General features: G+C 36.1%; 4 protein-coding genes and 1 long non-coding RNA gene across 6 annotated transcripts; 2 read left to right on the forward strand and 3 right to left on the reverse strand.

Moving 5' to 3' along the window:
• The first annotated feature begins 26,415 nt into the window (after window positions 1-26,415).
• LOC117341968 (uncharacterized protein K02A2.6-like) lies at window positions 26,416-29,358 on the forward strand. Its single transcript, XM_033903872.1, has one exon. The coding sequence runs from the start codon at window positions 26,416-26,418 to the stop codon at window positions 29,356-29,358; it is 2,943 nt and encodes a 980-aa protein (XP_033759763.1).
• A 4,206-nt stretch (window positions 29,359-33,564) lies between these two features.
• Window positions 33,565-37,951, reverse strand: LOC117321499. 2 transcript variants are annotated; one of them, XM_033875916.1, is made up of 2 exons: window positions 37,902-37,951; window positions 33,565-35,139 (listed from the first exon to the last, which is right to left on the reverse strand). In XM_033875916.1, the coding sequence occupies exon 2, from the start codon at window positions 35,094-35,096 to the stop codon at window positions 33,651-33,653; it is 1,446 nt and encodes a 481-aa protein (XP_033731807.1). In that variant the 5' UTR covers window positions 35,097-35,139; window positions 37,902-37,951; the 3' UTR covers window positions 33,565-33,650. The 2 variants fall into 2 exon arrangements, with proteins under 2 accessions (XP_033731807.1, XP_033731808.1); XM_033875917.1 differs by having other exon boundaries at window positions 37,855-37,934.
• A 951-nt stretch (window positions 37,952-38,902) lies between these two features.
• LOC117341272 lies at window positions 38,903-39,626 on the reverse strand. Its single transcript, XM_033903133.1, has one exon. It carries the CDS (start codon window positions 39,520-39,522, stop codon window positions 39,079-39,081), a length of 444 nt encoding a protein of 147 aa, XP_033759024.1. The 5' UTR covers window positions 39,523-39,626; the 3' UTR covers window positions 38,903-39,078.
• Window positions 39,627-44,956: 5,330 nt separating this feature from the next.
• On the reverse strand, window positions 44,957-54,028 carry LOC117341974 (methyltransferase-like protein 24). Its single transcript, XM_033903882.1, has 6 exons — window positions 53,983-54,028; window positions 48,769-48,946; window positions 48,293-48,412; window positions 46,804-46,878; window positions 45,740-45,911; window positions 44,957-45,464 (listed from the first exon to the last, which is right to left on the reverse strand). Exons 1-6 carry the CDS (start codon window positions 54,026-54,028, stop codon window positions 45,162-45,164), a joined length of 894 nt encoding a protein of 297 aa, XP_033759773.1. The 3' UTR covers window positions 44,957-45,161.
• Window positions 54,029-55,136: 1,108 nt separating this feature from the next.
• LOC117321500 lies at window positions 55,137-55,755 on the forward strand. Its single transcript, XR_004531373.1, has 2 exons — window positions 55,137-55,311; window positions 55,342-55,755. It is a non-coding gene; the product is annotated as an uncharacterized LOC117321500 (long non-coding RNA).
• The last annotated feature ends 10,834 nt before the right edge of the window (window positions 55,756-66,589 follow it).

A 66,589-nucleotide genomic window follows, 5' to 3' on the forward strand; every position in this document is an offset into this window, starting at 1 on the left:
TAATGCTGATGAAACTTAGCGGGTGGCATGATAATGTGACATTATACTTTATAAAAAATACGGAATTACATTCAAGATGACCACAAATAGACTACTTTCTTATGGAGGCAGGGGCATTTTTGTCTTACAGTCATCTCTAGTTTTCGATAAAATTGAGTGGTAAATATAATGATCTGCAATACTAATGTCCCCTAGCTCTAGTCTGCGAATTCATTCGCAATAGTGGTTGGCCGACTTTCCTGGCCATATGTGAAAAATAAAGTTTGCAAACACGGTCTAAAAGGCACGTCAAACATATTGAACAATAAAAAGTACAGGCTTGAATTGGTCATTGATTTCCAACGTATCGGACGGGTATTTTCTACTCTAAGGGTTGGCATGTTTAAAGGTTACTGCTACTGCGTGTGTATGGTAATTGGTTCCGGAATGAACTACAATTACAGTATTAAAACTTGTGTTCTTGATGCATATTGTAACAAAATAAGTTTATGTTAAAGTAACTAAATTGAAGTTGTTTAAAATGTCACTTGTTAACTGAAATACCGACCTGTTTCACATCGGATAAATTATATAAGTTACACATCTCTGACGTGATTACGCGCGTGTATGTTATTGGCAAATCGTACGTCATTATCTTTGACGTGACGAGAGCCAGCGGGCTATTTGTTGTATGTCGCGTCATGGAATATTGACGTCATCAATATTGTAACGTCATATTTGGCAAATTCAAAAATCCGGCAGTGAAAGGGTTAAAGGTATCAGCCATTAAATTTTAAAAACTACAATTAAACAGCAATTTTAGTTTCGATGGCGGAGGCTTAATACCTCAAGACCACACAAAATAGCTGGTTTATAATTACCCATAAAACTCTACTTCTGCATGACGTCACATGTATTATATCGACAGTATTCGTCCGCTTACGAGCCCTACGTTTTTTTCTGTATTTTGCCGAACGATTACTTTTCCTTTTGATATTTGACACTTTATGTTGTCATTCAAAGTCCGCTGGTAGCTATCTTATATCAATCTATATTTATATCTATGTCCCTTTTTAAAAGAACCGTTTTCAGTTTCTTTTACGTTTATTGATAGCGCTTATTTTCATAGTTATTTATTTTATTTTATCCTTTTATTATTATTCTTTTTTTATTCAGATTTTTTTCTTATTTTAATATTATGTATTGTTCAATTAATAACACGAGCCTGAGATGCTTATGATCATAAATAAGTAACAGGGCAGTTTATGATCTACGGCAACTACTCTCGTACTAATCATAGCATTTGAATTTGCCAGCAGAACACATGTGCGACACTTCCGGTTATGAATTTTGCAAAATCAACAATGTTGCCGTGACGTGATTGAACTGTCGATCCGTGACGTCATTAGTTGTAGCCATGACGTCATTGTATTGTTGGATATCCCTGTCCGGGCTACATTTCTGTAAGAGATAAGTCTCGTGCTGACCAGCCAGACTTTTCCATGAGAGATATCCCTGTCCACGGAACAGACCCATGTAAGATTATATTAGTCCTTTATATATAGCAATGAAAAGTGAGAGTTATAGACTATATTTAGGTTGTAACCTATGTCGACTATAAACACACCTACACGTCTAAAGGTATTGGCAGCGGAGTTTGCTATATTCTTCTTTTTCAACGCTGAATTGGGAGTGGATTGGGATTGAAGTCTCTAACACCAAGACGTACTCGATCTATACTTAATAACATAGGACTCACTCAAGTCTGCTTGCGATTATATATGTAGTATGTGAACATGCAGCAGACTCCATTAAATATCTTAATTTGGAAGGTGCTTTATTCAAAATGAGCATGTCTATAATTATCATATAACCTGTTGTAGTTACTTCAGCCGTCATTTGACATGTTGTGAGTTCCTCATCATTTCTTCAGCTATTTTGAATATTTACAGGTGGTCCGGTGGCGCAGTGATAGCACACCTTCCTTTCACCTAGGTGACCGGGGATTCGATTTACCGATTGGGTCACCTACCAGACCACGTGGGTTTTCCTTGTTGCTCCTGTTACCTTCCACATTACGGTCACTCTCGTGCTTCAATCTGGGCCAGAAAGCATGGTTTAAATAAATTGATGTTATTTGTTCCGCAATTGTTGTAAACAAATAAAATTTACATTGGTGATTTATACTCTGTAAATAATGTATACTTAATCAAATAGACTCTTTCTGACAGCAGGTAATTCACTTCGATGTTTCCGAAATAATTTGTAATTGAGAAATGAGAGATTTTGTGATTTTTGTGATTCGAAGCAGTTTTTGAAATAATATTGAGCTGAATTAAGCTTAGATAACAATTTCAAAAGCTTCGTCTGGTTTGTGTCTCTATAACTGTTCTGCTATTACTATGACATTCCTTTGTAAAAATATGTTCTCTCCAATGGTATAAATAAATCAATTCCATGTTACCTTTATATAGCATAGTTTTGTAGACATTTGCCCACGCCCGCAGTTGTTTGTAGGAGTTACTTTTTCGTTCTTATATATCAAGGTCATAAGCACTCCTAAAATAAACATTTATATGTACGACTAGAATATCTAGTAATTAACAGGGGGATGTTGAAATGTCCATATATTCATAATATACATATTAATTCAATGAAAGAGACTAGAATTTCGTCTAATACCACTTGTAACAACCCTTAGTACAACGTGGCTACTGAGCTTGTTGACGCAGAATTTGGAAACATTGAAAAATGAAATAAGCTTGCGAAAATTATGCGTTTTGTAACTATACAAATTGTACAGTGCAAAAATAGCCCGATATACCCAGACATCTTTTTATGCCAAATGAAAATGAAGACATGTATCGGTTATATATGGTATCGGTTATATATAGGTATCGGTTATATATGGTATCGGTTATATATGGGTATCGGTTATATATGGTATCGGTTATATATAGGTATCGGTTATATATGGTATCGGTTATATATGGTATCGGTTATATATGGTATCGGTTATATATGGGTATCGGTTATATATGGTATCGGTTATATATGGGTATCGGTTATATATGGTATCGGTTATATATGGTATCGGTTATATATGGGTATCGGTTATATATGGGTATCGGTTATATATGGGTATCGCTTATGTATGGGTATCGGTTATATATGGGTATCGGTTATATATGGTATCGGTTATATATGGTATCGCTTATATATGGTATCGCTTATATATGGTATCGCTTATATATGGGTATCGGTTATATATGGGTATCGGTTATATATGGGTATCGGTTATATAGGGTATCGGTTATATATGGGTATCGGTTATATATGGTATCGGTTATATATGGGTATCGGTTATATATGGGTATCGGTTATATATGGTATCGGTTATATATGGGTATCGGTTATATATGGTATCGGTTATATATGGTATCGGTTATATATGGGTATCGGTTATATATGGGTATCGGTTATATATGGGTATCGGTTATATATGGGTATCGCTTATATATGGTATCGGTTATATATGGGTATCGGTTATATATGGGTATCGGTTATATATGGGTATCGGTTATATATGGGTATCGGTTATATATGGGTATCGGTTATATATGGGTATCGGTTATATATGGGTATCGGTTATATATGGGTATCGGTTATATATGGTATCGGTTATATATGGGTATCGCTTATATATGGTATCGGTTATATATGGTATCGCTTATATATGGGTATCGGTTATATATGGGTATCGGTTATATATGGTATCGGTTATATATGGGTATCGGTTATATATGGTATCGGTTATATATGGGTATCGGTTATATATGGGTATCGGTTATATATGGGTATCGGTTATATATGGTATCGGTTATATATGGTATCGCTTATATATGGTATCGGTTATATATGGGTATCGGTTATATATGGGTATCGGTTATATATGGGTATCGGTTATATATGGGTATCGGTTATATATGGTATCGGTTATATATGGGTATCGGTTATATATGGGTATCGGTTATATATGGTATCGGTTATATATGGGTATCGGTTATATATGGTATCGGTTATATATGGGTATCGGTTATATATGGGTATCGGTTATATATGGTATCGGTTATATATGGGTATCGGTTATATATGGTATCGGTTATATATGGGTATCGGTTATATATGGTATCGGTTATATATGGTATCGCTTATATATGGGTATCGGTTATATATGGGTATCGGTTATATATGGTATCGGTTATATATGGGTATCGGTTATATATGGGTATCGGTTATATATGGTATCGGTTATATATGGGTATCGGTTATATATGGGTATCGGTTATATATGGGTATCGGTTATATATGGTATCGGTTATATATGGGTATCGGTTATATATGGGTATCGGTTATATATGGTATCGGTTATATATGGTATCGGTTATATATGGGTATCGGTTATATATGGTATCGGTTATATATGGGTATCGGTTATATATGGGTATCGGTTATATATGGTATCGGTTATATATGGGTATCGGTTATATATGGGTATCGGTTATATATGGGTATCGGTTATATATGGTATCGGTTATATATGGTATCGGTTTATATATGGGTATCGGTTATATATGGATATCGCTTATGTATGGGTATCGGTTATATATGGTATCGGTTATATATGGGTATCGGTTATATATGGGTATCGGTTATATATGGTATCGGTTATATATGGTATCGGTTATATATAGGTATCGGTTATATATGGGTATCGGTTATATATGGTATCGGTTATATATGGTATCGGTTATATATGGTATCGGTTATATATAGGTATCGGTTATATATGGTATCGGTTATATATGGGTATCGGTTATATATGGTATCGGTTATATATAGTATCGGTTATATATGGTATCGGTTATATATGGTATCGGTTATATATGGGTATCGCTTATGTATGGGTATCGGTTATATATGGTATCGGTTATATATGGGTATCGGTTATATATGGGTATCGGTTATATATGGGTATCGGTTATATATGCTATCGGTTATATATGGGTATCGGTTATATATGCTATCGGTTATATATGGGTATCGGTTATATATGGGTATCGGTTAACTCAACATATTTCGGGATGCTCAGTTCGATAGCGAAGAAATGGAAGTACTGCAATATCGATGAATCACTTAAACTCATAAAAAATATTTTAATGTTTTATTAACTATTAGACAACTTACAATTCAACACCTGTATAATCAGATTGTATACATGATGACAATACAAACGATTATAGGACATTTTAACTACATGGGATGCGTAATGAACACCGAGGCATTAGACCTGGTGTCGAGCTACATACTGGTTCTCACCAACGGGGCTGTGTTAATAACATAGGTATACGACCGATAACAACGGGTATTTCTGTCCGACAATGGCCGACACGGGTTTTAGGGTGCAAACACTTATCTCTAGTGTTAATTTGTCAAAATCAAAGATAATTCAATCCGTGAGCAAAGCTGTTGATCGTAATATGTCTACACATTATATTCACCTATTATAAACTGTTCACACATTGATATAATCATTTAAATTTGTAGTAATTTATAGGGCCATCAATTCGGCGTGAATGTCTTCATATCGCACAATGCGGGTTCGATCTGTTTAATCTAATATGGCCAATTTAGCTTTAAAAGTTGTCCGTTTTGATTCATTGTGCGTTATTGCCGAGTCTTTGTGTCAGTAGTTAGATCTAAATTGGGGCTCGGTGACACTTATCCTACGTTAATGATAAACCACCATTAAAGTTAAGGATTGCCCAGTGATGATTGTTTGAAATGCGTCAAGGTTTTGTAAACATATTGTGACAATCTACAAGTGTTAAATGGAGGAGCTAATTTCTCAATCTGACGCTACACCCAAATTAAACGCTATGGAACCTATCACGCTCTTCCTACGAGCGATCAGATCGAGGGGGTTAATGGCTAGGTATTGTCAGCCTTTGTCTATTCCTTCTGTGAATTAAATGGTTGGGTTAAATTGTAACTTCGGCGGTACATGACATTAGATAGAATTGGTTCTATAGGCTGCTTAGAAGGGCAAGATCGTATTTGGCTATCATGGACAAGAGATCGCCTTTGGCGCTGGCTAAATGCTTCTTCGTATCAGCAAATCGTCTACTTAACCTATGTCAGAGCAGCGCCGTAGAGTAGGGTATGTTCTCAATAGTATCATATTGTGCTTAAGTTACCATGAAAAAGGCAATTTACGTGCATGTTTAGATACGATATTTTTTTCTTTTATACCGACGATTTTCGGTAACAATATTCATAACAGAAATAGGTTAGATGTTTTTGTTGATATACCATATATACATAATGTAGAATTCACCTGAATACTGGACAGCATTGGCATTATCACACACCTTAGGACAAATAGAAATTCCTGAATTTGTATTGTTTAGTCATTTAATATAATTTTGGAATCAATTAAGAAGCAGACATTTTTCAAAATGTGAAGATTATTGGAGGTTAATTTTTGCAATGACACATTAGCAATTGGAATTTAACTTATTGATGTATTGTATCGCCGGAAAAGTATGTCAGTAACATCCATGAAATAAATCACACATTCTTTAGACCCTCTGAATGATGCTGCAGTTAAATTAGTCATTGTAGGATTCTGCTGACATTCATTGTTATCAGTAACTGAACCACTAGTAACGGATACCTCGGCACCCTTGTCCTTACGGTATTGCAAGACCTCCTCCTCCTCCTCCTTCTCCTCCTCCTCCTCCTCGTCCTCCTCCTCCTCCTCCTCTGTACAGGTCTTCTATCATAGGATACATAATTCACATCGTTTGTGTTAAGTTGAAATGATAGGACGCAAGGATAAGGCATGAAAATAGTATTACCTGCTTGTGAATTACTAGAAGTAAACGAAAGAAAGAAATAACACGTGGTTTTCTTTAATGGTTGGCTTTTTTTTCAATGAAAACATCCATGATTTAGAGTTTAAAATATAAGTGTTTGTAACACGTGTTTGTAACACAGTCACATTATCCGAATGGGAAAGTGACAATGAGATCACTAGATAAACCTGGTACATATAGTGCTGAATATCATGCAGAGAAATATCCAGTAGATTACTGCCTTATAGTGTTACGATTAAAGCCGTAAGACTTATTTGACAGCAGTCTATATCAAACATATATCATGCTGCGAACATAACATTTCTCGTTATTTTGAGAAAACATATTCTGTATGTTGTAAGTGTACCTGAATAACAATACCATTGTAACTTATCTGACGCTCAATGAATTGTTTTACTAGACTTTTTTTTATTGAAGACTGAAATCTCATATATGATGATAACCAGTAGTTCATCGTATATATCTGCCGACATTTGTGGGTATCGTAAAAGTGCGGGAATCGCTTACTGTGGTAAGGTGCAGTATACACACCAATTACCGGTGAGGGGTGGGGTAGTCAACAAGCTTCGGAAAGTGGCGAGGGAGAAGGAGTATTCAAGCTTCGGCGCCAATGACAGGATTAGCTATATTAAGGTTCTGATTGTTCTGTACTAAAATTGATGCAAACAATATAAAATATTTGGACGTAAGAATTACAACTGCTGTACCCATCGCATGATCGAAAGAGGAGATTAAAGGGATATTTGTATTGTAAACAATACGTTTGACTCTGTGAGGAAGGCCTTGGGCTCTGTTCTGCGGAGTTTCTTAACGCTCATTCTTTTGGAGTGGGACTGGCTCGCCCGTTATCACCCTAACATCAACATTTGTTCAAGCATGAGCATACAGCATTCACCCATACTATACACATTCACCACACACATTCACCATACAAATTCACCATAATTTCACCACACGCATTTACAACACACATTCATCCCATACACTCACCACACACATTCACAACACATTCACCACACAAATTCGCCACACACATTAACAAAACACATTCATCAAACGCATTCATAACACATTCACCACAAATTCACCACAAACATTCACCACACAAATTCACCACCCACATTCACCACACATTCACCGCACACATTCACCACAAACATTCAACACAAACATTCACAACACATTCACCACACACATTCACCACAAACATTCAACACACACATGCACCGTACACATTCACCACACAAATTCACCACAAACATTCGCCACACAAATTCACCACACATCTTCACCACACAAATTTAACATACACATTCATCACACAAATTCACCACACAAATTCACAACACACTCACCACATATTCACCACGCAAAAATGTTCATTACCCTGGATTTATTTTTCGATGATTTTCTCTGAGATTTAAAGTTTCTTTTTAGCTTGAAGTCAAAAAACAATAATACAGCCCTGTGATCTTTTTCTTGACTTTTTATGCTTATTCTATTAATTTGATTTAATTATTTTGCAGTTTGTGAAGACTAATATGTACGTTATACTTAGCGATGCGGTACAACAACCCTAGAAATATATTAGATCGCGTGACATGTAACAGGTCAGTTGTATTGCGTCTCCTAATAGTATTAGTCAGTTTGCATGCGGTAACTTCTGTCATAGGAATTATAATGTAACTATTTTAAAATTCACACAAAGTAGACTTTAAATGAACTGATACGTTAATATTTGAATTATCATAATCACTCCCAATTAGTTCTAAATTTCTGGAGTGGATTCTTTTATTTGAATCTAAATGCCATGAAACAGTATTTTTGTTTAGATAATTTTCGTTTCTCGTGATATTTGTAAAATAATCACATTTTTTTTACAAAAAGTACCTGTCAAAATTTTGAAATGTTTTTACACTAAAGAAAATATAGGCACTCATTCGTGACAGTGTGGCGTCAAGAAAAAGCCGTTAACGGGAACTATATTGTGTGCAATTATCTACAATTATAGCAAGCGTTGGGCTTACAGAGATAAAGCGATAGTGCCTTCTTAATCAGGCGGTGATCTGTCGAAGATTACTTTCAAAATCAGGGACTACTTTACGTTTGGAAGTGACACGGACAATTTGACGACAATAGAGGGGATTGTGCTAACAATGGGACCAATTTACTAATGTACTGGGTAAAACCTAAACATCTCATTTTACTCTGTTAACACCAGATAGAATGTACTGATTCCTTTCATAAACTGCATATATTGGCAAACCGGTTAATACAGAAGGCCGTTTAATCATTTAGCACCCACAAACTTTCAAATGAATGATGTTTGGTACCAAATATGTTATGCATGATATCAATGTCCTTTACGACGTGTGCAGCGTTCGGTACACGTGTGCGATATTCGCTCTGCAATTTGTTGCCTGTTTTCTGTGAAATATTTATTCGTATGAAATAACAAGTATCTTTTGGAGATACTTTAAATATTCAGAACGCCACTAACTGTGTCTTTCGGACTATATATCGCTTGAATTGTCTTCATAACAACATCAACAATGTTATAAATGAAGGTTGTGTTCTCACCTTCCTATATTTTTCACCAAATAGTAGGATATGTCTGACATCAATTTATTCCGTTGACAACTAATAAAGGCCTATATATATATAACGGTTACTATTTTACGTTTTCTGATTAGTATCTTTTTCCATTAATGCCGGCCTACAGTAATCTTCTATATAGTACCTAAATAAATATCCTTACTTTCATAAAGTAGCTAATATCAAGCGCTGATATTATCTGAGAGTGGACATGCATTATTTTTGTTAGTTTCAACAATACTTCACTAATCCTAGACACTGGTACGTGTTGGAATATTGGATAACATTAGATGCTCATCGGTGTCGGATGTTTTTGGAATATTGGTTAACATTAGATGCTGATAGATGTTGGATGTTTTTGGAATAAAAGATAACATTAGACACTGGTAGGTGTTGGATGTTTCTGGAATATTGGTTAACATTTGATATTTGTCATGGTTTAATATTTTTGGAATATTGGTTTACATTAGCAGGACCTACTCTGAATATTGTAAACATCCAGAGTTTACTTTTTCTCTTTATCTATTGTTGTCATGAGTGCTATGAAGTATTGTAAAATAATCAAATTTATTTACTTAAGGGTCTATTGTACCTCTAGGTCCAAATATTGACATTCCTTTTCATAATATTTTGACATCGTCTTCATCTTTTGACGTTCCTTCCATATTTTGTAATTTCTTTCATATTTTGACATTCCTTCCAAATTATGACATTCCTTTCATAAATTTGACATTCCTTCCATATTTTGACATTCACTTCCATATTTTGACGTTCCTTCCATATTTTGAAATTCCTTCCATATTATGACATTCACTCCCATAGTTTGACATTCCTTCCATATTTTGAAATTCCTTCATATCCTTTCATATTTTGACATACCTTTCACATTTTGACATACCTTTCATATTTTGACGTTCCTTCCATATTTTGTAATTCCTTTCATATTTTGACGTTCCTTCCATATTTTGTAATTCCTTTCATATTTTGACATTCCTTCCAAATTTTTAGATTCCTTCCATATTTTGACATACCTTTCAGATTTGACATTCCTTTTATATTTTGACATACCTTTCATATTTTGAAATTCCTTTCATATTTTGACATTCTATTCATATTTGACATTCCTTCCAAATTTTGACATTTCTTTCATATTTTGACATTCCTTCCACAGTTTGACATTCTATTCATATTTGACATTCCTTCCAAATTTCGACATTTCTTTCATATTGTGACATTCCTTCCATATTTTTTTATATTCCTGCCATATTTTGACATTCCTATCATATTTTTGACATTCATTCCATAGTTTAACATTCCTTCCATATTTTGACATTTCCTTCATATTTTGACATTCCTTCCATATTTTTACAATCCTTCCATATTATGACATTCGCTTCCATATTTTTACATTCCTGCCATATTTAGCCCTCGTTTTCTAAAATTAGAGTTGAAATCGTGGTTACCTACAACTGTATGTCGGTATTCTTTGTTGTTTTCCGCCTAATTAGAGTTTGTTCCGTCGCCTCATAGGTATCACCACTTAAGGTTCTTAGTCCTAGAAGAAGTCTGACTCTGCTTTTATAATAAACAGAGGATATCTAACAGAATCTCCAATAATACCAGATATATTTCATGAGTGGGGCTAAAATTTTGATATTTTTACGAATGCGCAAAAAAATAATCAAAAAACATTTTTTAGCCACACGAGTGAAATATATTTGGTATTACTGAAGATACTGTTAGATATTCTGTTTATTACTTTTTCTTTTGCAAATTTTATCGGATAGTGTTTTAATATTTTCCTTATTGTCCTTTATAAGTAGTGTTTTGATTTGTCAAATCATAAAAAGTGATATTTTTCATTAGGGAAAAAATCATTTTTATAGAATGAATATTTTTCGATATTTCACTTGTAAAATAGTATGGGATATGTGGGATATGAAATGTTACATTTTATGAACCCCACATCAATACGCTCAAGTCACCAGAGAAATCAAATATATAATAAATAAAACCTTCATATGTAAGTTTCATTTCGTAATATATTTACCATTTTGTGTCATGTTTTCAGCAAATCGACCCTAAGGTAGACACCATTAAATTCTACAGGTAAAAATCATATGGTAACATACAGGTATACAACCAATATATTGATTAGATAATTATAGCCTAATGAGACACATATAAAGTACAAATTGACTACTTTTTGAAATATTTTGAGTTCATATAATATTCCCCCTACATAACCCGTACAGTCTAGTGGGATCAGACAGACTTAAACATTCTCAAGTCGTCAGATGCCTTACTGATAATACATCATTATGTTTTATCTCCAAAACAGGCCAAGTAATAAGTCTGCTTTATCTAACATCACAGTACATGGAGTCGGATAGGACATCTTCCGACATACTATTTTTTCACACTTATCGGCCCGCAAATCCTGCATTTTCAAAACAAAAGCATCATATTTTGTGTTTTCTGATAAAATCAGAAGTTAAGTATTCTTTGTTATGGCAAAAAAACAATATGACCGAACATTTTTTTAAACACTTTAGGTGAACAATACTGACTTAACAACGTAACAATATTTTACAATTTATTTTCAAAAGTGTTAGAGATAAGGCGCTATCGGTTAACACATCTGTAAAGCGCTTTACGCCAGATGGGTTTATGTTTCAAGCTGTTGATGGGAGGGTTGCGGAGGTCAAGTCACTGATATTTGGGCAGTTTAGCATCGATTGAGAAACAAAAGACCATCCAAACAATGATCCGTGTAGGTATCGCCAGGAGAGTCGGATTTCTATTGCGACATCGCACGGCAACAAGACAAGATCAAACATTGTGCTGGCAGGCTTCAAAACATCAAACCGTGGTAAACAAAGCTTTGTTATAACTGTATAATAGTATAAATGGTCAGTAAACACAGTATTATCTTTACAATTAGCATCCAAAGGTAACCCTTTAAGGGTACAGAAACGCTGATGTCCAGATAACGCATATTATGTATCTATAGAACAATTGTCCATGTAGCAATATTTATACATTTTTGGACCCAATATGGCGATTTTTCATTTATTCGTGAAGCAATGCTGATCCAGTGTCTATTAGAATTAAACATGTATAAGACACTTCATTATTACGTTGTGGATATGTTAAAATGATATTATATAACATACTTTACACGTAATATAAAAGGCCATTTTAACTGTATTAGGTTTCGGATGATATTTATCAAAGATATGATATATTTAGAGCAGACATAATAAAATTTGTATAGGTCTCTGTTTAGAGATATAATTATACAAGATAAATATATAAATAATTTGATGTCAGTGTACATCTCCTGGGATATTCGAACGATGATCATTATGGATTGGAATAAGGGTAACAAAAGGGAGTATAAAGTAACACTTAACACGTAATACAATGTATAGAACGTGGACATCTACAGGCACAAGGCCTGACGGTGTATCTACATGTATTATATCATAGTGCCATGTATTTGAGTTTTTCAGAGGTAAAATATTTAACACGGTATTAGAAGTCTTTAAAGGGACCCAGTGCATGTATTTTACTTGTTTGGTTGTTTCTGTCAATAACTATTCTACACGAATTATATTCAGTACCATGTCACCCCGAAAAATAAAACCATTACCAAATTACTTACATTACTACTTTATTTATCGTCTATCGCATGTTTTTCCTGTGTGTTTGTTTGTTGATTTGTTGGTTTGTTTGGATTTTTTATCAAATGTTGATGACTTATAGAGGACAATACCCTCGACACGTCGACGGTCGCAGGATTCCTTTTCACGCTTTCGGGTTGTTAATCATTTCAGCCAACGAGGCGGGTGTGGAGATATCCCTGATAGACTATCGCGCCATCTTACGGCTAGTTTAGTCGTCGCCTGATATTTTCAAACTTGTTGTATATGTTCTGAATGCGAAACCATAGATATATGAAAACCTCAATACCTTTAATTCGTAAAAAGCCGAAAGGAATGATTAAAAATTGATAACGAACGTCACGGAAAACAGCATCATCCTAGCGTTTCTGTTACATTCAAGTGAAATGTCTTTACGTGGCAAAAAGTGAATAAGATTAATGTAACAAAATCTAGGACGCTATCACATATAATGATGAATCATTTGAACGTATAACTACCAGCAAATGTAATAGCATTGATAACTATAGTAACACCATCAAATGAGTATGTGTGAGACTCGCTGTATACTAGAGTTTGAGTGAGACCCACTGGACTAGAGTTTGAGTGAGACCCACTGGACTAGAGTTTGAGTGAGACCCACTGGACTAGAGTTTGAGTGAGACCCTCTGGACTAGAGTTTGAGTGAGACTCACTGGACATGAGTTTGAGTGAGACTCACTGGACTAGAGTTTGAGCGAGACTCAATGGACTAGCGTTTGAATGAGACTCACTGGACTAGAGTTTGGGGTGCGACTCACTGGACTAGATTTTGAGTGAGATTCACTGGACTAGAGTTTCAGTGAGATTCACTGGACTAGATTTTGAGTGAGACCCACTGGACTAGAGTTTGAGTGAGACCCACTGGACTAGAGTTTGAATGAGACTCACTGGACTAGAGTTTGAATGAGACTCACTGGACTAGATTTTGAGTGAGATTCGCTGGACTAGAGTTTCAGTGAGATTCACTGGACTAGAGTTTGAATGAGACTCGCTGGACTAGAGTATGTATGAGATTCACTGGATTAGTTTATGTGTGAGATTCACTGGACTAGAGTTTGAGTGAAACTCACTGGACAAGAGTGTAAGCGAGACTTACTAGATTAGAATAGAATGGTAGCGAAAAATATATGTAGTTAATAATGAGAATTTCCTATGCGCAAAGGTTGATAACTCGCATACAGAATTGATACGGCAAACATCCTATTAGAAAAATATTGAAAACATTGAATAATGTGAATTTCCTATGTACATGGGGCAATAACTTCAGCAAAATAACGAAAAGTAATACAGGGTTCAAAATTGATCTGAAATTCATTGTAAACAAGTTAAGTTTCAATTTGATGTGACAAGAGGAAGTGAAATAGAATATTGACACAGGGTTCGGACTCAAACTATAATTCATTATGACAAAAGCCATATTCTAAGTAACAAATTGATGTAACAAGCGGTAGCGAAAATAGTTGTTAAAAAAAACAGGTAATTACGAGATTTTTTAACTGTGCAAAGGCCGATAACTCCAGCAAAATTGGAATACTGTCATAATTATGACAAAGCCACATACTAAGATACAAATTGGTGTGACACACGGTCAGGAAAAACAAAAATCTATTGTGACTGGCGATGTCGAAGACGTCAACGACGACTCGTGACGGCGGACAAAGTTATCCCTGTCAGCCTGCTTGGCAGGAGACACAATAACTGTTCGATTTTGGTATATCTAAACCCGGGTACAGAAACCAAAGCCTTCCGCACAAAGACGACCCTTGATGCACAATCAATGTCTGGATTTCATTAAGAAGAAGAACGTTTTTCAGGAAAAAGTGAAAAGATAATATCTTAAATTCAGTCTTTTCTTACGAATCTTATGATGGTAGCAGCTGTTACAATTTTTACGCTCTACCTGCAAGTCGGACCGGATTATGTTGTTTGTTTGTTTGTTTGTTGTTTGTTGTTGGGTTTTTTTGCGAGACTGACTAGATTACAAGTTGATGACTGTAGAATAAGTTAAGATTCCAAATTATTAGGTTTACGTTCCACGATTTCAAGCCTTTAGAAAATTTACATGAAGTGTTCACGATCCATCATATGATATAATGAACTATCACAAATGCGAGTTCGCGCTTAGTTAATGACACTTTTTTTCTTCTTTGTCATCTTTTATGATATCGCGAAAATGTGTATACGGTAAATCCAACTGGCTGGGAGTTCTGTAGGGAGTCCATCAGGGGTCCCTGCAGGGCCCTCTATATTTGATGCATTTGTAAATAATATGTTTTATAGCCATGAAAATAACAACACAGTTATTGGTTTAAATAAAGGCCAGTACTGCCTACCTCTAGAGATGCTAAAGTGGAAAATTCCCTCCAATGCGCTGTTCAAAGTAGGAAATCTCCCTCCAAGGCGTTGTTCAAAGTAGGAAATCTCCCTCCAAGGCATTGTTCAAAGTTGGAAATCTCCCTCCAAGGCATTGTTCAAAGTGGGAACCCCCTCAGACATTGTTCAAAAGTGGAAAACCTCCCTCAAAGGCGTTGTTCAAAGATTGAGATTTAGTGCGCGATGTCGATGACATTTTGTCGATGTAAAATTGTTTCTGTCCACTGATTTCTATCCTAACATCGAGTACTCCAAACTTGTTTTATTAATTTAATGGATTGGGGGAGGAGATTCATATAGAAGAACGCTATTGGTGGCAAGTTTTAACAGAATACCTGTATTTGGCTTCTTAGGAAGAAAAGTTTGGGTTTTTTTGTTGTTTTTTTTTCCAAAATCATGTAACAAAATGGCCGCCTTTATTGATAAGTAAAGGTTTTGACACGGCTGATAAATAACAACACTTTGTCGGCTTTCCTTTCTTAACACCTATTCAAATGGTGCCTGAATTGAATTTCGGATCATCTCCAAATATAACAACAATTAATTAGTCAGAACTATCTGAAGATCTCGGCAGGTATGTCCGAACTAGATCCCACTGGTGGAACATTAGATGAAGTTAGAAATGTGAAAAGTTTAAGGACCACGGACGGCTCACGACGATAGAAGAAAAACAATGTCTATGGCTGTAGCCATCGAGTTTCCTTTATAAAAACATATCTTGAAAGTGATCGCAGTAATTCATCTTTGTTTTCCTTTCAAATCAAACCAGAAGCAGATCAATCAAATTTGCAGGTCATTTGTATTGACAAAACTTCTTTAGATGCAATCTTTCAGTATTTGAGCTGCAGTCATATTGTTCTTGAAAATTCAATTGTGTGCATTTTGACACCCTTTAAAACTTTGAGGTAGAAGTAGATATTAGTAAGAGAAGTCCTCCAATTGCTCTGTCTCAAAGAGAATGGATATTTTTGACCTAACAGGGTCGGCTTGTAATTTAATCAATGGCCGTCAGTAAAGCGTGGCATTTTATTGCACAAGTTAAGATACAAGAAAGACAACTCTTCCTTTTCACAATTACTGGATTTTCCCTGAGGCGATAGGTTTATGTACAACGTCTGAAAGACATGGCGCAAGGTTGTTTTTTGGGGTTTTTTTTAAAATAAAAGTGTATCATTTAAATATATTCATAACTGTGTTTGTTACAGAATCTCAAAGCATGCCCTTAGGGAGGTACCGTTACGCGGTAAGATTTGTAAAACTCATTTTCTGTTGATGCCTCCTAGTGTGGAACAAATTCCCAAATGGCTTTGTAATAGTTTAAACTGTTAGAAGTTCAGGAGGTTCAGGAGGTAGGTCTACTCCTGCGATGATCCCATCTGTCAATTCAATATCTTGCAGGCAATTATCAGTTCTTCTCCTTTTTTTTATCCCCCCGCCCAAGACGTTCTAAATTGTTATCTTTTGCAATATTGATATTTTTTCAGAGTTTAATATGTGCCGATTTCCTATTAACCTGCTATCCGAGTCTATATATATTTTTTTCGTTTTTTGAATTTTGTATTTTTGTAGAGGCTAGAGAGTTTAGTAGGTAAGGACTAACCAATCACCTGCTGCTGTTTTTACTACACTGTCTACATCTCTTTTATTCACGATATTCCAGTTTCACTAACTCTTTCATGTATTAGCTTGTACGATTCAGTTTATGAATAGTTTAAAGCCATGTCTCTAGATCTAATTTCGTGTGTGTATGAATATCCCTCTGAAATGAACATCCTGTTTTAGGCTGATTTTAATCCCAATGCCGCTACTCTATGGTGGCTCGGTGGGGCCAAGTATCAAATCTCCCATTCTCTCATTTATGCGAGAATGCGAAAACACGACCGCGAGAGGGCGAAATCGCGACGGCGGGAGTGCGCGATTAATCTCGCGTTTTCTCTGTCGCGTTTTCGCATTCTCGCCGTCGAGTGATCGCATTCTCGCGTTTTCGCTCTTTCGCATTATCGCGTTTTCGCTCCCTAGTCGCCGCGTTTTCGCATTCTCGACCGAAGGTCGAGAGAGCGAGAATGCAACATTTGATATCTGGCCCTAACGAGCCACCATATTAATCTGTGATCTCACCTTTTGCTGCTTTATCATATTCTAATTTACCTATTTTTGCCCCAATAATAGCTTGCCTGTCCCTTGTTATCATGTGACATTAAATCGGGTATATTGTACCTGGTATACGAGATGAAAAAGAGAATCACTATTCCCTGTTACAAATACTAATGTACTGCCGTTTCCGATTTAAAACGTGGAATATGTCTCAACCTGCCAGTAAGACTATATAACCAACTCCCAATCATTTCGAGTTGTAAGTACTGACGGGGATATATCCGGGGTGTGTATTCAGCTAAGGTCATTTGCTTTGTGATGTGTCGTGATTGATATGAATTATGTGAAACATGTTTCATATGTCTCAGGGTTGCTGTGTCAGCGTGTTCACATCAAACCAAATATATTATTTTTTCCGGTTACCCCAAAACGGGAACAGAAATGACATATTAAACCCTTGTATTGCGTCTTATAACTATGAGTGTTCCATTTCCGTTCCAGGTTTCAACAAGAGTGAGTCTCGGGATTTATCATAGTTTCACAAATTGTCCTGTTCTAATTTAATGTTCAATTCCAATGTTTTACACACATAAAAAGCCCAGATAATATGGGCTGTATTTTGAAATACATGTAAGTCAATCACATCACCTGACTATGTTTTACAACTAAAGGGAAATAACCCCTAAATCAGTTAACCCGTTAAGCCACACCTGCATCATAATCTGAATCAATACCAATCCCGTGTCATGAGATTCTATCAAAAATGTCTTAACTGTGATAGTAATCCGAGTTTCCTAAGACCCCAATACCAGACATTAGACATTTTGAGTTCGCCCCTGTGAGGAAGGCTTTGGGTTCTGTCCCCTAGCCGAGACATACCTGAGTCTTTAAAAATGGTAGTTGCTACTCCTGCTTAGCGCTCAGCATATTTGGAGTGGGACAACTGGTTCACCCGTTGTCAGTATAATGTGACCGGGTGGCGTGTGCTGCTGGGTGTCTTCGGCAGTATGCTTCAGTAAGGTAGCACTATAAATCGGCAAAAGTTCCGGTCTATCACAAGGAGACTTAACACGAACATACCGCAGCCTCCCAAAACACACATACGCACTCACCACACGCATACATGTCGCACGCACGGAGGCCGTCCTTAAATGACCTTAGCTGTTAATAGGACGTTAAACAAAATAAACCAAACCAAACCAAACATCAAACACATGTTTGACAAATGTCTAACGTCTGGTGTGGGGGCCAAAGGAAACTCAGACGACTGATATATACTTAGTAATGTATCTTAAACATTTTGAAATCTTATAATGCCATTTAATGATATTCAGATTTTTTTTATTTTGGAAACTTAATAACAACATCATCGTCAGTATTCTCCGTAGCATTGGGTACACACATATGTACCTAACAAAGTACACCGTACAGGTGGTACAATAACAATGCAATTCCATTGTTATATAATTTACTTGTCATTCCACATTGTCTCTCAAGTCTGAAACATCTAAGTTACATAAACTTATGAATTGACCTATTGTTTTTGTATTACAGAAGGGAAAATGTTAGTGATTACATGTATATATTGGACAAAGTAAACTTTATAGTAAAGTCATCTTCACTTTCTACACAGAGGACAAAATTTACAAATTCTATTATCATTATCCCGTCCTTTATCAATTCTTCGACAAAGCGAACTGATGTTTGTAAAAGAACATTTCAAAGATTTCGGCTAGAATACCAATATAATGTAATCTCTCCATCCACAGATTTAAAGTCATGATTTACTCTTAATATCATGAAATTATACAGTTAATTTTAATAATAAAAAAATAATCTTTTAAATGTTGCACTGTCACTGTTCTTTATAAGTAAACCTGGTAACATTAAATCTATTATATATATATATATATGTATTGCATCAAGCTTCCCGACTGATGTCTAGCTTACTGGTGCATCTACACATCATTTTTACCAAAAGGTGTTGTAATAAAGACGTTGGCACAACTAGAGTTTTGTGTAATCTGTGTATAACTCATCCAATTACTGGTGGAATCAAGTACTGTACGTATAATGGGGAGCACTTAATTAGTGATACAAGTCATACATATATGTAAATTTATTTCTGTTCTCTAAAATGAAGAAGACTGATAACGAATGACAGGGTCAAAATTCTCATACAATTATGTAGCGCATGTACAAAATACAATACAATATACAGGTATCACACTATACTGACATTAATGTATAGATATAACACTATACTGACATTAGTGTATAGATATCATATTATACTGACATTAGTGTATAGATATACTATACTGACATTAGTGTATAGATATCACACTATACTGACATTAGTGTATAGATATCACACTATACTGACATTAGTGTATAGATATCATACTATACTGACATTAGTGTATAGATATCATTATCACACTATACTGACATTACTGTATAGATATCACACTATACTGACATTAGCGTATAGGTATCACACTATACTGACATCAGTGTATAGATATCACACTATACTGACATTAGTGTATAGATATCACACTATACTGACATTACTGTATAGATATCACACTATACTGATATTAGCGTATAGGTATCACACTATACTGACATTAGTGTATAGGTATCACACTATACTGACATAAGTGTATAGATATCACACTATACTGACATTAGTGTATAGATATCACACTATACTGACATTAGTATATATATATCACACTATACTGACATTAGTGTATAGATATCACACTATACTGACATTAGTGTATAGATATCACAATATACTGACATCAGTGTATATACACACATTATACTGACATTAGTGTATAGATATCATACTATACTGACATTAGTGTATAGATATCATTATCACCCTATACTGACATTACTGTATAGATATCACACTATACTGACATTAGCGTATAGGTATCACACTATACTGACATCAGTGTATAGATATCACACTATACTGACATAAGTGTATAGATATCACACTATACTGACATTAGTATATATATATCACACTATACTGACATTAGTGTATATATATATCACTATACTGACATTAGTTTACAGATATCACACTATACTGACATCAGTGTATAGGAATCACACTATACTGACATTAGTGTATAGATATCACACTATACTGAAATTAGTGTATAGATATCATACTATACTGACATTAGTGTATAGATATCACACTATACTGACATGAGTGTATAGATATCACACTATACTGACATTAGTGTACAGATATCACACTATACTGACATTAGTGTATAGGTATCACACTATACTGACATGAGTGTATATATATCACACTATACTGACATTTGTGTATATGTATCACACTATACTGATATCAGTGTATAGATCTCACACTATACTGACATTAGTGTATATATATATATATCACTATACTGACATAAGTGTATAGATATCACACTATACTGACATTAGTGTATAGATATCACACTATACTGACATTATAAGTGTATAGATATCATACTATACTGACATTACTGTATAGATATCACACTATACTGACATTACTGTATAGATATCACACTATACTGACATTAGTGTATATATATCACACTATACTGACATCAGTGTATAGATATCATACTATACTGACATCAGTGTATATACACACATTATACTGACATTAGTGTATATATATCACACTATACTGACATCAGTGTATAGATATGACACTATACTGACATCAGTGTATATATATCATACTATACTGACATTAGTGTATAGATATCACACTATACTGACATTAGTGTATAGATATCACACTATACTGACATTAGTGTATAGATATCACACTATACTGACATTAGTGTATAGATATCACACTATACTGACATCAGTGTATAGATATCTCACTATACTGACATAAGTGTATAGATATCACACTATACTGACATTAGTGTATAGATATCACACTATACTGACATAAGTGTATAGATATCACACTATACTGACATTAGTGTATAGATATCACACTATACTGACATGAGTGTATAGATATCACACTATACTGACATTAGCGTATAGGTATCACACTATACTGACATAAGTGTATAGATATCACACTATACTGACATCAGTGTATAGATATCACACTATACTGACATTAGTGTATAGATATCACACTATACTGACATTACTGTATAGATATCACACTATACTGACATTAGTGTATAGATATCACACTATACTGACATGAGTGTATAGATATCACACTATACTGACATTAGTGTACAGATATCACACTATACTGACATCAGTGTATAGGAATCACACTATACTGACATTAGTGTATAGATATCACACTATACTGACATTAGTGTATAGATATCACACTATACTGACATTAGTGTATAGATATCACACTATACTGACATTAGTGTATAGGTATCACACTATACTGACATTAGTGTATAGATATCATACTATACTGACATTAGTGTATATATATATCACTATACTGACATTAGTTTACAGATATCACACTATACTGACATCAGTGTATAGGAATCACACTATACTGACATTAGTGTATAGATATCACACTATACTGACATTAGTGTATAGATATCATACTATACTGACATTAGTGTATAGATATCACACTATACTGACATTAGTATATATATATCACACTATACTGACATTAGTGTATAGATATCACACTATACTGACATTAGTGTATAGGTATCACACTATACTGACATGAGTGTATATATATCACACTATACTGACATGAGTGTATAGATATCACACTATACTGACATTAGTGTATATATATCACACTATACTGACATCAGTGTATATATATCACACTATACTGACATAAGTGTATAGATATCATACTATACTGACATTAGTGTATAGACATCACACTATACTGACACTAGTGTATAGATATCACACTATACTGACATTAGTGTATAGATATCACACTATACTGACACTAGTGTATAGATATCACACTATACTGACATTAGTGTATAGATCTCATACTATACTGACATTAGTGTATAGATATCACACTATACTGACATCAGTGTATAGATATCACACTATACTGACATCAGTGTATATATATCACACTATACTGACATTAGTGTATAGATATCACACTATACTGACATCAGTGTATATATATCACACTATACTGACATCAGTGTATAGATATCACATTATATAACATTAGTGTATAGATATCACACTATACTGACATCAGTGTATATATATTAAACTATACTGACATCAGTGTATAGATATCACACTATACTGACATCAGTGTATATATATCACACTATACTGACATTAGTGTATAGATATCACACTATACTGACATCAGTGTATAGATATCCACTATACTGACATTAGAGAATAGATATCACACTATACTGACATCAGTGTATAGATATCACACTATACTGACATCAGTGTTTATATATCACACTATAATGACATAAGTGTGTATATATCACACTATACTGACATCAGTGTATAAATATCACACTATACTGACATCAGTGTACAGATATCACACTATACTGACATTAGTGTATATATATCATACTATACTGACATTAGTGTATAGATATCACACTATACTGACATCAGTGTATATATATCACACTATACTGACATCAGTGTATAGATATCACATTATATAACATTAGTGTATAGATATCACACTATACTGACATCAGTGTATATATATTAAACTATACTGACATCAGTGTATAGATATCACACTATACTGACATCAGTGTATATATATCACACTATACTGACATTAGTGTATAGATATCACACTATACTGACATCAGTGTATAGATATCCACTATACTGACATTAGAGAATAGATATCACACTATACTGACATCAGTGTATAGATATCACACTATACTGACATCAGTGTATAGATATCACACTATAATGACATAAGTGTGTATATATCACACTATACTGACATCAGTGTATAGATATCACACTATACTGACATCAGTGTATAGATATCACACTATACTGACATGAGTATATATATATCACAGTATACTGACATCAGTGTATAGATATCCACTATACTGACATTAGAGAATAGATATCACACTATACTGACATCAGTGTATATATATCACTCTATACTGACATCAGTGTATAGATATCACTCTATACTGACATTAGTATATATATATCGCACTATACTGCCATTAGTGTATAGATATCACACTATACTGACATTAGTGTACAGATATCACACTATACTGACATTAGTATATATATATATCACCATACTGACATTAGTGTATAGATATCACACTATACTGACATTAGTGTTGCATTTGTCTTTATGTCGCTAGTAAACCAAATTGTATTCATGAGACTGTATACTACAATTTACAGTGATTCGGTCAGTGTAGGAATACAGCTCCAAGTGCTAGTATTTATTTACAGAAGCCACAATGAAAAATAAAGCAACGTCACAAGTTATGAGAGTATAATTTTATAATTACATATAATGTAGAAAAAATGTAGTCAACACGATATTACTTTAAGTGCCATTCTTGATCTATACGAAATATGATCAAATTGTCAATGTCGTCACACTCACAGGGGCTCGTTCCGAATTTTGAGAAATGCAAGACACGTCAACATTGAAAGTTAAGTACATTGTATTTATAAAAAAAATCTTGTATAGGCTAATCATCGGGAGTATCGACATGGTTTCCGGTTGTGTATGTGTAGGCCTACTGGATTTTAATATTGTGGTTATTCACTGATGGCAAAGGCCTACCTTACCAAATCGAGCCCCTGTGAAGTTGAAAATCGTCTGCTAAGTTAGCGACACTGATGTGACCGGTTAGACTGGAATCTGTTTCAAACGAAATATCCTTGGAATCGCTTCCCCCTACTGTGAAGACGACTTTCATTTAGAATTCAAGAGCTGATATTCTTCTTAAAATAACGTAAATCCAGCCGATAGAAACATAAGTGTTTTCGAGGAATCGAGTCTGTCCATTGCAATGCCCGTTCAACGCCGCATCACTTCTAAATGTTAACTGTATATCACTGCGCAGAAAAACAGTTTCGATTTTAAACAATCAGAAATCATGCAATTGTGAACAATTTGACGATACCTACAAACGTATATGAAATAAAGAATAAAGCCAAATTGTGCAAAAACCGCCTTATGTGTTTGCTATTAATAACGTCATCAGGGACTATATTATTCCTTCTGGAAATTTCGGCTGTTCCGGTATTTGAACTTGATGACGTCAGTGATAGAGTAAGCGGCAAATTTAAAAGCGTCATAACCTTCAGTAAATAAAAAATCTTTATGAATGTAAATATAAGCATTGAACTGGCGGCATGTACACATTGATGTAAATGACCTCAAGTGAATACATGGTATTACTGTTGATCTGTGTTGAGTCATGTCCATACACACACATAACATGGTGTCAGAAATGAACCTACAACAGCACAGAGGCAGTTTGACGATGAATGCCGTTAAAAAGTGTGGTTAATAACGATCGTCCTGTTCGTAGATCTGAACCACGTGTTCGACGAGAGGAGCCTAGCTGAACGAACTTTTGCCATTTGGGTACGTGTTGACTTGCATATATTACAAATCATGGCTTCATATCATGTTCAACCCCCTGAAAACTTCACATTTTCGAAGCCGGAAGAGTGGACTTCCTGGTTTAAACGTTTTGAGCGTTTTAGAATTGCGTCTGAGCTACTGACGAAAAATGAAGTTGTTCAAGTCAATACCCTTATTTACTCCATGGGAGGAGAGGCGGAAAATATCGTGAAATCATTTGGAATGAGTGCTGCCGATATGAAAAAGTACACCGTTGTTTCAGCTAGATTTAACGGGTATTTTATCACGAGGAGAAATACCATATTTGAGCGCGCCAAATTTAACCACAGAAAACAAAACGAAGGTGAGGCGGCTGATAGTTTTATCACAGCATTATACGGACTGGTGGAGCACTGCGAATATGGACAACTCAGGGATGAGATGATACGAGATAGGATCGTAGTAGGTATACGCGATAGTAAACTATCAGAAAAGCTCCAACTAGATGCTACTCTGACATTGGAGAAAGCTGTGGCCCAGGTGAGACAAAGTGAAGCTGTAAAAAAGCAGCAAACAGTCGTCAGAGACTCTGTAGTTACTACCACCACCCCAAGTTCTAGTGTTGATGCACTGTCAAAGAATTCTAAGAAAGGATATAAACATCATGGCAGTAAGAGACAATATGATAAGTCACACACTAGTAAGTTTCAAGGTCAAGCTAACCAGGAGTGTCAGAGATGTGGTTTCAAACACAGAAAGGACAAATGTCCAGCTTTTAATGCCACGTGCAGGAAATGTTCCAAGAAAGGACATTTTGAGAAGAAGTGTAGAACAACTCTCAGTGAAATTGAGCAGTACAAGGATGATGGATACCAGTTTCTAGGATCTATCGATGATAGCAGTAAACCATGGACCGTTAGTTTATGTATGGATGGTCTGCCGGTTGAGTTTAAAATAGACACTGGAGCAGACGTCACTGCCATACCGGAAGTGACATTCAACAAGTTAAAAGGGTTGGAGTTAGAGAAAACTTCTAAACTACTACAGGGCCCAGGAAAAAAACCGATTAAGAGTTTTGGGTAAATTCATGAGCACTCTCACTACAGAGAAGGGAGTACAAGCTACAACAGAAGTGTATGTCATCAAAACTTTGAACAGAGCATTACTAGGTAGACCTGCTATAGAGAAACTTAACTTGGTTAAAACAGTCGCAGACATACATCAACAGTCAGTCCAGATTGAAGAGAAAAAGAAACAGTTTCCAAAGCTATTTAGTGGACTTGGTAAGTTTCATGGAGAATACAAGATTGAATTAAGAGAGGACGCAAAGCCCTATGCTATTACAACGGCTAGACGGGTAGCCTTACCATTACTCGACAAGGTGAAGGACGAACTTCAGAGAATGGAACAGCAGGGCGTTATTTCTCCAGTAGTGGAACCTACAGATTGGTGTTCCGGTCTAGTGGTCGTACCTAAGAAAGATGGGAGAGTTCGCATATGTGTAGACCTTACTCAGTTGAATAAATCAGTGCGTAGAGAACACCATCAACTTCCAAGTGTGGAACAAACCTTACACAGTCTGACCGGTGCTAAGGTGTTTTCGAAAATAGATGCGAAAGCTGGATTCTGGCAGATTCCTCTAGAACAAACCTCAAGATTACTGACAACATTTATCACACCCTTTGGACGGTATTGCTTTAACCGCTTACCATTTGGTATCTCGTCAGCCCCGGAGCACTTCCAGAGACGCATGTCACAGTTACTTGATAGTGAGCTCGGAGTAGTGTGCCAAATGGACGATGTACTCATATTTGGTACTAATCAAGAGGAACATGACCAAAGACTTGAAAGCGTGTTGAAAAAACTTGAGACAGCTGGTGTCACATTGAATGAGGAGAAATGTGAGTTCTCCAAACCACAGGTAACATTCGTAGGGCACATCATTGACTCTACTGGGATTCGACCAGACCCAAAGAAAGTGCAAGCCATATTGAAATTTGAGGCCCCCAGCAACGTGTCTGAAGTCCGACGATTCATGGGTATCGTTAATCAACTGGGAAGATTTTCACCCAATATCGCGGAAAAATCTAAGCCTATCAGAGACCTTCTACAAAAGGACACGACTTGGCTATGGGGACCGCCACAATCTTCAGCATTCCAACAGATCAAACAGGAATTAAGTTCCACCCCGGTGTTGTCGCTCTATGATCCAGCTGCTCCTACTAAGGTATCTGCAGACGCGTCGTCTTATGGATTGGGAGGCGTTCTACTTCAGAAACCGCGAGATAACAGTGACCAGGACTGGAAACCAGTCGCTTACGCATCTAGGGCGATGAATGCCACAGAACAACGATATGCGCAAGTTGAAAAGGAGGCTCTGGCAGCGACTTGGGCCTGTGAAAAATTTTCAGACCTACTGGTTGGTATGCATTTCCAGATCGAAACTGATCACAAGCCTTTGGTTTCTTTGCTTGGATCAAAGCCTTTATCCGAACTACCACCCAGAGTTCAACGGTTTCGCATGCGTCTCATGCGCTATGATTATGACATCAACCATGTCCCAGGGAAACTTTTGTACATTGCTGATGCTCTATCGAGAGCCCCTTTAAGACAATCAGAACCCCCAGAGGAGGAATCTTTCCATCAGGAAGTAGAAGCATACGTCGACAGTATACTGATGAACGTACCGGCTTCAGAAGCACGGTTGGAGGAGATAAGACTAAAACTCCGTGAAGATTCTGTCTGTGGAATCATATTAAGTTACTGTCAGGACGGCTGGCCTGGATACGAAAAGCCGTCTATCTCGGTCGCAACTAGACCCTACTGGCAAGTGAAGGACGAGTTGTCGGTCTGTCAAGGTCTGCTTCTCAGAGGAAATCGTTTAGTCATTCCTACGTCACTTCGCGCTGAAATCATGCAGAAACTACACGACGGTCATCAGGGTATTGTTAAGTGTAGGGAACGCGCCAAGGACTCTGTATGGTGGCCTGGAATGAATCGTGAAATCGCGGACGTTGTTAAGAACTGTACTACATGCATCAGAAAGAGGGCGGACATTCCAGAACCGCTCAAACCCTCAGAATTCCCTGAACGCCCTTGGCAGAAATTGGGCACCGACCTTTTTCATTGGAAAGGGTCAAACTACCTTCTCGTAGTTGATTATTTCTCGAGGTATATCGAGTTGGCGAAATTGAGTTCGACAACATCACCGGACATTGTACTGCACTTACAGACCATGTTCGCAAGACATGGCATACCAGAGACACTAGTGTCCGATAACGGACCGCAGTACGCGAGCGCTGTGTTTCAACAGTTTGCAGACAAGTATGGATTCATCCACAGGACAAGCAGCCCTCATCACCCTCAGGGCAACGGAGAAGCAGAGAGGGCTGTCCAAACGGTAAAACGTTTATTTGGTGGTTCTAAGGATTCGTATCTCGCCCTGTTGGCATATCGCGCGACACCCCTCAGATGTGGACACAGTCCAGCTGAGCTGTTAATGGGTCGTAAAATCAGAACGACTCTTCCAGAAAATCCAAATAATCTGGAACCTAAGTGGCCCGACTTGACAGACTTTCGAGCCAAAGAACGCGAGCACCGCGTGTTGCAGAAGCAAAACTTTGATAGGTCCCAAAGGGCTAAGGAACGCCCACCGCTACGCTCTGGTGATATGGTGTGGGTATCTGGCCCAGGAGGAGGATATAGTGGTACCATTAGAGAACCAGTGTCAGACAGGTCATTCCTCGTAAACGGCCCCTCTGGCACAGTTAGAAGGAATCGTCGTCACTTAATGCTGGAACCTGAAAACCTGGAACCCGATGAGCCAGAAGGAATGCATAATTTTCCAAATGAACAAACTGTGCTAAAATCCTTTGCTAAAAATTGTTCTAGTCAGATGGTAGTTGGCACCCCGGGGAAGCCTGTTAGTGTCAGTGTGTCTAGCCCTAACGTGTCAAAGACAGTTGAGCCAAGTGTAGTTAGAACGCGCAGTGGTAGGGTTTCGAAGGTCCCACAGAAAATGGATATGTAATTCATTTATGTGTTCAAGTTCAATTCAGACTTCTAGTCAAATGTTGTTTGTTAGTTAATGCAATAGTTTGTGTCAGATATTAGGAAAATATCTAGTCAGTAACTTTTCGAGTTAGTTTTACTTGTTTTAATAATATCTTTTATGAAGTATGTATATAATACTCAGAAACTTGAGGGGAGATGTTGTGTACTAGTTTATTGAAACGGACTACAATCACTTATGTGATATAGACTATAGCGAGCCTCGTTCTGGCCTCTTCCGACAGGCATGGCGGCATGTACACATTGATGTAAATGACCTCAAGTGAATACATGGTATTACTGTTGATCTGTGTTGAGTCATGTCCATACACACACATAACAAATAGTAGTATACAGTCGATATGAATACAATTTGGGTGACAGATAAATATTTTATGTCGCCCTGGCGACATTCTATTTATCTGTCACCCAAATTGTATTCATATCGACTGTATACTACCATTTGGTAACAGTTCAATGCTTAAATAGTGACATTAGTGTATAGATATCACACTATACTGACAATAGTGTATAGATATCACACTATACTGACATAAGTATATATATATCACAGTATACTGACATTAATGTATAGATATCATACTATACTGACATGGGTGTATAGATATCACACTATACTGACATTAGTGTATAGGTATCATACTATACTGACATTAGTGTATAGATATCATACTATACTGACATTAGTGTACATATATCACACTATACTGATATCAGTGTAGATATCACACTATACTGACATAAGGGTATAGATATCACACTATACTGACATTTGTGTATATGTATCACACTATACTGACATCAGTGTATATATATCACACTATACTGACATCACTGTATATATATCACACTATACTGACATCACTGTATAGATATCACACTATACTGACCCCAATATATATATATCACACTATACTGACATCAGTGTATAGATATCACACTATACTGACATTAGTGTATATATATATATCACTATACTGATATTAGTGTATAGATATCACACTATACTGACAATAGTGTATAGATATCACACTATACTGACATTAGTGAATAGATATCACACTATACTGACATCAGTGTATAGATATCATACTATACTGATATCAGTGTAGATATCACAGTATACTGACATAAGGGTATAGATATCACACTATACTGACATTAGTGTATATGTATCACACTATACTGACATTAGTGTATAGATATCACACTATACTGATATCAGTGTATAGATATCACACTATACTGACATTAGTGTATAGGTGTCACACTTCATTCTATTTACTGGAGCTGAAAACAAAGTATGTGACATTGCATATATTGTATCAACTATATAGTTTGCAATATAGTGAGTGATGTTGTAAACTATTACTATATGCATGTATGGTGTCAATCCTACGAACAATGTGTATGATGGCATCATACTATATCATCTTCACCCAATCAACAGTCTTTAGACACGATACCTATAATCTATAGTCTTAAACTCTGAAAACATAAGTAATGAAACACACAAAAAATAATATCATTTGAACAACAATCATAAACCATTATAATAATAACAAATGATTAACCATCAGATCAGTACAAGATGATAACTTGTCCATTACAAAACTGCTTCATAAAACAGCACATTTTAGTAGAAATACATGATCCCCTCACATGAAATTACATATTAGAGCATTTCAATGACTTGTACCTCAATAACCTGTAGCAAAACTTTAATGGAGCCAATGCTAAAGTCCTTAAAATTCTTATTTCATTCTTCTTTATGAATCATACCACCCTAAACTACAACATATCAACATCCCAGTATATACAGTGTATTTCAACACCAATCAATTTCACTCAGTTATCTCAATCATTTTTATACGTTTCCTAAACGAAACAAAAATTGTTTCTGTCTGTGTGTGTGTGTATGTGTCTTTTTTTTTGTCTTTTTTTTTGTAAAGATATTAAGGAATGATGCAACACTTGTAAGAATTAGTAAAACTTATCATCTGACATATGTATAAGCACTTAATGAAACACAATAAAAAATTCAATCATTTAAGCATTGAACGGCTTTCAGTTGGCATTCATATTGACTATGAATGCCAACTGAAAGCTGGTGATTTGTTTGTTTTTGTTTAACGTCCTACTAACAGCCAGGGTCATTTAAGGACGTGCCAGGTTTGGAGGTGGAGGAAAGCCGGAGTACCCGGAGAAAAACCACCGACCTACGGTCAGTACCTGGCAACTGCCCCACTTAGGTTTCGAACTCGCAACCCAGAGGTGGAGGGCTAGTGTTAAAGTGTCGGGACACCTTAACCACTCGGCCTAAAAGCTGGTGAACTCACAACTGAATTGGTAGGGTTATATAGTGGCAGTGCCATACAATGGTAAATATTTGTTCATGTCCTTCAATATAGGATATTTCATATCAAAACCGAGGAAGGATTAGTTAACTTAAACACACCAATACTCTCTATGGTTTTATAAATATATCACATAATATATATAACCAGAGGGATCTTGGCGCCCACCATTGAATGATCTTTATAGGTTCCATGTCAGATTGATCTTTTCCCTACTTTTCCCTTCCTCTAAGTCTTACTTATCTGTGTAAATTCAGAAACAGCCCTCTAGTACTATTCAAACAAGGGGAACCTATATATAGAATTTAAGATTTAGCTATAATGGCTGTCTGTCGGCCATGTTGTTTTCGTATTGGTCCCAGTATGCAAAACTAGGCACTGAGGGGAACCTACATATGAAATTTGAAAAAGATCCCTTCAGTACTTTCACAGAAATAGCGATAACAAACTTCAATTGTCAAAATCCAAGATGGCTGCCTGTCAGCCATGTTGTTTTCTGATTAGTCTCAAAATGCAATATGCATAACTAGGCACTGAGGGGAACCTGCATATGTAATTTCAGTAAGATCCCTTCATTACTTTCTGAGAAATAGCGATAACAAATTTTAATTGTCAAAATCCAAGATGGCTGCCTGTCAGCAATTTTGTTTTCCGATTGGTCTCAAAATGCAATATGCATAAGTAGGCACCAAGGGGAACCTCCATATGAAATTTGAGAAAGATCCCTTCAGTTCTTTCACAGAAAAAGCGATAACAAATTTCAATTGTCAAAATCCAAGATGGCTGCCTGTCGGCCATGTTGTTTTCCGATTGGTCTCAAAATGCAATATGCATAACTAGGCACTGAGGGGAACCTGCATATGAAATTTCAGAAAGATCCCTTCATTACTTTCACAGAAATAGCGATAACAAACTTTAATTGTCAGAATCCAAGATGGCTGCCTGTCGGCCATGTTGTTTTCTAATTAGTCTCAAAATGCAATATGCATAACCAGGAACAAAGAGGAACCTGCATATGAAATTTGAGAAAGATCCCTTCAGTACTTTCACAGAAATAGCAATAACAAACTTCAATTGTCAAAATCCAAGATGGCTGCCTGTCGGCCATTTTGTTTTCCGATTGGTCCCAAAATGCAATATGCATAACTAGGCACCAAAGGGAACCTATATATGAAATTTGAGAAAGATCCCTTCAGTACTTCCTCAGAAATAGCGATAACAAACTCAAATTGTCAAAATCCAAGATGGCTGCCTGTCGGCCATGTTGTTTTCCGATTGGTCCTAAAATGCAATATGCATAACTAGGCACCAAAGGGAACCTACATATGAAATTTGAGAAATATCCCTTCAGTACTTCCTCAGAAATAGCGATAACAAACTCCAAATGTCAAAATCCAAGATGGCTGCCTGTCGGCCATGTTGTTTTCTGATCGGTCCCAAAATGCAATATGCATAACTAGGCACCAAGGGGAACCTACATATGAAATTTGAGAAAGATCTCTTCAATACTTTCTCAGAAATAGAGATAACAAACTTCAATTGTCAAAATCCAAGATGGCTGCCTGTCGGCCATGTTGTTTTCCGATCGGTCCCAAAATTCAATATGCACAACTAGGCACCAAGGGGAACCTACATCTGAAATTTGAGAAAGATCCCATCAGTACTTTCTCAGCAATAGCGATAACAAGCATTGTTTACGGACGGAGGGACGGACGGACGGACGGACGGACGGACGGACGGACGGACGGACGGAGGGACGGACGGACGGACGACGGACCACGGACGCAGGGCGATTTGAATAGCCCACCATCTGATGATGGTGGGCTAAAAATCTCATAAAAGCTTTCATAACTGGGAAAATATCAATTATCACACTTCATTTTTCATTTAACGATCAATTGTCTCTAGGAAAATGATTGACATAGTGAGATATCTTAAAAACTCGGACACAGTGATCTGACTCATCTCCAATCCAGATTCTGCCTTTATGATCTACTGCAATACTAAATGGATGTGAAAACTCCTCAATGTCCCCTGGTGCAATCATACCCAGAAATTCTCCATCAGGATTCAGGACATGTATTAGTCTAGACGATGCATCTAGTATGTACAAGTTTCCTTCTCTATTATAGCACAGATTGAGGGGCAGGAACTGGGTATCTTCCTGTGGAGCTAAAAGAAATGGGAAGTGGTGCCTGCGGTTAGCTCCCTTGTACTGTGAAAAGATTTCACCATGTTGTGACAGAAGGAAAACACAACCCCTTCCCTTGTCTGCCACTGCTATGGAATTATTAAAAGGGTTAACAGCAACCGCTGCAGGATTCTCAAATATCGAAACTGTTCTGGAATGTCTGACTTCTCTGATAAGGGATCCATCTTTAGTTAATATGGAGAGGCTGCCCTCATTGATGGTTGTTTTTTCCTTTTCTGGGTCTGATTTTTCAGCAGGTTTCGCTGAAGGTCCACAAAACACCACACGGCCATCAGGGAAAGCAGCCAAAGAATGAGGATGGATGTCGCCTGTGTATGAGAATCCTCTCACCATGGAGTCTGACAGCAGTGCCACGATTGACCTGTCACCCCAGAGAGAGATGAGGAAGTTCCCATCTGGCTGAAAGACCAGTGATGTTATTATACCACCAAGGTGAATAATCTGCTTTCTCTCGCCTTCCCAGGTGTAGCGGACCAAATCTGGTCCAGCAGTTGGAATTATCCAACATTCATCCTCTGATACTGGGTATATACAGTTGATAAATGGACGCTCACTACTACCAGGAAAATCACTCTCAATAACAAATGTTGATAAAGGTTCTACCTTGAAATTGGTCCGGATAGGAGGCAAGGCAATAGACAAAGAAAATGGTATAGCCATGGTTGATGAATTCCGTCGCTGCTGACGCCGTCCAGAGTCCGTCGAGTCATTTTCATCAGAATCAGAGTCGATTGTGTTATCGTCCTTACACTCAAATACACTGAGATGATCCTCCCCCGACAATCGCAGTGCTTCACGGTGATCCACTGCACATTCACTACACATAGTCTGATTGCAGTGTGAACATGTTTTAAGAACTCGTTCTTTCCTGCAGTAGCAACAAGGCAGAAGAACTGCCTCCTGTTTTACATGTGTGTCAGCTATGAAGTAGTTAGTTAGGAACCCATCCACACCTTTGTCCGGTATATCCCAGGCTTGTCGACACAGCGGACATGTCAACTCACTACGTCCTCTGTTTTTTCTTGTGTAGTTCCTCAGACATTTGCAGCAAAATGAATGACAGCACTTCAATAATTTTGGCTCTTTAAAGTCATCCCAACAAATAGGACAACTATCTGGTGCATCCATCGTTTTACTGGTTCTTATTCTTTTGTGTCATGTTAGAAGAATCCTACAAAAGTAAACAAACAATAGTCTATTTAGCAGTTTTTAATTATAGTACAACACAATATATATTGAAACAATAACAGATTTGTATACACTTCCAATGACTTATGTTTTGTTTCTATGCTTATTTGTAAGCATGAATAATTTCATGCATCATAATTATAGTTTAGTTAAATACTACATTTCAGTTATTAGTATTATGGTATAAATAGTTAAGTACTAGATTTGGTTTATTTTGTTTAAGGTCCTATTAATTGCCAGGATCGTTTAAGGACATGCCAGGTTTTGGAGGTGGAGGAAAGCCGGAGTACCCAGAGAAAAACCACCAACCTACAGTTGGTACCATTTGGTTTGTTTTTGTTTAACGTCCTATTAACAGCCAGGGTCATTTAAGGACATGCCAGGTTTTGGAGGTGGAGGAAAGCCGGAGTTCCCGGAGAAAAACCACCGGCCTACGGTCAGTACCAAGCAACTGCCCCACGTAGGTTTCGAACTCGCAACCCAGAGGTGGAGGGCTAGTGATAAAGTGTCAGGACACCTTAACCACTCGGCCACCATGGTCCCTTAGTTATGTACTGCATTTGAATTATAGTTCCACTGTTAGTTAAGTACTACAGTAAATTAAGTATTACAGGTTAGTTAAGTACTACAGTTAGTTAAGTACTACAGGTTAGTTAAGTATTACAGGTAAGTTAAGTATTACATGTAAGTTAAGAACTAAAGGTTAGTTAAGTACTACAGTAAGTTAAGTACTACAGGTTAGTTAAGTACTACAGGTTAGTTAAGTACTACAGGTTAGTTAAGTGTTACAGGTTAGTTAAGTACTACAGGTAGGTAAGTTAAGAACTAAAGGTTAGTTAAGTACTACAGTTAGTTAAGAACTACAGTTAGTTAAGTACTACAGTAAGTTAAGTACTACAGGTAAGTTAAGTACTACAAGTAAGTTAAGTACAACAGTAAGTTAAGTAATACAGTTAGTTAAGTACAACAGTTAGTTAAGTACTACAGGTAAAATGTATTATTGTACATTATTATGCCGACAGTGTCAAAAAACCTTCTTGACCATGTACTAGATGTTTGGATGTAACATGGCAAATTGCATTTATGTACATTAACCACAATTATCTCTGTATTTTAGATGCATAAGGATACAGAATAGCCAGAATTTTTCGCAACCGTTTATTTTTATCTTGTAAAATGCTAACAATGAATCGCTTATTAACTGGCCTGTTCTAATAGTACCATGTAATACAACTATGTCATGAATGTAAAAATACATTTGTGTATCAATTAGGCCACTATAAATACAGGAATGTAAAAATACGTCTGTATCAATTAGGCCACTATAAATACAGGAATGTAAAAATACGTCTGTATCAATTAGGCCACTATAATTACAGGAATGTAAAAATACATCTGTGTATCAATTAGGCCACTATAATTACAGGAATGTAAAAATACATCTGTGTATCAATTAGGCCACTATAATTACAGGAATGTAACAATACATCTGTGTATCAATTAGGCCACTATAATTACAGGAATGCAAAAATACATCTGTGTATCAATTAGGCCACTATAAATACAGGAATGCAAAAATACATCTGACATATACAAATATGGTGTAGTGATATTTTAAAATGTTAAGTACATTGTGTACCTACTTAAGATAAAAAAAAATTATAGATTTTGATAAATAAAAATTCACTGTTTTCAAATTAATTTAGTAAAGAATAATTACTGTTTATGACAAACCACATAATTCTTTCAAACTTCATTGTCTGCTGTTCTGTAGTGCATAGAACTATAAGCAATCTGCTCGAATGTGTATGGATCGTGCTAGCTGCTTCAGACCAAATTGTCAACTAATCACTGTCACTGTCAGAGTTCAAGACCTGGTTTGGGACATTTCTGCAAGACTGATCTGTGCTTGAATGTGCCATTATTTAGATAACCTCAAAATAGTAATGGAGATGCATTAATATTCTGTGTGACAGATATTGTTCTACTCGGTCATTGTCCTCAAGAACTTTTGAAAGGAATCAAATTTTTGTGTTAAAAAAAAAGTTATTACATGCATATGGATCATGAATATTTTGCAAAGGGTGCACGTGGCGATAGCCTGTTTGTACATTAAGAACTTGGACAGGACTGTATGTGTTGTAGGGATTCCTGGTGACATCATCAAAAGATCATGTAGTTCAGTAGTTTAGGTCAAAATTCAAAATCTCAAACAATCAAAAGACTAGAATGTCAGATATATCATACACAACTAGTGGTATATCAGTGTTTTGTGGATGAAACAACATTACATATCTAAAGATCATGTTTTTTGTAACTTTGGAAAAATAAACAAGCTCAAGTGAAAGAAATACCATTTACAACAACCACTCATATTATCACATTTTAAAAATGGTTGGATTTTTATGACATGTCTCGGGGAGAAGAGGAGTTGACGAGAGAGAGTCATGTTTATAAACTTGTTCTCTGAAAATATTACTATGACTTGCCTCTATCTACTTTTAAATGAGTAGTTACAACACATTCTTTTGGGGTTTCACACATGTACAATGTATATTTATCACCGACAGATATGGGAAACCGAAAGTAAAAGTAAACAATTGTAGATGTATTTTTTGATGGCGGAGCATAAAAAGAAACAGCACATTTAACATCAAAGTATATAACTGTTCATTTTTCTATGTATTGATCATAGTACCTGGTCAGTGAGACGACCTTAAAATGAAATAACTTCAATTTACAGACCTCACATCCTGGTTCATAACCATCTTCCTCGTTGACAGTTCCGGTGGAAAACTCGAGGTGGAAAACCCGAGATAAATAGGCCTACTGTACATATCTGAAAAGCGGCATGAACTGACATGATCGGCATTTAGTGGAAATCAAATCAATCGTGAAATGAATAGGCCTGATAACAGGAATGTTATAAAATCATAACCATATAAAGTATGTTATTCAAAAGACTCCATAGTCAGAAACTGGAAAACAATAACAAGCAAAAATTTACAGGTACAGTCGATTACATGCACATACATGTACAGGGAACTGCATTGAAGTTTAGCGTTTCATTGCTCCGCCCCTCCGTTTACTCCTTTTGATCGAATGACCAATCAAATCGTTTGTTGTCGGATTCCTTCAGTGTCACAGCGGAGGTCTTGCGATGCATTACTGTCCCTTTGATCTTATCGTACATTGTAGTACACGTAACTGCCATGGCTTGACATGATGAATGAAATGAAATGTTCAATTTCGGGAACGATATACTATTTTGAACTTTCCCATATTTAGCACATTCGTAATTACAAAAAGATTTTTTTTGTTAAAACGTAAAATGTACTTGTGTTATCCTACACGTATCCCTCACGGTTATTTGTTTATATTGCATGATAAAGTGTGTTGATGTATATACTATATATCCATTTTATTTGAAAAACATACAAATGGGCAATAATTTAGCAGTTAACTCTAAATGCCGAAATATTTCCGTAGGAACAATTAATTGAAACAAACTGATAAATCTTGCATTTTCGGTATACAAATGATGACAAAATGATTTTTCTACATTGTTAAAAGAAATTATTTTACATCATTGTGGATATATATTTGTACATCTACATTTGCCATCATGCTACATAAATGTGCTGTAATGAATAAATTGAAAATCATACATTTTTTTTAAATACAATACTACTAAAATTTCCCGTTTGAACATTCATTTCAGAATCAATAATACAAAACAAGCGACACTCGTTTTATCAAAAGTTTAATGATGAAAATTATTTTTAAAAGTGTACTGAAAATTAAAAAGAATTGCCTCACTCGCAGGCGATAATATTAAAAGAAAGAAAATCTTTGATGGTACCTGGTGAGAATGTACTATCCTACACAAAAAGGAAACTTTTGACACATGCTATTTGTATGTTCACATCTTCCTTTTCTTTGGGGGTAGTGGCGAACACAAGTCGTCTTCTTCAGATATGGGTCTCACAAACGGATTGTTGAATTGGAGCTGATATGGCACGTGCATTATTTGTGGTGACGTTGTCGACGGGCCAACCACCATGTTAGATGGCGTTATCCAGTTAAAATTAGGTTGCCAGGCTATCGCCGAGTTCGCCGTCGCGGGGGTACTTAGCATCGCAGATGTTTGAGTTCCCGTTGAAAACTCGGGGTATTGAACGCCCCTCTGTTGTAAAAGTTGCTTCACAGGATTGTTGTGAACTTTGGCTTTGTTGAATCCAAATTTTGTGGAACAGTCAGATTTTAATATTGCGGCAAATGTTTTTGCTGCAGAATCAAGAGCCTTCGGTACAATACCTCTAAAACGTTTCTCCAAGACCGCTATATCGGGATGTATAGCCCCCATACAGAGCGCGCGAAGACCGTAGGCACCCACGGGATAATACTTCTCTATATCCGTGTTGACGAGGTAAGGCAAAACCTTACTGAAAAATGTATTACATGTTTCGTCGTACGTTCGTAAGTTCTTTTGTCAAAGTTTTCACTGTCGCTGCAGCGTCCACAATTTTTTTTTTTTTAACGTCATGCTTATCAAGATCATTGCACATGTGAGGCCCTTCACACACGCCCCAATCACAGTTGCGTTTTGTGTGTCCGAGTCTCATGTGGCATTGCCCACACTGCAACTTTGTTTTATCAGCTTTTATATTAGGATTTGAATACTTTTTTTCCAGAGCCTGTAGTTGTTCTTTAGCACTATCTAACTCCACAGTTTTCACATGCATGTCATCCTGTAAATCATCCATCATCAGCTGTAAAGGTGTTTTATATACCTTAGTTGGGACAGAACTGAAACAAAAATTGATTGAATATTCCCCCGTCTCGGGAAAAGTTGATACTTCTACTATATACAGAACTATGTCAAAAAAATTGGATCTTACATATAAACGGAATACACGCCCATCCTGTGACAGGTTTTCGCAACATAATATGGTTTACACACAAGCCTATATGGATTTTTGCAAAACGGTACGGCCCTGTCAAGTGAAATTTATGGACGAGAGTGGGTTCAAAATAACCACCACTAACTCTAATTATGGTCATTCTAAAAAGGGTGTTGCATGTGTTGAAATAGGCAAATTTCACCCAGGTCGTAATTTAACTTTAAACCTAGTTGTAGGTTTGAATGGTGTTATATATTACAATTTCGTGGATGGACCTTCTAACATGAACACGTACTTGAACTTCTGGAATGAAGCAAGTTTATCTCAGGACCGACTTGGTCGATCGGCTTTTTTACCGGGCGATGTAGTAGTTGTGGATAATTGTGCAATACACCATAACAACGCAGAGATAGCCCTTTCACAGTTTTTCCAAATGCAGGGTGTCGGCTATACATTCTTGCCTGTATATTCACCGGATCTAAATCCAGTTGAAAATTGTTTTGCGAAAATTAAATCTTTAATGACCCAAGAACGATTCCGGGAACTTGCGAGTGGGAACTTAAAACTCTCTATCATACGTGCCATAGAGGAAATCACTCCCACCGACATGAAAGGCTTTTACCGACACACCGGCTGTTTCAACGTTTGAACACTGAACAGGCTCCGCCCACATACTTCGCAGTATAGATTGACAGGTAAACGAGTTACAAATTGAACCAATCAGCATCGTTGAACGTTAGTTCCGTAGGTCCTTTCGCTAAACTTCAATGCAGTTCCCTGTAAATGTAACGCCGAGAGAACTAATTGTAATTGTTACATTGTACGTATACATATATACATACTTAAAAATCAGCAAAGGAACATTTCATTATTCAAGACACTCTTACATGCTGACAGTAGTCCTTCATTCATATTTTAACTTCTGTATTAAAAGTTCCTGTTAAAGAATAATAGAAAGAAAAATCACGTAACCTGAATACCATGCCAACTCGTGATGGAAACGGGCCGACGAACCAATAAAGCTTTCAATCTTCTCATAACTGACTGTATACTTACCAGACAACAATTTTGAGTTCAGAGAAAGAACTTGAATATTGAAATTGCTGCCAAATCGTACCCATGATAATGAAATTATTGGTATCAATATACATTTTTATCATCACAGGAATTCCAGAGGACACGCAATCTTAATGATTGATTGTTGCCGTAAGGCTAAGGTAACACATGTCATTGAATATGAATGTAATTTCATAAAATCAATAAAAAAAAAGCTCACGCGACAATGATATCTTATTTATCACGGGTAGATAATGAGAGGAGATCAGTGTAAGAATCAAGGACACAGGCTACATAATGAGGACGAAATTTAGAAAACCTAAATAACCTAAATAATCTAATGAAATTGAAAGGCTACTGCTTGTTCTAACAATTAGCATCACAATGTTTTAAGGAGAGATAAACTATATCGATCTTTACAAACTTTAAACAAAAAACAAACAAAACAAAATCTGCATCCCACAGTTCTTCTGTCAATCCGTCCTCGTCATTGTATGTGAATCTTTCTGTTGCAATTTGTGTCTCCTTTACATCCGTCCTCACGTGACTCTTTCTGTCGGTGTCTCTTTTACATCCGTCCTCATGTGAATCTTACTGATGGTGTCTCATTCACATCCGTCCTCACGTGACTCTTTCTGTTGGTGTCTCCTTTACACTCGTCCTCATGTGCATGACTCTTTCTGTTGGTGTCTCCTTTACATCCGTCCTCACGTGACTCTTTCTGTTGGTGTCTCCTTCTGTTGTCATCTCCTTTACATCCGTCCTCACGTGACTCTTTTTGTTGGTGTCTCCTTTACATCCGTCCTCACGTGACTCTTTTTGTTGGCGTCTCCTTTACATCCGTCCTCACGTGACTCTTTTTGTTGGCCTCTCCTTTACATCCGTCCTCACGTGACTCTTTCTGATGGTGTCTCCTTTACATCCGTCCTCACGTGACTCTTTTTGTTGGTGTCTCCTTTACATCCGTCCTCACGTGACTCTTTTTGTTGGTGTCTCCTTTACATCCGTCCTCACCTGACTATTTTTGTTGGTGTCTCCTTTACATCCGTCCTCACGTGACTCTTTTTGTTGGTGTCTCCTTTACATCGGTCCTCACGTGACTATTTTTGTTGGTGTCTCCTTTATATCCGTCCTCACGTGACTATTTTTTTTGGTGTCTCCTTTACATCGGTCCTCACGTGACTGTTTTTGTTGGTGTCTCCTTTACATCGGTCCTCATTTGAGTATGACTGTGTCCCATCGACACCTCTTCATACACAGTACGACAAGCTGTATCTAAACTGATACCACTCCTTTAGGCATTGGCCGTTCTTATGGTTGATCTCATGACCTTATTGTGAAAAGACAAATCTCATGTGAAATGAAGTCAGTGGTGTTTATTGCTCCTTATTGCGCCTAGTGATTCTGTAATCGGTACCTCTAATTTTGTAATTTTCTAATTTTGACGATACAAGATAACCTGGATATTTAGCTATATCTATATAGCAGGAAACGTCAATGAATCAGAAGACAATATTTTCCGCAACTACGTTTCACTTGGCACATTATTAATGCACCGATTGACAATACATGATATGGTCATCCTACTTTTGATAAAGTTACATAGTGACAATATCCTGGAGTGGTAAATGTAAGTAAACAGTACTAGTCTGATCTGAATGAATATGTGAAATCTCAAATAAGTCAATAAAAATCAACACGACAGGTCATACTGGTTGGACTAGAACTTTAAATAAGCTATGTATGACTAGTTCGAACCAGCTGTCCTTTTTATATCACAAGAAAATAGCAAATTATCCAATTAGTTGACAGTCGGAGTCTTGTTCCAAATGCTAAGTCAACCTAACAAATGCAAAGTGCTATCGCAAAATGCTATCTATTAACTCCAAAGAGAAAATATTTTATTACATGTCGGGAGCGATGGATGAACAAATAGAACTCGAAAATATAACATCTGAAAAGGACATTGGAGTAACAGTGGATGAAGATTTAAATTTTTGAACCTATATAAGTTAGGAGTAAATTATAAAGCTAATATTATTCTAGGACTGATTAGAAGAACAAACCCCCATCTGGAATATGCCTCGAGTGTAGAATCCTAATCAGAAGAGGGATATTGAACTGATAGGGAATGTCCAAAGGAGGGCTACAAAACTCATAACGGGTTTCAAAAACTTAACTTACCCTGAACGTTTGCAGAGACTAAAACTGCCAACTTTGGAACACCGAAGCAATAGAGGGAACCTACACAATGTATTTTAAATCGTGAAGAATTTCTACCATGAACGAGTCACAGCAAATATATGCCAAATGGATACCATTAGCAGGACATAAGGACATTACCAAAAGATATTCAAAAAACGATGTAACCTTGACATAAGGGGAAAAGTTTTTAGGTTCCGCGTAGTATATGCATGGAACAACTTGCCGCAACATGTTATACATGCGAAGGATATTAAACGTTTTGAAAATATTGGACAGTCACTGGGGACGCGACGAAAGTCGAGGAGAGGATATAGCGTTCCGTTCGTACGTAAGTACGTACGTACGTATGTTCACTTTTTGTCAGCGCTCTTGCGACTTCATTTTTGAACGGATTCTGACCAAACTTCATATATGGGTCCAGCATAGGAGTACCTCGAACGAGTTCGTGTTTCAGGGTGCCAAGGTCAAGGTCAAGGTCACCGTTACTATTTTTAGAAAATCTTTGTCAGCACTCTTGCGACTTCATTTTTGAACGGATCCTGACCAAACTTCAAATATGGGTCCAGCATGGGAATACCTCGAACGAGTTCGTGTTTCAGGGTGCCAAGGTCAAGGTTAAGGTGACCGTTACTATTTTTAGAAAATCTTTGTCAGCACTCTTGCGACTTCATTTTTGAACGGATCCTGACCAAACTTCATATATGGGTCCAGCATGGGAATACCTCGAACGAGTTCGTGTTTTAGGGCGCCAAGGTCAAGGCCAATGTCACCGTTTACTATTGATAGAAAATCTTTGTCAGCGCTGTAATGCGACTTCATTTTTGAACGGATCCTGACCATACTTCATATATGGGTCAAGCATGGCAATACCTCAAACAAGTTCGTGTTTCAGGGCGCCAAGGTTAAGGTCAAGGTCACCGTTACTATTTATAGAAAATCTTTGTCAGCGTTGTTGCGACTTCATTTTTGAATGGATCCTGACCAAACTTCATATATTGGTCCAGCATGCGTAACCAGATACTGTTGAATGCATAACAATATATACCATATTTATCTGGCAATGAGCCCATGCCTGATAATAAGCCTATCCATGTCTATTGCAGTTCAGTGCAAATGACAACTGATGTTATTTCAATGTCCTGCAATAACCCCACCCCCCATTTTGCGTCAGAGTTCATGTGTTAGCACGCGAGGGGATTTGTATCTTTTGGGATGCCTTGTTACTGAATTATTATTATACATACATGTACATGATTAAGGACATGTTTCATTGCACACCACAAAGAATATCATTATATTGCAAACATTCATAGAGGTTTACAGCCTGCGTCCATTAATTATCGTATCAAATTAGTTTGATGCTGACACAAGAAACTCATCTCAAAACGGCTTGCAAAAGCTTGATGACATATTTTCCCAGTTCCATTTTTTAAAGATATGAGGTCCATGTTAGTAACAGCTATTGTGATAAAGGAATTTATGTTTTTTTTCTGATGAAATATTTAGTGTAAAAATCGCATTTGAAGTCGGTAAAACCTCTACATATTTGTGTATAATGTTGAAAAAATAGTAATAAACTATATTTCATACAAGCGTTTTTATGATAACAATGAACTATAACTTACACAAGCCATTATAATAAGAAATATCAAATGATTCACCAATTGTCCCGACAAATTATTGTCATGCCTATAACGTTAATTTGTACCCACGAATTTTGATTTCATATGAGTCTGAATTTAAGAACCAACATACATGTACCAGGTCATTCAATTTGAGAATAACCTGTATGAATTATCATTTCTTTCATACGCTAAAGTTTGAACAAATGTTTTGCATATCAATGGCGCCTGCTCGAGTTATAAAGTGTGTTGACGTAGAAGGTATCGGCCTGTAGATGAACCCACTCTGGATTATGTATCAATGTATGCATGTAGGAGGAGAATTTCTTAAATCCCGCTTGTTGAATTCTTCTAAACAGTTCCAAATTTTTCGGGTTTTTCGATCTATGTGGCCAATTGCTGAATATGTGCCACTCCGTAAGAAACTGTTTGATCCTGGGTAACATTCCGTTTTCCAAGAGATACTCAACAACATCCCATTCACTGCCCTCCACATCGATCTTTAACACGTCAATGTCCCTCTGAAATACAGAACGGCAAGTTATGGACATGAATCATAATTCAGAGAATTACATTTCAAAAGGCTATACAAAACAAAACAAAATGGACAGAGCAAACAAAAATGCATGATAATGATTATTTGGGGTTCATTCCCTCGCCAGTGTTCGATGAGAACACGTGACAGGTGTCGTCATAGAAACGGAAGTTATATTGGTAAGATTAATAAGATCTGCTATCAACTCATGTTCGACTCATTTGAAGTTCCATGTGACATCGTCCACTGAACTTAACTTACATCTGCGTGACCTAAAGCTGCCATGATAGTTTTTAGTGTCATGACCATCCATGTTTGTTGTTCTGTCACATATATATCCCTCCGCGCGTCTAAGTTTTCGATGACCACACCACCTATGCCGATGTTATGGAAGTGGACCGATGATTTCCTCACGTGATCTTTTACTCCCATACTGTAAATATCAACAATATATGTCACGAAGTAAGAAACAAAAAGAACAATGTGTGAATAGTATGTTATCGAGGAAGGCAATGAGCGAATCTGGGGCGAGATACAGTCATGTAACTCCGGAAATAACTATTGATCATGTAACTGATCAAGTGCATACTCACAGGTATTTGCTTAACAAAATAAAAAACAAAAATCAAAGAATAGTTTTAATTAATTTGTTTCATGAGTAGTTCTATATCATAAATGTATCAGAAACACCATAGCATTGGTGCAAGTCAACAGGATTTAACCATTGAAAACTTCTCTGCTAGTGAACAGTAAGCATGAGGGAAGAACGCGTTGGCACCGAACACAATTTAGCTTTAGTTTGGAATTTAAAAAGTTGTCTGAAACAAAGGTTATGCTTTATTTAACATTGTTCGAATTAGACTATTTGGCATATCACTAACTGCGAACACTTTCTGAAAATACAACAAAAGATATACACACAAAAAATTATATTAGCTTTTTCGACCTGTCAGATATAAGAACCTATAAGAATTCTTTCAGTATTAACGGACTATCAAATGAACACCCTGCCTTACTTTTACACCTGAGAGAAATAGAATTGTATTGTAACACGGGATGTGACTTAATTTCCCAGCTAAATATCCATGACAGAACTGCTTTTCATTACTTTGTCATCTGTCTCCAAATACAATATATGTCCTCTGACAATTCAGAAAGCTCATTATGCCTAAAGGTCAACTGTGAACTTACTATATCACGATCTCGTTGTGGTGACAACATATTATTACATACATGAAGGAAACAAGATAGATTTAGAATGACCTGATCTGGGGTCTAAAGAGTGCACTTCACATCCAACTTTAACGATGTTCGTATTAACTGACCTGGGGTCGAAAGAGTGCACTTCACATCCATCTATCGTTGCCATTTCGTCATCAAATGAAAAGTCGTTCGCAATTCTAAAACAACAACACGTATAAATCAGTACACAATGACAACATTGAAAGATGTACGAAAACTGTGATTTGAAGCAAAAACAATAGGGAAAACAAAATAATTTCAAATTATGCATCAAATTCGAAATAAACAGAAACAAATTTGGTCAGTCAAACATGCTCATATTAGTTAAATTTCGTTTAGTTTAGAGGGCATTCCGTCGTTGAAATGAGTTTATGCTATAGAAAAAGCAAACGTGAATCTTGAATTTTCGGAACTTGTAAAAGTTATAAACTTTTTTTATAATACAGCACACAAAGTCCGAAGTTAACCCAAAGTAAGTTGTTAAAATATGTTTTTTTATAATACAGCACACAAAGTCCGAAGTTAACCCAAAGTAAGTTGTTAAAATATGTTTTTGAAAACATAACTTCGACCCGAATTCGAATATTAATCGCTGCCAACGACCATCAATACCAGCATGCGGGAGAGTTTTGCGGATTTTCTGTACAAATATGATATATATTCAATCATAGTTAGTCAAACATACGAGAGTAAGCTTTTTCCATTTATTAATCAAATACATTACTGTACAACTCATATCTGCCGTTCGTACGAAGGAATGCCAATTTAAGTTGGTATACGTCTACCTGGATCATGAGTTTAAATGCCTGTTCCTTTTTCTTTGTTTTGAACTGTTCTTGTTTTATTGTTACAGACCTGTTCCTTTTATAAAATATCAAACCTTTAGTTTTATTGTCTTGTATGTCAACTGTTTTGCCTCCTCTTTGACACGGCCATTATTGGTTTTTTATGTCTTCTGTTTTATTAGTTTCTATGGTGAATGGGCAATTACATTCAAATAAGAAAATATTTAAATAAAATATTGTATGCTTACGCAATACTATTACATTTGAACGTGCAACATCATTTTGTAACAATAGTATCGCTTCCGTACGGTGCAGTTGTCCTTACCAGCCATCGTAAGAAGTCGTACAAACTGATTTTAATTAGGATTATGGTAATATAGATCCAGTCTGCAGCTACATACCAATCAAAGATTTGTGCTTATCATAAATTATGTCACTCTAGCTAACTAGCCGACTTTTGACACAAATGTCACAAAGTTTTATATATTTTTCTAAAAGTACTCAAAACCATTTATTTTCTAAAAGTTTACAAAAATGGCGCGACATCCTTGCTTCCATTGTTGGAATATAAAAGAAACTTGAAAATGTGGAATCCACAAAGCTATCATGAACACAGAAACGGTATCATGTTATCGTATTTGCTTGTATGGCCACTTTGGAAACCCCTTTTAGTGAAATGAAATAATGCAGTTTCCATTATATCAGTTATGCGACTTTGATGGGATTGCAGGCAACAAGCAAGCTGTTTGATATGAACACAATATGTTAAGTTAAACACATTACTTACCCGAATGAGTAAACTAAACACGGTTTGCCTAGTTTGAACTGCTCGTCATAGCAGACTTCGTAGTTACTGCGTTTTGTGACATTCTTACAAGTGTAATCTACCGGTCTCTTCCTGTATTCACTACAATGATATACATGTACTATAACCATCCAATCAAATTAACATCCTGAACTTTTCCTGTATTGACTGTAATCATCAGATGAACATCCTGGTCTTTTCCGATATTCCCTATAACCATCAGATTAACATCCCCGACTGTTCCTACATTGACCATATTCCTGCATTTAATTTAACTATTTAATTACCCCACACTGAACTCTTCCTTCTTTCACTGTTATCATCAGACTGATATATTGAACTATTCGATGCATTAGGATTCAATGAATTCGAATAAAAAAACTCTTACAAATATATTATATGTTAATTGATGACTGATGTAATTGATACTATTAAGTATCTATGGTGATAATGCTTACAGTTCCAGGAAAGATACTGCTTTCCACCAGTCTGTCTTTGTAATCGTCTCATTCAAGTTGTGGGTCGGACGGCTGTCCTGCCAGTCATCTGGGTGCACCGGTATCACTGGTATTCGTGGTATATCGGTCGAATTCCTCTCATTTGAATGGTCTATGGGTATCGTTGTAGACGGTTTTCCTGGCAATAAATCAATGGTAAAAGAAAATATTACAGAAAAAAAGTGGAAGATTTCGTTTTACATGCGCCAATGGCATAGATTTCGATACTGATACTGCATTATATTAATTTTTCTACGTTTTCAAATGTGAAATTTGACGAACCGTCGGCTGTTTGATTAGTCTTGTACATATGAATCATTCACTGATGAGAACAATCTAAATTAACTAGCTCTTCGCACAATGGTATATAGCGAGGATTATTGTTTACCTGAAACTGAAGTGCATTTATATAAAATACAAACACAAACGTTTAGTTGAATGGGCCTACGACCACGTCGACATTGACATAAGAAATTTATATGAAAAAAACAAACTTTTATTACAAATCATTGTTTAGATATTTGAGATTGATTTTTTATCATTAACGCTTCAATGTTTTGAATATCCCATTGTAAATAATACGTTGTTCTCTTCTCTGTTTTACCACATGTAATATCATCAACAATTAAAAGCACAGTTAAATCAGTATATTGTATACAATACATATATTTACGGTAACCTTGTTTTCGCGTTGAATTATGATTGAGCTAATCGCACGTCCCATATACTATCTTACAACAAATACTATGAGTGCATCAAATCATCAATGTGCTAACCTGTTAAAATCTTAATTAATATGAGTGCATCAAATCATCAATGTGCTAACCTGTTAAAATCTTAATATGAGTGCATCAAATCATCAATGTGCTAACCTGTTAAAATCTAAATATGAGTGCATCAAATCATCAATGTGCTGACCTGTTAAAATCTTAATATGAGTGCATCAAATCATCAATGTGCTGACCTGTTAAAATCTTAATATGAGTGCATCAAATCATCAATGTGCTGACCTGTTAAAATCTTAATATGAGTGCATCAAATCATCAATGTGCTGACCTGTTAAAATCTTAATATGAGTGCATCAAATCATCAATGTGCTGACCAGTTAAAATCTTAATATGAGTGCATCAAATCATCAATGTGCTGACCTGTTAAAATCTAAATATGAGTGCATCAAATCATCAATGTGCTGACCTGTTAAAATCTTAATATGAGTGCATCAAATCATCAATGTGCTAACCTGTTAAAATCTTAATATGAGTGCATCAAATCATCAATGTGCTGACCTGTTAAAATCTTAATATGAGTGCATCAAATCATCAATGTGCTGACCAGTTAAAATCTTAATATGAGTGCATCAAATCATCAATGTGCTGACCTGTTAAAATCTTAATATGAGTGCATCAAATCATCAATGTGCTGACCTGTTAAAATCTTAATATGAGTGCATCAAATCATCAATGTGCTGACCAGTTAAAATCTTAATATGAGTGCATCAAATCATCAATGTGCTGACCTGTTAAAATCTTAATATGAGTGCATCAAATCATCAATGTGCTGACCTGTTAAAATCTTAATATGAGTGCATCAAATCATCAATGTGCTAACCTGTTAAAATCTGACAATGCGCTAAAACAAGTACACATAAAGGAAAGCACCATGGCTTTACCAGGGGCGGGGAGCTTGAATCATCAACCAGCAGAACTTCGTGCTTATTCATCACATTTTGTGACTTTTTACAACCATTAAACTACAAGAATAAAGATCTGATGATGTATGTCTCTATGTTATCACCTAAGTTTATCATTGGTTTTACTAAGGATTCAGGTTTCACTTAAGGGTTGTTAAGGGTTGTAAACGGTAAGGTACGGTGTCAAGAAAATAAAGCGTTGTTAATGAACAGAAAACATTACACATAAAGGACTTGCACACTAATAGACAATGTGTATTTATAGATTATTGCCGTCTTTTGAGAGCACTATGGTCTAATATTGTTGTCGAAGGATGGGATAGCACTCGTGTTTCACTATCAGACAATAGTGTCCTCAAAAGAAAGCTATACCTTTTTAGTATATCACACTTACATTTACTTTGCCAATTTCAATATTCAACTGGATATTTCACCATCGATGGGCATGTCATTGGCAGTCAATAGATTCACGTTTAATCTCCCGCCAAATATGATAGTGGCTGGAGGAGTATGTGAGGCCAATGAGAAGTCGGTATTATGTTATGTAATGTACTAATGTTATATATTTACATTTGCTTCGCATTTCCCCATTGACACAATGCTAAGAGGCAGTTGCCACCATACGCCTATAACACAAAGTGCACACCCAGTGGGTCATGTGACATTAAAAAAGGCGGGGTTTTTTTTTTGGGGTTTTTTTTTTTTTGTTTTTTTTGGTTTTTTTGTTGGTTCAGTTTTTTTCAAAGTTGACAGAAATGGTAAGACAATGTAAATGTAAGTACTGAACAGCGGTTTTAATGTTGTTATAGTCGATATGACAGCAAGATGTATGGTGGGCCACCATACATCGTGCTGCCATATCGACAATAACAACATTAAAACCGCTGTTCATTGTTTAAATATTACACCTCACAACGGTGTCGTTATAAATGAACGATGATTCATCATTGGAATCAGAATTTTTATTACTCACGTGATATTGCGTAGATAAAGTACAACATTGTCATACATAGCAGTATCCCAACAGCTACATTCTTCCAATAAGCATACATTATTATGTTGGCTGCAATAAAAAAAATATGTGTAGCTTTTGTGACTTTGTTATATTGACTTGTATAATTCCGTACACAAATAATATTGACAATGTTTAAACAATTTTTATTTTTGCGATAGCTCATTTGCATTTGGTAAAACATGCTGTGGTTTACCTAAAAATAACATAACCATGTCTCTCTCTCTCTCTGATAAGTTTAAACAAACTCTGAAAGTGCATAAGTTTACTTGTATTTGGTCTTTTTCGACGTCGGCGGCAACAGAGAAACGAATATACAAGAAAGAACGGAATGACCAGGAGGACGCTAACCAAGGCACGGGAAGTGATCGACATTAGTAAAAGTTGTGAGCATTGAATAGTGTTAGAATTAACTTTTGCCGTCGGTGTCGGAAAGGATTACTCACACTATATATGTATATAATATTGAATAATAAATAAGATGCTCCCCTTCTCCCCTTCTCCCCTTCTCCCCTTCTCCCCTCCCCTCTCTCTCACTTCCTCTCTCTCTCTCTCTCTCTCTCTCTCTCTCTCTCTCTCTCTCTCTCTCTCTCTCTCTCATGATGTTTCTCCACGTGTGACTGTATGATAGTGTGAGATAATGTATTTTAGTATTATTGTAAATAAGCCATCTTGAATTTTGTAAATATATACAGTTTTATCAATAAAATATGTTTAAATCAAGGATAACGGACAGGAAAACTTCTTCTCCTTTTTTGCTAATTCGCACACAGTGTAGGCGGGTATGACCAAATCATGCCCCAATTCACGAATTATGCAGCATATACAGCAAAATCCGCGATCGAAATGGCTGTTGATCTCACAGTTTATCGGGATTATAGATTATATATTTTGACATTTTCAAGTCTTATTGGATTGATTGGTAATAGTTAAATAGGAAAATTAAACATTTCCGTATTTTACACCTGTGGCAACGAAGACGCTCTGGAGCTTTACACTCGGGCGCCGTAATTTGTTGAGGTGGTAGTGACGTAAAATGACCAGAGTTGGCCTTTTGATGACTTTTTTATATGTACTTTTTTTGCATTTATGCTGCCCTATCAATACGTTACAGTTCATTCACGGATAGACCTCTTTAAAGGGTCGAGAAACGAAAGTAAACACAGAAAAAAAAACACCTACTTTTTTTCTGAATTCAGCAAAATTCTTACTACAAGTCCTTTATCATGTGCATATGTGGATTATTCATATTCATGTTAAAACACACACAAAAAAAACAAAGAAAAACAGATCGATATGGTGTGCATTATGAGCATCTTTGATAAGGATTAAATGTGTTTTCTGCATACATCACCTCTGCAACTATTGAATGTATTTGTAAAAAAAAATTATGATAAGAAAAAACGAGTAATGCTGTGGCTTAATATGTATGATAATTATTGAATTAGGATATACAGTACATATAACCTCGCTGAGGTCATGAGGCATCTGCGCAGACGCGACATCTTTCGAATTGGATGGGAAGTTTTGCGCGGCCCATCTTTTTGATACTTTTTGAATTAGGATATACATGTACGTATATTGTAGCTTTTCGCCGTTGGGAGCCCTAGGGCCGTTGACACCATATAGCATGTGATGGCAGGCCAAATGCAGTTGGTGCATCATGTGAACGGACATTACCAGTTGAACGTCTCACGGTTGTCACACCACCGGTATTTGTATGGTCTGTGTGACAAGATGTATTCACTGTATCCAAGTGGTCTGTGTGACTCATCCTACACTAGTCTGTGTGACTAGATATGTATATCTTACTTTAGTCCGTGTGATACTAATGAGAGACTGGTCTGTGTATCCTGATTACACTAGTCTGTGTGACCGATGGTGGCTGATTACCTGGGTGGGATGTGACTCGATATTAGCTGGATCCGTAACCAATGACATTTGTGTTGTATCAGTGAGTCGGGAATAAGAATTACAGCGTTCCCAACGAAAGCTACATAGACTTCAGGTGTCACTGATTTTGAAATATATCACATGTAATTAGTGAGAGAAATGATAGGTGAGAGAACCATTTTGAGTGTAAGTGATGAATACCGTACATAATGTAGTGACAATTCTTCCCTTATGTATTGGGGAATCAGTGTTCAAGTAATCCCGGTCGGTTCTTGTTACAACGTGCTAAATATCCCCGATGGTTCTGAGATATTGCGATTTTGTCGCTATCCGTTTTTATTTTTTTATTTTTATTTATTTATTTTTTTTTTTCAATTAAAAGAGGAGTTTTCGATTAAGTTGATAAGTCAGACTCTGCTGAATTCAGGAAAAAACGATTTTTGTACCTATGCCACGAGCTTACTAGTGGGGTGACACCTAAAGGAGTGTCACAGAAAGAATGAAGTGTAGTTAGGGAAGATAACTCTGGTTGAGCACGAAAGACAGATAAAAACATCAATTGGCATCTATGCAAGCATACGTTTAGGGTCTCTCGTGTGTTGTTGTTCAGTGAGGTAGTCACCCATTACTATAAGGGAACCCTCACTATAAGGAGACCCAGCCTCAAAACGATCCTGATTGCAATATATACACGTGGTGATAAAACAAGCAAACAATCAGCCCTAAGTTCATCTTAGTAACAGATGTACTCGCGGTATTCTAATCGATAAATAATTACATATACCATCAAAGATAAAAAAAAAAAATGTCATGCATATCTAGGGACCACATAACCAAATCAAAAATAGATTGTGGGTTTTTCCCGTTTGGGCAGATTTAATAGGAAGGTGAATGCATCCGGGCCTACTGATTGGATATTTAGGTGAGAGAAGTTTCCAAAGTTTTATGTGTGGGTTGGGCAATACATGTAGACCAGTGTCCATTTAATACTGGCGTTGACCGGTGTCCATTTAGTACTGGCGTTAACCACTGTGCATTTTACACTAATATAGACATACCAGTGTCAAATGGACACCGGTCAACGCCAGTATTAAATGGACACTGGTCAACGCCAGTGTTAAATGGACACTGGTCAACGCCAGTATTAAATGGACACCGATCAACGCCAGTATTAAATGGATACAGGTCAACGCTGGTATTAAATGGACACCGGTCAACGCCAGTGTTGAATGAACACTGGTCAACGCCAGTATTAAATGGACACTGGTCAACTCCAGTATTAAATGGACACCGGTCAACGCCAGTATTAAATGGATACAGGTCAACGCTGGTATTAAATGGACATCGGTCAACGCCAGTATTAAATGGATACCGGTCAACACCGGTATCAAATGGACACCGGTCAACGCCAGTGTTGAATGAACACTGGTCAACGCCAGTATTAAATGGACACTGGTCAACTCCAGTGTTAAATGGATACTGGTCAACGCCAGTGTTAAATACAATTTTCGTTATCGCCCCTCACTGCACTTAAGCTGGTTCCGGATTTTAATTTTTCAGATTTTCCGAAAATGTGTTAGTGCGTTGGATTCCGGGTGTAAAAAGGCGGGAATTCTTCCCCAGTGCAGTGTAAATGTCTGGCTTACTGTCTTTCGATTATACGTACCCGTGTGCCCTTAGCGGAAACTGTTGCATCAAGGACACGACAGAAAAATGAACTTAATGTTTGATTGATTTAAACATAGTTTTATTGTTAAATATAACAACAGGAATAGGACACAAGTTATCGCAACTTAAAACGCCTTCTTCCAATAATCATTATGTACATAATATGAATTTACAATATAATACAGTATATAAAATTTGTATATGATGTAAGAAAAGACAGAGATGAGGGACAGAATGAAAAGTAAATATGTTAATGCCAATTAATTTAAAGAGAGAGAGAGAGAGAGAGAGAGAGAGAGAGAGAGAGAGAGAGAGAGAGAGAGAGAGAGAGAGAGATGACCTAAAATCGATTACTGGATTTAATAAAATTTTGAACATATTGAAAAATATAGCCATTTTGTTCATCAGATAGTTTAGGAGAACCCCAGAGAACAACATTGAGAGTCACATTACAATAGCGGGAGAGATTATCAAATAAAGTTTCACGCTCTCTTCTGTACAATATACAATCAAAAAAAAATAATGATACACGTTTTCACACTCATTACCACATGCACAGGTTGTATCATTAATTATATTTACTCTATACAAATCATAGTTTAAGCTACTACAAACATGTCTTAACCTTGTGTGTAAAACATTTAATTTTCTATTTCCAGTTAGATAATAAATAGGTAATATATCACGATTGTTTTCTATTTTGGATTTAAATCTACTAATGGATGGCTGTTCTCTGACATCAATAGGTAAATTATTCCATAACCTAACAGAAGATGGGATAAAGGATTCATAAGAAGTAGACAATCGAAAATTTGGAACGGTATAGTTTTCTTTATTTCTAACATTATACGAATTACGTTCACCTACTCTTGGAGGAAGAAGATTGCTGAAATAGGAAGGAGTTAAATCATTGTGGAGTTTTTACATCATCGAAAGTTTACGGAACTTTCTTCTTTCAGATAAAGGTTGGAGCTGGGATTCTTTATATAGAGATTGTTTGCTAGAGAAAGATGGCATGCCGGTAATGATTCTTGCTGCCTCAAGTTGAACTTGTTCTAGTTTATTTACATCTGCCAGAGAACAACCATCCCATACCTCACAAGCATATTCCAATACAGGCAACACAAATACTCTATAAATTCGTAATAAAGTTTTTCTACTCAACAAAAATTTGAATTTCCTTAACACCGATACTTTTTTCATACATGTTTTTATTATTTCTGCTATGTGCAGGGACCACTTTGCATCCGAACTGAAAGTCACACCTAAATGTCTATGGTTACCAACTAGTTTCAAAGTTTCTTCTCCAAAAGTAAGGTTCAAGGTTGGAATATTTTTTGAATTTGTTATTAGCAATACATCAGTTTTTTGTGGGTTAAATTTAGTGAGCCAGTCTTGAGACCATTTATTGAGTTTTTGCAAGTCATTATTAAGAGATCTTTGAATGTCTAAAAGAGATGATGAAGAATACATTAACGAAGTGTCATCAGCAAATAAACGAGATATACTATTCATATTATCAACAATATCATTTATATATATTAAAAACAAAAGGGGTCCCAAAACGCTTCCCTGTGGTACGCCAGCAGTCGTGTAACCTGTATTGGAGTACACATTTTTAACTATAACTTGTTGCTGACGATCAGAAATATAATTTTTTAACCACTCTAGAAGATCATCCCTAATACCATATGCTTCTAATTTAATTAACAAACCCTTGTGCCATACACGGTCAAACGCTTTGGAGATGTCGCAAAAGATAAGACATGCGTGTTTTTTTTCCTCTAGTGAACAACAAATATTGTGGTAAATTTCGATAAGTTGGTGCACTGTAGAGTGACATGACATGAAACCAGACTGTTTTTCATAGAAAAGGGAGTTTTCATGAAAATAATTGTAAATGTGTTTAAAAACAACTCTTTCAAAAACTTTACCGATACAAGACAGAAGAATAATTGGTCGATAATTGGACACTAAATGTCTATCACTCTTTTTGAAAAGGGGAAGTACAACGCCTTTCTTCCAGATTTCAGGAAAACTTTTGTGATAAAAAGACATATTAAACAAAATTGACAAAGGTTTACATATGGAATTTGCAGTAAATTTCAACATATGGTGACTTATGGTATCATGACCAGATGCTTTCCCTAGTTTAAGAATTTTCAGAATATCGCAAACTTCGTCGGATCTGACTACAACGGAGTCAAGGAAAGAATTAGTTCTAAGATTAAAATTTGGTAATGGAACCTCCCTATCATTAATTATTGAAATAGAACAAAAATAGTTATTCAAAATATTGGCTTTTTCGACATCACCAAGTTCAATATTTCCACTATCTGGGTTCGTAAGTGGTGGAATAACTTCCAGCGACTCAGATTGTTTATATAATTTACGAACAAGTCTCCAATAAGATTTAGGGTTACTAGTGTCAAGCTTATCAATAATGTCCCCAACTTTATCATAAAACAACTCCCTTGCATGCTTTTTCATATTATTGACCTTATTTCTTTGTTGTTTATATTTTGTTAGATTGGAAATGGACTTAACACGCTTGAATACTTTACGGAGTCTATCTCGTAGCCGCATAGCTTTCCTGAGTTCTGAATTCATCCATAGTTTATCTTGTGGTCTAATAACAACTGATTTTTTTGGTATACATTCCGAAGCATATGATAAAAACTGTTCCGTGAATCTAACACTAGCGATATCAACAGAATCAAAATTTTGGAAAAATGTTTCCCAATCAAAAGTATTAATCAAATTATTTAACTTATTAAAATCTGCATTTTTATATGACCAAACTTGACGGGTATAGTTACGGGATAGACTAATGGGTATAGACAGAAATACTACACATCCGTCATGATCACTTATATTACGATCTATCTTAATAACATGAGAATCTGTACATCTAGAATTATCACTCAATAAAATAGGGTCCAATAAACTATGTCTCGTCAATCCGTGTCTAGTGGGTTCATTAATAACATTGGTTAAGTCCATTTCCAACATAATTTGATTTAAAATATGGTTATGCGATATGGTTAAAAAATCAACATTTATATCTCCAACAATTACCACATTCGTTGTAATTTCTAAGGCCTTCTCAATAGAATATTTAAAATTTTCCCAAAAAGGATGACATGAACCTTCCGGTCGATATAAAGTACACAGTACTGAAATTTGCCTGTCCATTTCGATTTGTATCCAAATATTTTCTCCATGTACAAATTCAAGATCGTATCTTCGAATATATTTCAACGAATCAGAATAATATACTAATAAACCTCCACCTGAGAAATTTCTATCTTTTCGAAACGGCTCCATAAAACCCGGTATAGTTAATTCAGAAAATGGTACATGGTGATCTAAATGGGTTTCGGTAAAGCACAAGATATCAAATTCATCTGCTATATTTTCAATATATTCCAATTTGTTTCTTATACTCCTAGTATTTAAATGAAATATAGACAATTCATTTTCCGCGGGACCAGGGTTTGATTCTATATCCATGTCCAATATCAACAGTAATAATAAAATATTGTAATAAAATATGTTGTCAAATTGTGACTGTATGCACATAAAGACGAAGGATATCAAACTTGCTATCAAACTAGATAAAATATCTAAACAAAATTTAGCACTGATGTGACCTTTAAAATGAAGCTTCTTAAAAATTAGTCCCCCATAAGCTACATTGTAAAAACTTCCGATAGAAACTCTGTGCCAAATTGCGGATATATCACCTTCTAACCATTATCAAAATTAGTCAACCGCACAGTGATCCCATCGGAAACATTCACAATAATAGCATTATAAACTATTCCGAGAAAGAAAACGGCTCTTGAATATACATATTGGTTTCGGTCAAGGTCAAAGTTTAGTAAACAGTAGACAGATAGATAAAAGAGAAAGAAAGATGATACAAGTAAGGATAAAGCGAGAAGAAATATAGAAAATGGAACAGAAGTATGTAATGACATAACTAATTGATCGAGAGAAAGTGAAGATCGGAGATGCTTACGATAATAAAAATAAATGAACACTGATATTTTCAAGAGATAAAGAGAACAAGAATAATGTTAAATGGTACATACACTCATCAGTACATATCTACACACTTAGTACACAAGTACGCTGGAACCCACATGCATACTATATGAATACATCGTATTTGCCACACACATACACCCAGGCAAGTTGCAAACACACCTCACTGCGCACACACCACTAAATCAGCTCCGTCATTGCGCACGCGCCCTACAAATTTCACATGCACGCGCTCTACAAATTTTTCATGCTTACTATAGAAAAGAAAACAGTCTTTGCCACACACACATATTATACACATATATTCAAAGCTAACACGAGTCACTGCTTATAATTATAATAATACCAACATAACTCGCAGTAAATATTTGCACAAGAGATAAGCAGAAACACGTACATGTATATCCAGAAGATAAAATATAAGGCAAGATGTAGAAAAAATATCAAACAAAAATGCATATAATAATTGTACACTTGAATAAACTGTACAGTGTATCTCTCCTCCTTCGTGAAGTTCGAGTGACTTGAACAGGGATAAATTTATTACAACATAATTTATAAATTTATAAAAGGTATCTACACACCTAGCATCTAGCTAATGTAGGTAATATACACTTACACTGTCCGTGTTGTAGATTGAATTCATTACAGTTGATTATTGAAGGACTTAAAATTACGAGGAATATTCTTTGTTCGTAAAATTAAATACAAAAAAAAACAAAAACAAAAACAAACAAAAAACATATAATAATTGTATACTTGGATAAACTGTACAATGTATCTCTCCTTCCTCGTGAAATTCCAGTGACTTGAGCAGTGATAGATTTAGCACAATAAAGTTTATAAAAGTACATCTTAATGTACCATATATGTCAAAACATGATTAATCCTGTCTTTGGGATAGAGATATTTGTGAAATATATGTAAAAAAAAAAAAAAAAATGTGCAGAGAATTGAGTCGTCCGTATTTTCTCTGATATTGTAAAATTGTAAGAAATATTGGCAGTGACAGTAAAATACAACCCAGCTCACCGAGAGCTACAAGTTCAACCAGACAAGCGGAACAGACTCGTGACGTACGTCCGTAATAGACTCTCCGGAATGTGTGACCTCGCGGTACATGGTACCCATGTTCAAAACTCTATTGTGACTGTTCTGTGATAGATACAGAAAAAAACTAATGATAACGTTTACTGCGGAATTACATGCACTTACGATGTGTGGAGTTTCAATAAGTTGGCTCTATGCGTTAATTCTCTAGGCCGAGTTGTGCAGAAACCAGCAGTCAAAGTGTCGATTTTGGTGTGTTTATACTCAAAATATCTCCATAACTACATTATTCCCAGATATACCGGACATGCCAGGACATAGATCACACCGAGTTTTACAAGTGTGGAAAATTTTATCAAAATGTATAGAGTCGATTTTCAGTTAGCTCCGGCAAAGTAGTCTGAATTAGTCGCATGTACATTACCGTCCCTCACTACAATACATTCCACACATTCTTGGTTACGGCACTCGTGACGTAACATCCGTTAATCTCTCGAAAAATACGACCCTTTTTCAAAACCCTATTGTGGCCGTTCTATGAAAGATATAGAAAAAGTAAAGATACTGTGTTCTTCAGAACTATCTCTACTTGCTACGTTTGGAGTTTCAGATTTTTGGATTGAAACGCTGATTTTTAAGGACCAGTTAAACAGAAGCTACCGGACAAAATGACGATTTTGGCATGTTTGACCCAAAATATCTCTCAAAAAACTATTTGCACAGGGATACAAGATACACTCAGACCTAGATCGAGCCGCGTTTTACAATGATGCAAAACATGAAGCAAATCCTATGAGCCATTTTTTCGGCTCTCAAATCGCTATTATATCCGGCTTGTGTAATCATTACGTTCCGTAAGGAACGATAACGAGTTATCGCCCCTTGCTACACTTCATTCTTTACTAGTGTGGTGACACCTGAAGGATGTCACAGAAAGAATGAAGCGTAGTGAGGGGCGATAACTCTGTTTCAGCAGTTTTCATCAAAACCGCTCAATATCTAAGTTTCGACCAATAAAAAGACTGTGTGGTTCATAAGACAAAAAATACCCATACAGTTGAACTTGCAGTCCCCTAATGCCTCCTTTTACCAAATGAAATTAAAATCGAACTATATCTAAATTTCAAGAAATTGGTGGCCATTTTGTTTAAAGCGTGAAAGTGAGGCTACGACAGGAACCGGTTTCTTTGATGTAATTACATATCTTTCATAAAATTCGGACGATATCTATTTCCGGACCAATCAGATGTAAGGAAATGGCGGCCATTTTGTTTAAATGTGAAAGTGAGGTTACAAGAGTGACCGGTGTCCCATCATGTACCTACATATCTAATTTCATCAAGATCGGACAATATCTAAATTTGAACCAATCAGAGCTCAGTTGATGCATGGTGGCCATTTTGTTAAAACGTGAAATTGAGGTTACATCCATGATGTACCTAGATATCGAATTTCATTACAATCTGACAATACTTTAATTTGGACCAATCAGAGGCCAGTAATTGGTGGCCATTTTGCTATAATGTGAAAGTGAGGTGACAAGAGTTGCCAATGTCCCGTGATGGACCTACAAACCAAATGTCATTAAAATCGGACACTATCTTAATTCGGACCAATCAGATGCCAGAAAATGGCGACCAGTTTGTTAAAAAAAGTTAAACTGAGGTTTGGTTTGTTTTTGTTTAACCTCCTTTTAACAACCAATGTCATTTAAGGACGTGCCAAGTTTTGGAGGTGGAGGAAAGCGGAGTACCCGGAGAAAAACCACCGGCCTACGGTCAGTACCTGGCAGCTGTCCCACCTAGGATTCGAACTTAAAAATCATCATTCATTGACGAAACTTTTCAAATAATCGTAAATTAGACGAAACTCTTCAGCGAGTCGAAGCGTTTTCCGGACAAAATGCATACGGAGATGACCCCAAAAAGTGCACCTTGCGGCAGCCGATTATACAATCACATGGCCTTTCAACTTCGTATGTAAATGAAGAATATGGACAGGCTGAGGGAGCCGTTTGAAAAATGGCGTTCAGAGCGAGGAATTCGGCGATGTTTTCACGGATTTTTGTGTTTTGGATGTAACGATTCGTATTGGGTGACACGATAGGTTAAAGATGAATGTTTCCTGATGACGGTAGTATATAGTATGCATCGTGTCAGTTTGAATAAATGTGTTTTTTAGTCGATTGAAGTTAGATAGGGTGCCGTTTCGCTCGTGGCGGAGTTACCAACCTTGAGCTTAACAGATTACACATACCACTGTCAAATAAAAAAAAAATGTGAAAATCACATTTTCTATGCAAGCGCCTGTGATCCAGACCTAGATCGAGCCGAGTTTTACAATCGTTCAAAAGACCATCAAAATTGTATGTGCCAGTTTTACCGTCCTCAAATCGCTATTATATCCGGCAAAAACGGTGCATTCTCTCGTACCTTCATTTCGTTCCGTAAGGAACGATAACGAGTTATCGCCCATTACTACACTCCATTCTTTATGGGATGGTAACCAATCCAGTAGACCTGATTTCTCCGCTGGTGTTTAAGCAGTTTCGATTTGTCAGCATGGCTAATGTAAATAATAATGTTACTTGGCGCAGGTAGGTTTTTCTGTGTTTACTTTCGTTTCCTCGACCCTTTAAAGAGGCCTGTCTGTGAATGAAGTGTAACGTATTGCATAAATGCAAAAAAAAAAAATACTTAAACAAAAATCATCAAAAGGCCAACTCTGGTCATTTTACGTCACTACCACCTCAGCAAATTACGGCGCCCGAGTGTAAAGCTCCAGAGCGTCTTCGTTGCCACAGGTGTAAAATACGGAAATGTTTAATTTTCCTATTTAACAATTACCAATCAATCCAATAAGACTTGATAATGTCAAAATATATAATCTATAATCCCGATAAACTGTGAGATTAACAGCCATTTCGATCGCGGATTTTGCTGTATATGTTGCATAATTCGTGAATTGGGGCATAATTTGGTCATACCCGCCTACACTGTGTGCGAATTAGCAAAAAATGATAAGTGTTTTTCCTGTTATTGCAAGTTACAGCCAATTTATCATATTGTTCCGTGGTCGGGCTATTTTCCTTGAAGGACAGCATTATCACATAAAAAAAAAAAAAAAAAAAAAATATCTCGACCGTTCTTTTGATCCCGTCTTCGGCGTTTATTTTCTATAGAAACTATCGTTGCCCGGGTGTAAAATTCAACGACGCCCAGGGTAGGGACCGGCGCCCGGTCAGTACGATTGAACCCGGTGGCTTAGTACTGAACAATAGCACTGATAGTGCACCGCCCTGCGACGTGTGACTATAAATATCTTTCGCCAATGACACCGGTTATGTACAGTGAATACCGCTGTAAAACTATTTATGAAATTGCGTTTTTACTGCTGATACCAATGTTGTGCAAGATGACCGAATATACAGTCATATATACTCAATATCTATATTGCCGACAATGGCAGGTGTAGTTCACGACCACGCGAGTGAGGTGCGTAAATACGTACAGTACGTGTACAATCTTGAGCAGGCGTAGACTATCCCGATAGTGGTCACGCACGGTCGAACATCAACTCCGGGACGAGGTGACATAAACACCTTCGCTTAGAGAAGTCAGCTCGTCACGTACATTCACAACAATATCTCTGATCCGAACAACCTGCATGTTCATTATAATTCTATAGCAATTTATCAAAATACATATAGACATGTGTTGGAAATAAATTTTAAATACTTTGATATGTAATTTTAAAAGGTGCCTATAAAATTTTAACCAACATATAATTTTGTTAATGACATTTAAAAGTGTTGGCAGCTAATCAAAAAATGTTAATTATCCTGGCATAAATTCTTTCATCTCTCAATTGTTTTAAAAGAAGTTGTCATCATACCTTTGCCTGATAGTTGCCATAAGGTTACCACAAAGTTGCCAGAACATTGCCGCATTTGTCGCAAGAAGTGTTTGCCAGAAAACTAATTTGCATACAAAATATGCGCTTGCGGTAAGCTTGTGAAAACAATTGCCGAAAGCAAGTTTGCGGTTAATGGTTGCCAGAAGCCTTTCGTTATTTGTAATTAAGGGCTGATCAAAGACAGAAGTGTCCTATAGTGTTGTTCCGTTTAATCGGTTTAATTGATAGTGAGTCATTTTACCGCGTGACAATAAATAATCAGGGATTGTTTTCTGTAATCATGGTTTTACTATAACATGTAACATGGAGTTATTGAGATTTACACCAACTTAAACAATAATTCTACCATGTTTGCTATGTAATGCCAGTTTTGATTGGTTTAAAACCATATATTATTTTCCAACAACCCACGCTCGTGCCAATAATACACGGTAGTGAGTCACGGCTGTTACAATTTTATATATCTAATATTCACACATTTTATGAAAGGTTACTATAGCCGAGTGGGCTAATGAGTTAGTCTTTCAATAAATTTTTATCACGAAGCGAGTTCGAATCCTACGGAGGCCCCCCTGTAGTAATATCACAAATTAACAGTTACAAGGTGTGTGGTAGTAATATCACAAATTAACAGTTACAAGGAGTGTGGTAGTAATATCACAAATTAACAGTTACAAGGAGTGTGGTATTAATATCACAAATTAACAGTTACAAGGTGTGTGGTATTAATATCACAAATCAACAGTTACAAGGAGTGCGGTAGTAATATCACAAATTAACAGTTACAAGGAGTGTGGTATTAATATCACAAATTAACAGTTACAAGGTGTGTGGTATTAATATCACAAATTAACAGTTACAAGGTGTGTGGTAGTAATATCACAAATTAACAGTTACAAGGTGTGTGGTAGTAATATCACAAATTAACAGTTACAAGGTGTGTGGTAGTAATATCACAAATTAACAGTTACAAGGTGTGTGGTAGTAATATCACAAATTAACAGTTACAAGGTGTGTGGTAGTAATATCACAAATTAACAGTTACAAGGTGTGTGGTATTAATATCACAAATCAACAGTTACAAGGAGTGCGGTAGTAATATCACAAATCAACAGTTACAAGGAGTGTGGTTTTAATATCACAAATCAACAGTTACAAGGTGTGTGGTATTAATATCACAAATTAACAGTTACAAGGTGTGTGGTAGTAATATCACAAATTAACAGTTACAAGGAATGTGGTAGTAATATCGCAAATTAACAGATACAAGGAGTGTGGTAGTAATATCACAAATCAACAGTTACAAGGGGTGTGGTAGTAATATCACAAATTAACAGTTACAAGGAGTGTGGTAGTAATATCACAAATTAACAGTTACAATGAGTGTGGTAGTTATATCACAAATCACCAGTTACAAGGAGTGTGGTAGTAATATCACAAATTAGCTGATACAATAAGTGTGGTAATAATATCACAAATTAACAGTTACAAGGAGTGTTGTAGTAATATCACAAATTAACAGTTACAAGGAATGTGGTAGTAATATCACAAATTAACAGTTACAAGGTGTGTGGTAGTAATATCACAAATTAACAGTTACAAGGTGTGTGGTAGTAATATCACAAATTAACAGTTACAAGGTGTGTGGTAGTAATATCACAAATTAACAGTTACAAGGAGTGTGGTAGTTATACCACAAATTAACAGTTACAAGGTGTGTGGTAGTAATATCACAAATTAACAGTTACAAGGAGTGTGGTAGTTATATCACCAATTAACAGTTACAAGGAGTGTTGTAGTAATATCACAAATTAACAGTTACAAGGAGTGTGGTAGTTATATCACAAATTAACAGATACAATGTACAAGGAGTGTGGTAGTAATATCACAAATTAACAATTACAAGGTGTGTGGTAGTAATATCACAAATTAACAGTTACAAGGAGTGTGGTAGTAATATCACAAATTAACAGTTACAAGTAGTGTGGTAGTAATATCACAAATTAACAGTTACAAGGAGTGTGGTAGTAATATCACAAATTAACAGTTACAAGGAGTGTGGTAGTAATATCACAAATTAACAGTTACAAGGTGTGTGGTAGTAATATCACAAATTAACAGTTACAAGGAGTGTGGTAGTAATATCACAAATTAACAGTTACAAGGAGTGTGGTAGTAATATCACAAATTAACAGTTACAAGGTGTGTGGTAGTAATATCACAAATTAACAGTTACAAGGTGTGTGTGGTAGTAATATCACAAATTAACAGTTACAAGGAGTGTGGTAGTAATATCACAAATTAACAGTTACAAGGTGTGTGGTAGTAATATCACAAATTAACAGTTACAAGGTGTGTGGTAGTAATATCACAAATTAACTGATACAATAAGTGTGGTAGTAATATCACAAATTAACAGTTACAAGGTGTGTGGTAGTAATATCACAAATTAACAGTTACAAGGAGTGTGGTAGTAATATCACAAATTAACAGTTACAAGGTGT

Source organism: Pecten maximus, chromosome 2 (genome assembly GCF_902652985.1).
Source record: "Pecten maximus chromosome 2, xPecMax1.1, whole genome shotgun sequence".
Classification (NCBI taxonomy): domain Eukaryota; kingdom Metazoa; phylum Mollusca; class Bivalvia; order Pectinida; family Pectinidae; genus Pecten; species Pecten maximus.

What these genes read in the sequence shown, in the direction of transcription:
- LOC117341968 (XM_033903872.1), top strand. Translation starts at nt 26,416, where the DNA reads ATGAGCACTCTCACTACAGAGAAGGGAGTACAAGCTACAACAGAAGTG.
- LOC117321499 (XM_033875916.1), bottom strand. Translation starts at nt 35,096, where the DNA reads ATGGATGCACCAGATAGTTGTCCTATTTGTTGGGATGACTTTAAAGAG.
- LOC117341272 (XM_033903133.1), bottom strand. Translation starts at nt 39,522, where the DNA reads ATGGGGGCTATACATCCCGATATAGCGGTCTTGGAGAAACGTTTTAGA.
- LOC117341974 (XM_033903882.1), bottom strand. Translation starts at nt 54,028, where the DNA reads ATGGGTGACTACCTCACTGAACAACAACACACGAGAGACCCTAAAC. An exon ending in GCAGTATCTTTCCTGGAACT is followed by an intron (nt 48,413 to 48,768) that starts GTAAGCATTATC and finishes ATATCATTGTAG; the next exon opens with TGAATACAGGAAGAGACCGG. An exon ending in CAGCTTTAGGTCACGCAGAT is followed by an intron (nt 45,465 to 45,739) that starts GTAAGTTAAGTT and finishes TCTGTATTTCAG; the next exon opens with AGGGACATTGACGTGTTAAA.